General features: G+C 36.8%; 1 long non-coding RNA gene across 1 annotated transcript; it reads left to right on the top strand.

Annotated features, from left to right (window-relative positions):
* The first annotated feature begins 19,117 nt into the window (after positions 1–19,117).
* Positions 19,118–71,598, top strand: LOC144339552 (uncharacterized). Its single transcript, XR_013414600.1, has 3 exons — positions 19,118–19,190; positions 56,314–56,429; positions 71,465–71,598. It is a non-coding gene; the product is annotated as an uncharacterized LOC144339552 (long non-coding RNA).
* Positions 71,599–72,089: the final 491 nt, after the last annotated feature.

Below are 72,089 nucleotides of genomic sequence, written 5' to 3'. Positions count from 1 at the left end.
TAAACAGTTCTGCTACAGACATTTGTTTACAAGTCATCATGAGAGCATAAGTTCTCCTTCCTCTTGGGTAAATAATTAACTTGCTAGCTAAGGGATATAAGTGTATGTTTATATTATAAGACATTGGCAAACTCGTTTCCAGAGTGGCTGTACTATTTTGTTTTCACCAACAATGTATGAGAGTTCCAGTTGTTCCACATTCTCTCTAGCACTTGGCATTGTTATTCTTTTATATTTAATCATTCTTGTGGGTATATAGTGATATCTTATTGTGGATTTACTTTGTATACCCTTGATGGCTAGTAGTGTTAACCATCTTTTCTCATGTTTATTGGCCATCTGGGTATATTCATTAGTCAAGCATCTTTTAATGTATTTTGCCACTTATACATTGGTGGTTTGTTCTATTATTCGTGAATAATAGTTTTTTTGTTTTTGTTTTTGTTTTTTTTTCTAGTGACAGAGTCACATTGTGTTACGCAAGCTGGAATGCAATGTTGCTATAGTAGCTCACTGCAACCTGGAACTCCTGAGTACAGGCCACCCTTATACTTCAGCCTCCTGGAGAGACGAGACTATAGGCATGTGCCATTACCCCTGGCTATTTTTTATTTTTTTTATAAAGATAGGGTCTCATTATGTTGCCCAGGCTGGTCTTGAACTAGCAATAGGAGTCTTATTTTTGCATTTCAGAAAGTTTGTACTAATGTATATTTACTTCAGTAGAGTATCTACTTAGTCTATAGATTTATTCATAGTTTTTCTTAATTTTAATAGGTGTTTGTGAAAAACAGTTGCTTTTAATTTGCTTTTTTTTCCCTGTTTTTTAAATTTTACTTTAAGTTCCGGGATACATATGCAGAACATGCAGGTTTGTTACATAGGTATACAGTGCCATGGTGGTCTGCTGCACCTATTGACCTGTCCGTCAAGTTCCCTCCCCGACCCCCACCCGCCTGACAGGCCCTGGTGTGTGCTGTTCCTCTCCCTGTGCCCATATTTTCTCATTGTTCAACTCCTGCTTATGAATGAGAACATGGGGTGTGTGGTTTTCTGTTCAGGTGTTAGTTTGCTGAGGATAATGGCTTCCAGCTTCATCCATGTCCCTGCAAAGGACATGATTTCATTCCTTTTTACGGCTGCATAGTATTTCATGTGTATATGTACCAGATTTTCTTTATCCAGTCTATCATTGATGGGCACTTGGGTTGGTTCCATGATTTTGCTATTGGAAATAGTGTTGCAATAAACATACATGTGCATGTGTCTTTATAGTAGAATGATTTATAATATATTTCTATTTCTTTGTCTATATACCCAGTGATGGGATTGCTGGGTCAAATGGTATTTCTGGCTCTAGATTATTGAGGAATTGCTATACTGTCTTCCACAATGGTTGAACTAATTTACATCCCCACCAACAGTGTAAAAGCATTCCTATTTCTGCACAGCCTCACCAGCATCTGTTTTTTCTTGACTTTTTAATAATCGCCATTCTGACTGGCATGAGAGAGTATCTTGTTATGGGTTTGACTTGCATTTCTCTAATGATCGATCAGTGATGTTGAACTTCTTTTCATATGTTTGTTGGCTGCATAAATGTCATCTTTTGAGAGGTGCCTCTTCATATACTTTGCCCATTTTTTTGATGTGCTTGCTTGTTTTTTTCTTGTAAATTTGTTTAAGTTCCTTGTAGATTCTGGATATTAGACTTTTGTCAGATGGGTACACAATAAAAAATGATAAAGGGGATATCAAAGGATTGCAAAGACCTTTTCTGCATCTATTGAGATAATCATTTGGTTTTTGCCTTCGGTTCTGTTGATGTGATGGTCTGAAGGTTTTTTTCATTGTTGTTGTGGTGGTGTCTCTGCCAGATTTTGTTATCAGGATGATGCTGGCTTCATAAAATGAGTTAGGGAGGACTCCCTCCTTTTCAATTGTTTGGAATAGTTTCAGAAGGAATGGTACCAGCTCCTCGTTGTACCTCTGGTAGAATTCGGCTTTGAATCTGTCTGGTCCTGGAATTTTTTTGGTTGGTAGGCTATTAATGACTGTCTCAATTTCACAGCTTGTTTTTGGTCTATTCAGGGATTCAACTTCTTCCTGGCTTAGTCTTGGGAGAGTGTATATATCCACAAAATTATCCATTCCAGATATTCTATCACAGTTTATTTGTGTCAAGGTGTTTTCTGATGGTAATTTGTATTTCTGTGGGGTCACTGGTGATATCCCCTTTATCATTTTTTATCACATCTATTTGATTTTTTCTCTTTCTTCTTCTTTATTAGTCTAGCTAGTGGTCTATCTATTTTGTTAATTTTTTCAGAAAACCAGCTCCTGGATTCATTGGATTTTTTGGAGGGTTTTTTTTTTTTTCTTTTCCTAGCTCCTTCAGTTCTGCTCTTAGTTATTTCTTGTTTTCTGCTAGCTTTCGGATTAATTTGCTCTTGCCTCTCTCACTCTTTTAATTGTGATGTTAGGTTGTTGATTTGAGATCTTTCTAGCTTTCTGATATGGTCATTGAGTGTTAAAAATTTCCCTCTTAACACTGCTTTATCTGTGTCCCAGAGATTCTGAGATGGCGTCTCTTTGTTCTCATTGGTTTCAGAGAACTTCTTGATTTCTGCTTTAATGTCATTGTTTACCCAGGATTCATTCAGGAGCAGGTTGTTCAATGTCCATGTAAGTGTGTGGTTTTGAGTGAGTTTCTTAATCCTGAGTTCCAATTTGATTGCACGGTGGTCCGAGACTGTTTGTTATGATTTCAGTTATTTTGCCTTTGCTGAGGAGTGTTTTACTTCCAATTATATGGTCAATTTTAGAATAAATGCCATGTGGCACTGAGAAGAATGCATATTCTATTAATTTGGGGTGGAGAGTTCTGTAGATATCTATTAAGTCCACTTGATCCAGAGCTGAGTTTAAGTCCTGAATGTCCTTGTTAATTTTCCGTCTCGTTGATCTGTCTAATATTGACAGCAGGGCGTTAAAATCTCCCACTATTCTGTGTGGGGAGTCTAAGTGTCTTTGTAGGTCTCTAAGAATTTGTTTTATGAATCTGGCTGCTCCTGCATTGGGTGCATCTATATTTAGAATAGTTAGCTGTTCTTGTTGAATCATTCCCTTTACCATTATGCAATGCCCTTCTTTGTCTTTTCTGATCTTTGTTGGTTTAAAGTCTGTTTTGTCAGAGACTAGGATTACAACCCCTGCTTTTTTTTGTTTTCCATTTGCTTGGTAAATTTTTCCTCCATCCCTTTAATTTGAGCTTAGGTGTGTGTTTGCATATGAGACGGGTCTCCTAAATACAGCCCACCGATGGCTCTTGACTCTTTATCCAATTTGCCCTTCTATGTCTTTTAATTGGATCATTTAGCCCATTTACATTTAAGGCTAGTATTGTTATATGTGAATTTGAACCTGTAATCACAATGTTATGTGGTTATTTTGCACACTAGTTGATACAGTTTCTTCATAGTGTCATTGGCCTTTATATTTTGGTGTGTTTTTTACAGTGGCTGGTACCAGTTTTTCCTTTCCTTTCCTTGCTCTTGCAAGGCAGACCTGGTGGTAATGAAATCCCTCAGCATTTGCTTGTGTGAAGAGGATTTTATTTCTCCTTCACTTATGAAGCTTAGTTTGATTGGATCTGAAATTCTGGGTTGAAAATTCTTTTCTTTAAGAATGTTGAATATTGTCCCACAGTCTTTTCTGGCTTGTAGAGTTTCTGCTGAGAGGTACACTGTTAGTCTGATGGGCTTCCTTTTGTAGGTGATCTGACCTTTCTCTCTGGTTGCCCTTAACATTTTTCTTCCCTTTTGAACTTGGAGAATCTGATGATTATGTATCCTAGAATTGATCTTCTTGTGGAGTATCTTAGTGATGTTCTCTGTATTTCCTGAATTTGCATATTGGCCTGTCTTGCTAGGTTGGGGAAGTTCTCCTGCATAATATCCTGAAGTGTGTTTTCCAGCTTGCTTCCACTCTCCCTATCTCTTTCAGGTGCTCCAATCAATCGTAGGTTCAATCTTTTTACAAAGTCCCATATTTCTTGGAGGCCTTTTTGCTCCTTTTCATTATTATTATTATGTCTAATCTTGTCTACATGCCTTATTTCATCAAGGTGGCCTTCAAACTCGGATATCCTTTCTTCCACTTGGTTGATTTGTCTATTGATACACGAAGTTCTCGTACTGTGTTTTTCAGCTCCATCAGTTCATTTATGGTCCTCTCTAAACTGGTTATTCTAGTTAGCAGCTCCTCTAACCTTTTATCAAGGTTCTTAGCTTCTTTGCATTGGGCTAGATCATGCTCCTTTAGCTCAGTGGAGTTTTTAATTACCCATCTTCTGAAGCCTACTTCTGTCAATTCATCCATCTCATCCTCCATCCAGTTCTATGCCCTTGCTGGAGACACATTGTGATCATTTGGAGGAGAAAAGGCACTCCGATCTTTTGGATTTTCAGCATTTTTTATTGCTTATTTCTCATCTTCATGAGTTTGTCTAGTTTCAATCTTTGAGACTGCTGACTCTTGGATGGGGTTTTTGTGGGGACTTTTTTTATTGGTGATGTTGTCGTCGCTGCTTTGTGTTTGCTTTCTTCCCATGGTCAGGTCCGTCTTCTGTAGGGATGCTGTAGTTTGCTGGGGGTTCACTTTAGGTGCTATTCATCTGGTTTGCTCCCGCACCTGGAGATGTCACTCAACAAGGTTGGAGAACAGCAACGATGGTTGCCTGCTCATTCTTCTGGGATCCCTGACCTTGAGGGGCGCACACCTGATGCCAGTAGGATCACTCCTATATAGGGTGTCTGTCAACCCCTGTTGGAGGGTCTCGCCCAGTTGGGTGGCACAGCGAACAGGACCCATTTAATGAAGAACTTTTACTGTCCCTTAGTGGAGGGGGTGTGCTTCGCTGGGGGAAACCCGCTCATCTGGGCTGCTTGGATTCCTCAGAACTACCAGGAAGAAAGGCTAAGTCTGCTGGTCTGCAGAGACTGTGGCCACCTCCCACCCAGGGGCTCAGGCCCAGGGAGATCCGGGTCCTGTCCCTGAGTCTCTGGGTGGAGTTGTTGGAGTTCCTGCACCTCCCGCCCCAGTGAAGAAGGATGCTTCAGGGTCAGCCCTGAAGAGGCGCTCTGGCTGCAGTCTGCCACAGGTGGTATGTTGGGCTCTGGGGGACATCTCTTGGGGACCAAGCCACCCAGCCTCCCTGGCTCCAGCAGGGGAAAAGAGTAGCCTGGAGCTATAGAGATGGATGCTGCCCTTCCCTCGTCCAGGAAGCTTAGTGTGTTAGGCAGTTATGAGTCCCAGTACTGGCTGATGCCCCTCCTCCAAGGAACTCAAAGGGCTTAGGCAGCAGGCAGCCACAATGGTGGTGCTGGTCACCTTTCCTCCTGGGGAGCCGGCAGGCTTATGCAGATTTCAGCTGACAGGCTGTTGAGAATCTGCGCAGCTCTGGGGTTGGGAACCTAGGCCTCAGTGACGTGGGCTTGCCAGTGGGATTTTGCAATCTGTGGGTTGCACGGTTCTGTGGAAAAAACACAGTTTCCCCAGCTGGATAGCACACTCACTCACTGCTTCCCTTGGCTAGGGGGCGGGGGCTCCCCTGCTCCATGTGGCTCTCAGGTGGGCGGTACACCACACTGCTCTTTCTTCCTTTCTGTGGATCACAGCCACCTAGTCAGTTCTGATGAGAGAACCTGGATACCTTGGTTGACAGTGAAGGATTCACGTGCTAATTGTGTTCTTTCTGATGGGAGCCTCTGATATCCGCTTTTTCTAGTTGGCTATCTTGGCCCCATCCCCAGGAGTTCTTTATATATCCCTGATACATGTCCCTTTCTAGGTATGCTTTGCAAACATTTTCCCATAGTCCATAGTTTGCTTTCTTAACTGTGTTTTTCAAAGAACAAAGGTTTTTAATTTTGATAAAGTATAATTTATAATTTTTTCTTTATATAGCTTATGCTCTTTGTGTTCTATTTAAAAAATTATTGCCTACTTCAATGTCACAAATATTTGTTTTTCTTCTTTTTCCAAACATTTTATTGTTTTAGCTTTTACGTTAGGATACAGAATATATATTTGAAGTGATTTATGCATATAGTATGAGATAACATATGAGGTTTATTTTTTTCCCACATAGACATTTGGGTGTTCCATCTCCATTTGTTGAAAGACTATTCTTTCCTCCATTGAATTATGTTGGCAACTTGACCATATAAGTAACAGTCTATTTATAGATTTTATTCTATTCCCTTGATCTCTAGATCTATTAAACTAGCTTGGATTATAGCAGTATAAGTTACTCAGCTTTACTTTTACTTAAACAATTTTTATTTTGCCAAGTTCTTTTTCTTTCTGTGTGAATTTTGGAATAGGCTTGTCAATTTCTTGAAAAAAGATTGAGACATTTTATTCAACATTTTATAGGTCATAAATCTGGTATAATGTATGCCTGGACCTATTGCTGACATCTTGTAATTACATGGAGGTTAAGAATGAAGCAGACATTGAGTAGTGTAGAAATAGGAAGACAAATTGGATTGAAGTGACATCTTTTGAGCCTGCAGAATTAAGCAGCCTTTTGATTTTCAGTTATATGATAAAATAAATTCAATTTTTTGAATAAACGAATCTAACTTGTTTTAATTTTTTTGATCCCTTACAAATAACACTTCTAAATTTCACACAATAATTCTAGTTCAGACTCTAAAAAAAAAAAAAAAAAAAAAAGATCTCTTCCAGTGCTATGGTCCCCCATACAAATCTATTTTCACAGCCATGAGTTCAGATAATGTTAATAAGCTTCTCAACACTTGTTTTAAAAATCCCAAATTTTTGATCATGGGATTTAAGACTGTCCATTATTGGTCCTTGTTATAATTTTTAAGTGCATCGCTTATTATCGTCTACCTCACCTCATACAATGTTTTGTCCCATCATACTTTCTCATTTTATCTCCAATGCATCCTGTAAAAGTTCTCCTCTGAAACTCTTGTTAAAAATTTTTGCTGCTACTTCAAAATTTGGGAGTTTATTGCATCTGACAGTTGAAATCTTAGACGTACTACATGTTCATAATCCCCACATGTTTTACTAGATCTCACAATGAGACTGAGTCCCTCCTTCCTCCATCCTCGAGGTGACTAGAGGACTTTCTGCCTCTGTGATAACAGTTACTGCAACTTGCGGGCCTATTCCTGTAACTATAGAAGTTCTTTAATTCAGGACTTTATAAAGATGGCAAGAAGGTAACACAAAATGAATTTACACCATGTCGTTTTGTTTACATCTCTCTGTCCCTCTAGAATGTGAAATTTCTAAAGAACAAGGACCACCTTTGTGTCCTCCAAAGCACCTGGAAAAATGCCTTATGCAAAGTATTTGTTAAATCAATTCTAAAATGAAAGTAATAGCAGGGCCTTCTTAATTTTTAAAATTTTATTATAAACTGAAAATGTATAATTATATATTTATGGGGTAGAAAGTGATGTTAACATTTATGAATACAGTATGAAATAATTGAGCTAATTAACATACCCAACACCTCAATAACAACAGCAATAACAACTTTGAAGCTTTAAATATGACTGATACTTGTAGCCGTGTTTCTTTGTAGTTCCCATGAAGTTAGGAATTTGGGGGTCCATTTTAGATACTATAGGCCTGTTAGTTTTGAAGGGAAACTTTGTTGCTATTTCTGGTCTTTTTTTTTTTCTAAAGCATAGATGTTATTTATGGTTTCTCCCCTTTAGGATCATATGGACTGACAAGTATACATTCTAATGAAACCAAAGGTACTTAAACTGTAAGCAATTTACATTATTTATATATAAGTTTAGACATATTAATACACTTCCATACATTCATTAACAAACATATGTTTTCAGAATAACATTACACAAGTAGAAAATCCTGTTTGACTACTTTAAACTTCATATGGAACCAAAAAAGAGCCCGCATAACCAAGATAATCCCGAGCAAGAAGAACAAAGCTGGAGGCATCACGCTACCTGACTTCAAACTATACTACAAGGCTACACTAACCAAAACAGCATGGTACTTGTACCAAAACAGATATATAGACCAGTGGAGGAGAACAGAGGCCTCAGAAATAACACCACACATCTACAACCATCTGATCTTTGACAAACTTGACACAAACAAGCAATGGGGAAAAGATTCCCTATTTAATAAATGGTATTGAGAAAACTGGCTAGCCATATGCAAAAAAAATGGAAACGGGACCCCTTCCTTACACCTTGTACAAAAATCAACTCAAGACGGATCAAAGACTTAAATGTAAGACCTAGGACCATAAAAATCCTAGAAGAAAACCTAGGCAATACCATTCAGGACATAGGCATGGGCAAAGACTTCGGTCTAAAACACCAAAAGCAATGGCAACAAAGGCCAAAATTGACAAATAGGATCTAATTAAACTAAAGAGCTTCTGCACAACAAAAGAAACTATCATCAGAGTGAACAGACAGCCTACAGAATGGGAGAAAATTTTTGCAATCTATCCATCTGACAAAGGGCTAATATCCAGAATTTTCAAAGAACTTAAACAAATTTACAAGAAAGAAACAAACAACCCCATAAAAAGTGGGCAAAGGATTTGAACAGACACTTCTCAAAAGAAGACATTTATGCAGCCAACAGACATGTGAAAAAATGCTCATCATCACTGGTCGTCAGAGAAATGCAAATCAAAACCACAATTTGATACCATCTCACACCAGTTAGAATGGCAATCATTAAAAAGTTGGGAAACAGATGCTGGAGAGGTTGTGGAAAAATAGGAATGCTTTTACACCGTTGGTGGGAGTGTAAATTAGTTCAACCATTGTGGAAGACAGTGTGGTGATTCCTCAAGGATCTAGAACTAGAAATACCATTTGACCCAGCAATCCCATCACTGTGTATATACCCAAAGGATTATAAATCATTCTACTATAAAGACACATGCACATGTATGTTTATTGCAGCACTGTTCACAATGGGAAAGACTTGGAACCAACCCAAATATCCCTCAATGATAGAGTGGATAAAGAAAATGTGGCACATATATACTATGGAATACTATGCAGGAATAAAAAAGGATGAGTTCATGTCCTTTGCAGGGACATGGATGAAGTTGGAAACCATCATTTTCAGCAAACTAACACAGGAACAGAAAACCAAAAACCGCATGTTCTCACTCATAAGTGGGAGTTGAACAATGAGAACACATGGACATAGGGAAGGGAACATCACACACCGGGGCCTGTTGGGGTGTAGGGGTTGGGGGAGGGATAACATTAGGAGATATACCTAATGTAGGTGACAGGTTGATGGGTGCAACAAACCACCATGGCATCTGTATATCTGTGTAACACAACTGCATGTTCTGCACATGTACCCCAGAACTTAAAGTATAATAATAATAAAAAAGAAAATACTGTTTGAAAATTTACTGTACTTTATAACCAGACGAGGAGTTTTTAATCAATCTTGAAAGATTTTTCACTTCTTCATTTTAGTATAAGAAGTTGGACGGGTCTACTTAGTCCATACATAGCCGTGGGCCTATTCCTGTAACTGTAGAAATTCTTTATTTCATAACTTTATAAAGATGGCAGGGAGGTAAAATAAAATGAATTTATGCCATGTACTGAGACTACAGAAGATATGATATATAGTTTACTTAATAAGCACTAACATATAAATGTAACCAGCACAAACTCCATAGTATAGTTTTTCTATTTTATTTCTAATACTCTGTATTAAAGAAGAGGTGAATATTCTAAGCCTGCTGTGGCCAAGGTAAGTGTGTATGTGTCCTGTTTCTTTTATTGTCACTGAAGTTGTGGCATGCCAGAACTGGCTTGTGTAGCCCCCAAGGGACACATGTTAAATGTTCAGGAATTTTGCATGTCAGTTGTTAAAACACTGGTAGCTTGAAATTGGCCCTAGTGTAAGTATTCACACAATGGATGTTGGCAAATGCTGCAAATTAGAGATCATGTCTACCTTTTCAACCAGGAAACTGGTTTATCAGTATTCCACTGATCGTAATAGTTCTGGGTACTCTTATGTTTGTTTCATGCTATTCTTGTTCCAGACTTGTCTGAGCACTGGCTTACCTTGAAGATCTTGCCATTTTTCAGTGTAATTATCCTCTTGGGTCCAGGGTTTCCCCAAAATGCTGGGTGTCCAAGAAGCCCCTTCTTGCTTATATGTGACTTTGGGAAGTTGTCAGTTGCTACTCAACTAGTATTAAGCAAAGTCTGGCAGATCTGATGTGCTTTGTTATTGCAGCTTAGTCAACCAAGGAAATGTTAGTCTGAACAGTATAATCTAACTGAAGCTGATTCAGACTAAGTTTTCTGAGGCTTTGGCAAAAGAGCAATTTTTCTGACAGTGGTCCTTACCAGGACTCTTGTTATAAATTAATGATTTATCTTCTTTATTTGACCTACCTTGCCTCCATCCTCATCCAAACTTTTTTCTCTTCTTACAGCCTTAAACGAAGAGAGGAAATGTTCTTTTCTTATATTTGTAGTTGAGGAACAGTTCATAATGTCATTGAATGTTCTTTCTAATATTTAGCTCTTTCCCAATGCAGTTTGCTGAATGTTCCTTATCTGAGAATTATCTCTCTAAATCTGCAACAGACACTTCAAGTCCCAGCTTCCTGAATACCTCACCCATCAGTGTTTAGCCACTATTCCACTAAAACTTACTGATAGTGAGATATAGCACATGGGGTAATTGGAACTGGGAGTCTGGAATAGTTAGGTCCTTTGGTCTTCACCATGGGCCAGGGTCCTCCCACCACCTCAGCCTCTGGGATCAGAAAGAGCTGTCAGAGAGAACACTTGTTCTTAGTTATGGGAAGGGGTGAGAGAGTATTTACCCTTCAAAAGCATTCTGACCTGAATCCTCAACCCTAGCCATACTGTGGTAGAGAGCGTGGATCACTCTGCTGCCCTGGGTTTGGGTGAAATGGTCCATTTAATTCAGTAGTCCCCAACCTTTTTGCCACCGGGGACTGGTTTCCTAGAAGACAATTTTTTCATGGACTGGGTCGGGGGATGGTTTTGGGATAATTCAAGTGCATTATGTTTATTGTGTGCTTTATATTATTAATTCATTATAATATATAATGAAATAATTATACAACTCGCCATCATATAGAATCAGTGGGAGCCTTGAGGTCATTTTCCTGCAACTAGATGGTCCTATCTAGAAGTGACAGGAGACAGTGACAGATCATCAGGCATTAGATTGTCATAAGGTGCATGTAACCTAGATCCCTCACATGCACAGTTTACAATAGGGTTTGTGTTCCTAGGCGAATCTAATGCCGCTGCCTCTGACAGGAGGCAGAGCTCAGGCAGTAATGAAAGTGATGGAGAGCAGCTGTAAATACAGATGAAGCTTTGCTTGCTTGCCCGCTGCTCACTTCCATGGCCTGAGGGGTTGGGGACCCCTGGTTTAATTGATGTTTACATCATACTCCTGCTTTTAGGGAATTGGGTAACCTGTGTCTTCCTTCTTGCCCAGCATGGGGGTCTGAGACAGGGAGGTCACATATTTGGAGGGCACTGATTATCTCTCTGGGCACTACTGAGTTTAAGTTAGTCTTGTTACCCCATTAAAGAGACAGAATCTTCATCGATCTGCTTTTCTACCAGAAGGATAGGTATATCATGTTCTCAGATGTGATAAACCTGTACACGTCTATGAAATCTGAGAATAACACAGAAAGTTATTGGAGAGAACGTAACCGACAGTGAGCTCTGCCTTCCTTCCCCAGTTTTGCTCATTGTTTCTCGGACATTCTCCTCCTTCATTATCATTTTGCATTTATTGGTATATATGGGAGCTTTCATTTTAAAACCAGAAGAGGAAGAAATTCGGATGGGATGGAGAAAGTAGATAGAATGGATAAAAAATGTAGAGAATGATATTTTGTCTAATATTGTCTGACCCTTTATAATGGGTATGAACTTCTCTAGTTAACATATAAGAACAGGAAATGGATGGATTTTTATTTCATGAGAGCCTTAGACTAAATCTTGCAAAGACAATTGCTGACAAAGACGAACTCTTTCTTACAACCTTACAGAGACTCTGGACTGTTGAGAAGGCAGCAAATCATAACGACCTATTAGAGATAATGTATCGGGCTGTGTGATATTAAGGAGGTCATGTGAAAATGGCTTCAGCGTGGTGTAGAGGATGTACCATATATCAAGAGACATGAATCCTGAACCCATATATACTCATATTTTTAACTTGCAATTCAGAAACCTTCAGTTTCTGAATGAGAAATCTGTACTTTCCTTTTTCTCACCTTCCCACTCAGCTTTTCTCAGTCCTCAGGGTCTACTTAAAAGGCCTAGTGACTACAGTGGTTAATCCTACAAATTTTTTTTTTTAATAGAAAAAGGTGTTTACGAAAAAAATCAATTTTGCTATTTAAAACTTAATTATGCTCAGTACAAATATATTTTAAAATCTAAAAAGAGTGAAATTTTCCAATTTGAAGTGCTTATATGTTTGGGAATATGGGTGAAAACACACTGATTAAGATAAATGAATCTAAGATTCATACCCTTTTCTTGCAGAATTCTTACTGACTTCTTGTGTAGAGCTCTGTTTCTTGGTTCTTTACTCCCAGAAAACAGAAAGACATTTTAAAGAACATTATTATAGGGCAGAAGCCTTTTTTTCTTCTATAGCTAGAGGGGTTATATTATAAATTAAAATGGATCTCTTTTTAGTAGATTTTACATGCTGTTATCATCCTTTACAAACTCGGCACCTGGAGACTGATGTACAAATATATTAAATTAGAAGATTATCACTTTAATAAAAAGTTTCCACCAAGTTATTTATAGTGGCTGGTGTGGTATATCACCCAGAACCTTCCTCAGAGATCATTTCCCCAACTGTCAAAAGAGTTGTCAGGCACTGCTTATAACTAATTCCATCCCCAAGGAATGCTCTCAGCCAAAGGGATTTGCCTCCCCCGTGTTTATGCTTTCTTCCCTGGGGTAGCTCATGTATATTTACTGACTCATGTAGGTAATCAAATGCCTGGTTCCCTTGTGTTGTCTGGGGACAAGTAAGAACCACTATGGTTTTCGTGGTCTCCATGGAATTGGCCAAGCCTTGTGTGACAACAGCTTTGCAGTTCTGTTTCTTTCTCTCTTCAGTCCTGTTACCTCACTCCTGTCCAGGTGTTAATCCCAAGCATGTTAACATTCTTTCATTCAAATCTGTGTTTAAGATTCTGCTCACCAGAAATGAAACCTGACCTAAGACAGTTGGTACAAGGAGTTGTTTGGCCCAAGGAAACAGATCCTAAAGGAGATTTGGAAGCTTGGTCATCTCCTGCCCATTACGGGTGGGAGATGAAGTGCTGACATTCCCTTGTGTGCTGTAGCAGGGCAGTTGTTAAAATGTTCATTAGTGGTAACTAGGATAACCCATCAGTAAAAAGGAAGGCCCTGATGAATACAATAACTCAGATACTTGCTAGGCTCAGAAAAAGCCAGTAAATACAGGACAATGAAATTGGGTGGCGGCTGCTGCTGAATGCTATCAATTTACTCGGGAAAGACAAAGAAAAGCTGATGTGATTAATCACCAGGTTAAAGCAAAATGTGAAAGCCAGAATATTCTCCTTGGCTGAATTAGAAGAGACTCTCATTTCTTATAGTCAAATATAAAAAGCTGAGGGTCAGACCCAGGACTTAATTTAAAAGACAGAGAAGACTCTAGAGAAGATTGAATTATCAACCTCAGCAAATCTGCTATGCCAGAGTCAGGGTCCTGATTGAGAAGGGGTACAGCCCGAAGGCTTGAGATGAGGAAAACCGGGTCAATGCACTTGAAAAATTTTAATCCATATATTCCTCTGTATTATTTATGTCTTCAAAACTGGTTGACTCTTTCATACTAAAGGTCAGTCCTTCCCTTTTCCTTGCAAACAGTGCAGGCCTCTGTCTCGTAAGACAATATACAACCCAGTCACTTAGGATCCACTCTGCCTCTAGTCTTGATGAAAGACTAAAAGGGATAAGTCGCCGTATAGTCTAGCCAGATATGTGCTGGGCCTACAAAGGGAGAAAAAAGGATAATGTGCTAAAGGAACTACAGGACTTAGCTAACAAGTACTGGCAAGAGCCATGTATGTATGGCTCATGGCAAGCATTGTGTCATGATACAGGTAATATGCCCTGCAAGGATGACAGAGGATAGAACTAACATACTGCTAGGTGGGCTCTTCAAAGTTGAAAGTAAGTGATGGCTTTCACCAAGTGAGATACAAATGCCAAAATTAAGATGGCAGAGAGTGGAAGAAAGGATCAAAATACTCAAAGAAGTTGGCCTACAAGAGTTGATAGACCACATAGGGCTTGAAAACTTACCTGTGAGTATATCCTGCAAGAATCTGCGTGGAGAACATTTTGTTGTCCACAGCAATAAGGTGAGAAAGACACATATTGTTGTGAAGGTCAGTGGTGACTCTCTGAGGACCAGGACCGACGGTAGAAGATATTGTTGTGTAATACAGAGAAGACGGCAGATTAGACATTGACATCCAGTACCTGAAGCATCCCTTATAAAATGGGAAATATAGAATCCTGAAATAGGTGGCAGTGCAGCAAAGTCACAGGAGCAGCCAGGGGCAGCTGACTCTCAGAGATATGTCGATATTTAATAGAACATGACAGGCCTAGGGGAAAAAAAAGCTGGACAGCTGACAAGGATATTGCTCATTTGTAAAAATCAAAGGAAGTTAAGGAGGGATTATTAGAAGGTCGAGGTTTGCTATCTCCCATGAAATATTACAGTCGTGTACCCCAGTTTCATGATCTGAGCCAGTTTTCAGTTCCAGAACCCACTGACTAAAAAGACTGGTTCCCCAGGAGGGAGGACTTTGCAAAACCAAGCAAGCATTTTGTGATGTAACAATTCCCAGTTTTTACTCAGATGGCCTTACATCATTTATCGTGAATAACCATAAACTGAGGAAAGGGGAATACTCAGATATTTACAAAACAGTGGGGCATTGGAGGTTCCAATGATATTGTTACACAGGTACCTGCAATTTCACCATAGTCCCCCAGTTAAGCAGGAGCATATATAGGCAGGTAATAAATGGAGTCCTGGGTACACTGATTACATGCACCCACTAGACATTTCTCTCATTGCCAAATGCATACTTAGAATGCAAAGACTACATTTAATTCCACTGGCCTGTGGAATAAGAGCTATTGGAATGGAAAATGTTAAGTAGAAGCCTCTGAAACTGTTTCTGAACCTGGCCAAGACAGTAAACCAAGAAAATTTTGCATAAAATTTGCTTAAAGTCAAAAAAGATGCAGGAATGATGGTTCCCATCATTCCCCCAATTTAATTTGGTAGCCTTGCTTCAGCAACAAAAAACTCAGATGAATTCTGGAGGATGACAGTGACCTACTACAAACTCAACCAAGTAGTAGCCGCAATTGTGGGAGCTATGCCAGATGTAATAAACTTTTAAAGGAAGACAGAATCAGAAATAGCACCATGCCAAACCAAACTGAAGCATGGGACAAAAGAAAAACTTAATGCCAATATGGTCCTTAACAATTTTAATACTTTGCTCATCATGGATTTTTTGTACTAATTTAACTTTTAAAAATATTTACCTTGTAATATTTATCTTGATTACTGATTTTTTGATGTTCTCTCAAAGTTTTGTATCTGATGCAAGTGTCTTACTCACTACATATTAGTCCCGGCTCTGTATATCATGGTTCCAGGAACTTGGTAAACAGTCACTGTTTTGTTGAATGCATTATTTCCCATCCCTAAAAATATGGCTAACCAGAAAAAGTGAATATTCACATGTGATGGACACATATATACATTTGCAGTGCTATCCTAGGGATATGTTGATTCTTCTACCCTATGTCATACATGTAGTCTAAAGAAAACTAAACTGTTCAAACATATAATATTACATTGGTCTACTATTTTAATGGCATTGTATTGAGTGGACTATATGAGGTAGAAATATGTATGTTGGTGGCCTTGTTAAGACACATGTAGTCCAGAGGATGGGAAATTATGGCATTCCCTATAAACTCTATGAAGCTTCAGGGACATGCTATATCAATAAGCTGTATGGTCTGGTATATGCCAGATCATCTCCACAGTAAAGGAGGGTTTGTGTGTCTTCATCTCCCACCACTAAGAAGGAAACATGATTCCTGGTAAACAAGTAACATGGAAAACCAATATCTTTGAGTTGGACACAGAGTAAGAAGGGACTCTTCAGGAAGTTCTGGTTTTGACACAAGTAGCCATGCCACATAGACCTCTTGTTTGAAGACAACAAAGCAGACTGTATAATATTAGAGATGTCTGTGGTAGGCAAAAATCACCATGGGGAGTTATGGCATGACCCAAATGGAGAACTGTAATGTGGACTCTTTAGTATTCTGGAGCAAGGCTGTGCCATCTGCAACGAAAAATCATGTTCTATTAGACAAACAGCCAGGGCATGCTAGGGGTCTTGATAGAGACAGGCCACCTGAATGGACATCGAGTAACCATGCAGAGCTAGATTCTGCCAAACTAATCTAGTCATAGGTTGCTGAGGCCCAGTAGCAATTAATCATGCCAGCATCAGGCATGAACAGGGCCAGAGGGCACAAGGAAGCAACACAAGCAGGTGGCTTAGACTCCATGTCATCTACCATTGTCGCCTTGGCACATCTCCCTTAGCACTTAACATTCACCTGCTGGGTATGGGGAATTTGTTATGAATAGCTGATGGAGGAAGAAAAAGGCTAAGCTTAAGTTATAGATGGATTGGCTTAGTATGCGAGACAGACATAAATGTACTGTGCTACAGATCAACACGGGGTGAGCCTGAAGAGAGAGGTGAGGAGAAATCTTCCCAATGGGTATAACTTTGAGGAGTACATATGCGGGAGAAAAGTGGCCTGAGGTTAGAATACATATGGGCTCACGAACAGTGATGGATGAGTCAGACCATTAATCAGGAGTTTGGAAGAATGATTTTAGGATTGGAAAAAATATTTTTGAGGACAAGGTATATAGATGGGCATATAGGAGTAGGCATGAAGTACAAAACAACAACAAACAAAACAAAATGTGTAATGCATGATAATTCTCCCCATGGATTATCCATCACATAAGAAGCACTAAGCAATCAAGTATACAGGCTGGTTGGGAACATCCAGGCTCTGTCATCAGTCACCCGGTTTTGGTAAAATGGAACCATAAATGGAATACCCATGGGAGGCAGATATGTTGTTCATAAATGGGATCAATAGCATGGGCTCCTATTCAGTAACTGATCTAGTGACTGCTGCTCCCAATGTACAACCTGACAGCAACAGTGCACGATGCAGAGACCTTTCCTCATGGAGACCAGCAAGTTATTTGGTAGGAAAGTGATTCGATCAAACCCTTAATATACTAGAAAGGGGAGCAATTTATCTTGACTTCTATTGACACATACTCCATATTTGTGGATTTACCTTGTCTACAGGACCATATTCAGCCCCACTATTTAAGGGCTTATAGATTATTTGTTTCATCAACATAGAATTCCCTTTGACATTGTTTTGAATCAAGGGACACACTTTATGGCACACAGAGTGTGACTGTTGACATATGTCTACTTGGTCATTGGGCTTTTCATAAACTGTACCACCCAAACTTTTGCAGCCTGGCTGCTTATTCAAAAAGGATTCATGCATCTCAAAATAAAGGAATGGTATCATATAACCTTCTCCCAATAACCCGTTTGAGGAATTTGTGTTTCTCATCCCCACAGCTTTTGACTTTGTGGGTCTAGAGGTCCAGATTCTCAATGGGAGAATCCTTCCACTAGGCCATGTAGCAAGTGTCCCATTATACTTTAAGCTGTGGCCACTGCCTAGGGGTTTTGGAGTTCTTTTACCAAGAGACTAGCAAGTGTGAAAAGAGTTACTCACATGGTAGGGAAATTGATGTACATCACCAAGGAGACATAAAATTGGTGGCTATACAATGGGTGCAGTAGGGATGGATGTATTTCAGATCCAGGAGATACAATAGATAATCTCTTGGTTATCTCTTGTCCAATTGTGAGAACAAATGGGCAACTGCATCAGCTGCTGTCTGAGCAAGCACAGGACTAGAGACTCTTTCACCTCAGGGACGAGGGGCTAGGTCACCAAGTAAGCCACTCTTCTTTTTCTGAGACAGAGTCTCACTCTGAAGCTGGAGTGCAGTGGCGCAATCTCGGCTTAGCGCAACCTCCAACTCCCGGGTTCAAGTGATTCTCTTGCCTTAGTCTCCTGAGAAGCTGGGATTACAGGCTCATACCACCACTCCTGGCTTTTTTTTTTTTTTTTTGGACTTCTAATGGAGACCGGGTTTCGCCACGTTGGCCAGTCTGGTCTCAAACTCTTGACCTCCGGTGATCTGCCCGCCTTGGCCTCCCAAAGTGCTGGGATTACAGGCGTAGAGTAAGTCACTTTTGTCAGCAGAAATGAATCTGGAATGAGTAGGAAAGGAGGGAAACAGTATCAGCTGTGGCCTCCTGACTAGTTGTAGCAGCAAGAGCTGTAGTTCCTTTCACTAACCTTACTAAGTTTTGTTAGAAAAAGAAACAAGCTTGAAACCTGGAGGAGCTGTTCTCAGATGAAGTTTATTTACTACCTAAGTAAGTAGATCCAAGTCGCACAAAGAGTGGTCAATAGTGAATCCTATGTTGCATTACTCTGATTTTTCTTTAGGATCGAAACTTTTATTACCCCAGCTGCCAGGAAGCTTTGGCTGCTGAAGACCTACAGAGGAATCTTTCCCAAAAACGTGCCCTCAGTTTGAGTCCACTGACGGGTTGATATGGAAGTAAAAAGCCTAGTATCCTTGCTTTAACTGGGGACAACTCTGAAGGGGCACCAAAGCTCTATAGCACCCCATTGGACTGTCTGAGTCTTTGCTGCAACTGCGGCTGCTTCCTGTGCTCAACCTGACTCCCCTCAGACACTGACGGATGTTGTTCTGGGAGCACTCCCCACTACACTTCCTGCATTCGAATCTCAGATGCTCAAAGTCTGTTGTCTGGAGAAGCTGACCTAGACAGGATTCCTTCAAATCACCAGGATTCGTTTAATGTAAGTAACTTTAAAGGAGTTTTGCACCAAAATGTTAAAAAGTAAATCTGTTGCATAACCATGTTTTTCTCTCTGTATATTTTCTTATTTTAGTTGCTTCTTCATTACTTTTAATTTCTGTTTCTCTTTATTTTCTTTTTGCCAACTTCAGTTAATATCATGGAAAAAATAAAGGTTAGGAAGATTGTTTTTTTTCTTGGCCTTACTATGAACCAATCCTCTGAACTTGGATGAATTAAGTTTTTCTGGGTAAGAGTTGATTCATTTGTTAATTGAGGGGATTATACCAGGCGACTGATCTTTAAAACATCTTGCAACTGTGAAAATTAAGTATTTTCCCTTCGTCAGTCTTTTGTATTTGAAATCACATTGCAATTTGGGTCATAGAATTGCTGAAAGTGGAGGAAGACTAATGAAGAAATCTAAAATCTTAAATCTTACAGGATAAGGTCCTAGTCATTCTAAAAATAGGTGCAAGTTTCATGAACACGGTTTGATAATGCTGAGATGATGCTAATGAGACAGAGAAGCTTCCCCATAGCAGATGACTTGCAACAAACAGACCTTGTAACACTGATGCAAATAATTCATTACATTCTTCAAGCATCTGCAGTATTTGTGACTTAAGAATTTGTAGACATGATTGCATTCATGATTCCTTCATTCAGCAATTATTCATTGAGTGCCTATTTTGTGCCCAGACTATACTAGGCCCTGGGGATATAGAGATTAATAAGATAAGATCCCAGTTCTTCAACAGCTCACTCTAGTGGGAAAAACAGGCATATACACAAATATTACAGTGCATAAGATCTGCTATAATAGAGGGTAAGCAGAATGTTGCTGATGGATTTTGTAATGATCTTATGCGGACAGGATACTTTTCTTCTATGAGGATTTACTGTCAATCAGTTTGAGTGTGTCTGCATTTTAATAAAGGCGATCTGATCACTCTATCCTAAGTCAGCAAGGCACCCCCTTGAAACCAACAATTGTCTTTATTCACATCAGCTCTGCAGCTCTACTGGGACATCATAAGTCCCTTCTTTTTATAGCAGACCTTCTCCAACTTCTATTTTAGCTTAAATATCACACAAACAATTCTTTCTGAGGACAAGCAAGGGAAAGGCCACTAATTGAAAATAGCATTTCTTAGACTAGAATTACGATTCCAGGCTGCATACCTCAAAGTGGCGAAGGGAAAGGTTGCAGAAGTAAAAGGAAAGAGAGAACTATGGAAAAAGAAAGACTATAAAGAAAACGAGGGATTATTTTATGACTAGAGATAAGTAATGTGTCGTATAAGTTGTCAGTTTACACAACACCCGCATTTTCTCCTTCCTCTTTTTAACCAATGCACAATGTTGTGCTCACTGATAGCTAAAAAGCAGAAGTTTCCTGAAGTCAATAGTTTTTTCTACCATTTCCTAAATTCTGACCTCACTGGTGAGCTCCTGCTAATGACTTGAACTGGTGGTAACTGATAGGTCTGTATCCCTGTAAAAAAGAAGGAACTTCTGGCAAACTGAGGAGTGCCTTTGAGAAGGAGGGAAGGGAGCTCATCCTAGACCATAGGGTAATAGAGGTGCATGTGTCTCCGGGTAGCAAAAAAACATGCTATGTCTTCTGAACAGGGACAATTTTATGAGTTAAACCTGATGCAAAAATGTAATTAAAATTAATTCATGTTTTGAAACATTTATTAATGGACTACTCAACTGATTTTATAATATTGTTTGGCACCTCAAATAGTGACATTCAGTAATTTTTTTCATATCTAAAAATATTTCTAAAAATTAAAAATATATATCATGTAAAGTCAACTTAAAATATTTTATATGAATTATCTGAATATAAAAATTAAATTATGCAGAATAGTTGTTCTCATTATATACTCATACACTTTATTCCATTTCTGTCTCTAATCCTGAGTAATTGGCATTTTTCTGAAAATACATTTTAATTGACTTATTATTAATTACTTTAAAAATCTCCTATAGTCATAAATTCAAGTGATCTTTCTATATACTGTAATACATTCAATTGAGGAAATACTCTTCCTACAGGTACTGAAGTACACGCAAGTTTAGAGAGCATTCTGCTAACTGGAGCTTATTACCAATTCTAATTCTTTCCATTTTGAAATTTATAATTTTTCAGAACAAATATTTTCACAGGCTGTCTTTCTGCCTCCATTCAAAAACCTTTTTTTTTTTCAAAATATATTTTTAACGATAGGATGTGTCAAATTAAGTTTCCACTATTTATAATTCATCTAAGTGTTTTGTCAAATTCACATCTATAATATCCTAGGCAATCTGAATTTTATTCCACTTTGTTCAGCATGTAAATTTTTAAATTAAAAAATAGCACCTCCATCAAAAACTCATTTTCATGAATTGATGTATCGCAAATCACAAAACAAAATTTTAAAAATTAAATTGAGTTCACTATTTGTATTCTCTTAATGTGTTCAGTTCCTCCTTTGCTTTTGTGGAATACATTTGAATGGCTTTCTCCTTGTAAGCTTTTGTTCAATCATTACAGTTTGCTAAAACTTCAAAATTGGAGATTATTGGTGAGCCACTTATTGAATAATTGGATTAAGTTTTGCCAGTTGACCCTGAAGGAAATACAACTAAAATTTAGAAGTCCCACTGATATGGTTTAGATTTATGTCCCTGCCCAAATCTTATTTCAAATTGTAATACCTAATGCTGGAGGAGGGGCCTGGTGGGAGGTGACTGGATCATGGGGGCAAATTCCCCCTTCCTGGTTTTGTGATAGTGAGTTCTCATGAAATCTGGTTGTTTAAAAGTGTGTGGCACCTCCTGCCACCTCTTTTCCTCCGGCTTAGGCCATGTAAGATGTGCCTGCTTCTCCTTTGCCTTCTGCCATAATTGTGACTTTCTTGAGGTTCCCCCAGCCATGCTTACTGCACATTCTGTGGAACTGTCAGCTAATTAAATCTCTAATCTTTATAAGTTAACCACTTTCAGGTTTTTCTTTATAGCAGTGTGGGAATGGACTAAAACACTGTATAAAAGCATTTAATGCCATTGCAAGAAAACTAGAATGAATTACAAAGTAGTTGTTCAAATGTTCAAACATTCTAAAATCTGATTGATGCTAGCCAGCAGAGAGAACCTTCAACCTCTTCTAAGTTCACTTCCACATCATAAGTTCCTTTGTTTAGCTCAATTTTTTGTCCTTAATAAATTATGCTCTCCCCAAATTGGAATTCACATAATTCTAAAACCAATAAGTGAATCTCTAATTTTGCACTTTTTAAAGGAATTTATAATAACATTAAAACAATGCAGTATTTTAATCTTTAACTGAATAAACTTCCAAAGTTCCCCAATAGCTCCCCGCTCCTTCATGTTAGAATCTGTGACTTACAATTAATGCCAAGAGAAAAAGGAAGAACTTCTCAGTTCTAGTCTACGATAGTCACTTCTGGTATCCTTAGAATCCGTCTAGGCATGGCTCTACCTACATGCCTTGTGTGTGTGAATCCCAGGACACAGCTAGAGACAGCTAGTGGTGCACTGGAGTCAGAGCCTACCAGCTTGTTAGGAATGATTGTGAGCATCTCTTCCCAATTCCACATTCAGTGACTTTAATTTGGTAGCTTGAAATTGTTCATGGTAGAAATATTTACATGCAGAAATTAACAAATGCTACAAGTCGTATTTCCCAACCTCACTCCTCTAAACATTTACCAGCACTCTACTGTAGGAAGCACACAGCCTTCCTGGCACAGCATGTAGCTATTCCTGTCTGAGGATTCCCATTTGAAAATGGCTCTGCAATAGAGTGGCTCATGGTAAGAGCAAACCACAAAGCCATGTTTGGCTCGGACAATCTTGTGCTAGAGCCCTGTTCTGTTTAGCATTTGAACCTGAAATATGCACTTTTGTAATAACAGATGGAATACAAATAATACAATTAATGGTGGCATTAAAATGAATCAGCATGGGTTTGGTAGAACTCCACTGTCTACTTCCAGCTTCTGCCATGATTTTGCCTACTAGTATATAAAATATATGCTGAGGTCAGGATTTTCTCTTAACATACAGGGAAATAAAAAAGATGACCTTACAACTCCCAATCCTATTTTTCAGACCCCTCTCACACACAATATAATTTTTATTTCTCTTTCAGCTACAGTGTGTTAAGTGCTTGCCAATGATAAAGTGAAATGTGCTCATACGTGAGCAGGCTTAGGTTCAGCCACCTTCATCTGGTTTGGATGGTGGGAAAAGTTCCACACTGCCGCCCCTGCTGGACACTTAGTGAAAGTTCCACACTGCTGCCCCTGCTGGACACTTAGTGTAATAGAGTCCCATGTAACCAATGAGCGATTCAGGTAGGAAGTGAATCAGAATGCAGTGAGTGCCCCTGTATCTTATTTCTTAGAAATTATCCCAGTAAAAAAAAAATACATATTTTGCAGCTTCACCAAAATGGAGCTTTTCAAAGGGCTAAAACTCAGCTTTTAAGTGATTGGGAGCCAGCAGTGTTTGCCATCATAATTAAGTGTTATGTGTATAATTTATAATTGTTCTATTATATAGCCAAATATTTTCATATCCTACTAGGTTTTGGGGGATGAGCTCAAAGTAATATTTTCATCAAGTACACACTAGTCACTGTGACCCTAACTTCAGCTAAATAGATAGTAATTAATTAAAATTTATGTAGAATATCTAAAGAATAATCAGGTATTTAAAAATAAAGTGAAAACAAAGGTACATTGGTTTTCTATAACTGTTGTAACAAATTACCACAAATTTAGTGGCTTAAAACAATATAGATGTATTCTTTTACAGTTTTATAGGTTGGAAGATCTGACAAGGGCTAAAATCAAGGTGTCAGCAGGGCTGTGTTTCTTCCCAGAGGCTCTAGGAGAAAAATAATTATCTCGCTTTTTCCAGCTTCTAGAGACTTCTTGCATTTCTTGGCTCATGGTCCCCTTCCTCCAGCTTCAAAGCTAGCAAGGTTGCGTCTCTCTGGACATTCCTTCATAGTTACATCTCCCCTTTCTGACCACACCTTAAAAAGATAATCTAATTTTAAGGATCCATTTTAAGGACACACCTGAGCAATCCAGGACAATCTTGTCATGCCATGGTCCTTATTAATCACATTGTGAAACGCCCTGTCAGATAACATAGTCACAGGTTCCTGTGATTAGGCTGTGAATGTCTTTGAGGGGGCTGTCATTCTGTCTACCACACAAGCAATATGGTCTCAGCAAAGAATATATAAAGTCCCCCAAAAAGGCTGCAGAGCTCAATCTTCTGTCACTGCTCTGAAAAGATAGATAAAAAATTACCTAAATTTGGAATAACTTTTAGAAACAGCAGTCAAAAATGTGGGTGTCAGTGTTTTTTTTTTGTTTGTTTTTTTTTTTAATTTTCCTGCATGTATCAGCTACTCCTTTCCCATATAATATCCAGATGAGATACTAGCCCCACACAAGATCAAATACTGGATAATTTCTTCATTACTATAATTCCTTGAAACTTTTGTTCATGGTGGCCAGATATCTATTGTTTGGTTAGGAATTAATTCTGTAATTGTTTTAAAAAAAGAGTTTGCTGTCCAAGGCGACACATGTGGCTCAGGTGCATTTCAACAGCTCTGCTGTTAGTTTCTCTAATTAGAGCCAGGGTTCTGGATGCACATGTATTTTTTTTTTTTTTTTTCCTAAAGGCTTCATGCCCACTTAATTAAATGAAAGAAATAATCACAGAATGGAGCTCCTTTCGATCTTGGCCAAATACTGTGTAAATTTTAATCCAAAGTTTACTTCAAAGATAAATATAAAGAGAGATATATATGTGATACAATTTTATTTTAAATTTTAATAATAAACTTTGGCAAAATTTAAAGTCAAATAGATATGATTGACCATTTACATATAAATACATATTTTTGATTAGTATTCATACATAAATAAACATGAATCTCCACAAATTAAGGCATATGCAATTTTAGAAAAAAGTTTCTCAAGGGCAAAACTTCTTAAAATTGTCTTATATAATCATTAGTAAGAAAGCAAAGAATATTTTAAAAATAGAAGTTAATCAACACAACTGAACATAAGGGAATAATCCCTGATATGGATGTGAGAAATGCAGAAAATTGAGTGAATTCATGAAGGGAAAACAATCTATAAAAGTATGAGATAAATTCAGTTGAACATACTAATCAATTTTACTCTCTGAAGACGTAATTCTGATATCACCATCTTGAAATATCTAGAGCAAAAGGCTTTTGAAATTATAAACTTCCAATAAAAATAAAAATAAAAGAGATACAAAAATGGTCATTTAAAATTAAAATTTAATATGTATTTGTTACTTATAAATAGCTTATTTTTTCTTTTGAAAATTCTACATCCTCATATTAGTTTTTAAGGGCTGCTGTAACAAATTACTACAAACTGGGTTGCTTAAAACAACAGAAATTCATTCTTCCACAATTCTGGGTGCTAAAAGTCAGAAATCAAGGTATAGGCCAAGCTCACTTTGAAACTTCTATGGAAGAATGCTTCCTTGCCTCTTCTATTTTCTAGTAGCCTAGATTTTCCTTGGCTTGTGGCAGCAAAACTCCAGTCTCTTCTTGTCTCCACATGGTCACGCTCGCTCTGTCTCTCTCTGTTTCCTTTTATAGGGATACTTATCATATGAGATTAAGGGTTAACCCTACTACAGTGTGACATCATCTTAACTAATTACATCTGCAATGATCCTATTTCCAATTAAGGTCACATTCTAAGGTACTGGAACTTACCAACATATCTTTCTTAGAGGGACACAATTCAACCCCATCAATATCCCATTATATAAAAATACTGGTTCTCTTACAAGGCTAAAGGAAATGAAATTGGTGTGGATGTTTCTATCTCATTTTTTAGTAGAACAAGAATTAGTCTAAATTACTACGTGTTCATACTGGCTCAATAATTCAGTTTTTTCCTAATTATATTAAAATTATTTGGATATGGTGTCAGGGAACTGATAAAACTGAATATATTTTATAGCTTGTGTTAAGATTAACATGTACTATTTAGTCAATAATGGAATGAAGATATTGATAATATGGGCTAGATTCTAGACTTTATTTTCTGTTCTCAAGTCCCAATTCTGAATAAGCAACTATCATCTCTCTTAGTGTACTTGCATAAGAAATTAAACTAATAGGGTTGGGTGTGGTGGCTCACGGCTATAATCCTAGCACTTTGGGAGGCTGAGGCAGGAAGATTGCTTGAGGCCAGGAGTTCGACCAACCTGGTTAACATAGAGAGACCCTGTCTCTATTAACAACAAAAAAAGAAGAAATTAAAGTAATAGGCAGGTTTTTAGTGCCATCCAATCTGCTTCACAAACCTGATGATACACTAAATTTTATGAAAATTACATATGTGCATGTGGTTGTCTCACATATTTTATGGAACAAGGCGGAGTATGAGTGAGTGAATAAAATGCATATACATGTGGAAAAGTCATCTTTCTTAAGCAATGAATAAGGTATGACAGATTTCTATTAGAGAAAACTAGACCAATATGTGACTATTATTCTGTTTTGTTTTGTTTTTTTGAAACTCACACATACAGCAATACACTGAATTAAAAACTTGTCTATAAGGAAACATTCTAAGTAGTCACCAACCAAAGTTTATAGAGAGTTTCAGAGAAAAAAAAAGCCCATTTATTTTTCTTTTCTCATCCAGGGCGTTTTATAGTATGGTGGAAATAATTGATTTGTGGGTTTATTTTATTATTGTTTTTTAAGAGATGGCTCTGTCACCCAGCCTGGAGTGCAGTGGCACAATCATAGCTCATTGCAGCCTGGAACCCTGGGCTCAAGGGATCCTTCCACTTCAGCCTCCCAAGTCTCTGGGAGTACAGGTGTGTGCCACTGCACTGGCGAATTTCTACAAATTTTGTGCAGAGATGGAGTCTCATCATGTTATCCAGGCTGGTCTTAAACTCCTGGCTTCAAGATATCCTCCCTTCTCGGGCCTCAAAAAGTACTGGGATTGTAAGTGTGAGCCACTGCACCTGGCGTTATCATTTAAATTGTATACTTTTCTACTAATTTATAAAATATATTTTTCTTTAAGCTGCTACAAATAAATACATTAAATAAGTAAATAGGCTCCCTAACTCATTGTTAAATGAGTTAGGCTCCCTAACCTATTATGAAATAAATCATAGGCCCAGTATGGTTCCAAGGATTATATGACAAGATAGGAACCCTAGCACCCAGTCTCCTTAGGCACCCTATACAACTATGTTTTTCTGAGGTATTACCACTTACCAAGGGTACTGTGATAGTGTGGTACGTGGTCAGAATGAAACATACATTCTGGTTTGCCTGGTACAAACCAGTGAACACCTGTTATGTTCACTTCTGCAGCACTTGTCCTGAATTGCTTATTTTGTAATGAGGCATGAATTACAAATAAACGCATGAAAATAAACCAGAATAAGTTTGGTAGACTTTCATGTTATAATTCCACCTTCTGCCAAAGTCTTGTAATCTAGGGCACGAATCTCATAAATAGCAATTAAAGTTCTCTTTTAACATGGGACTAAATTTAAAAAAAAACGAGATAACCAGCAATAACTCATTACTATTTCCTGATTCCTCCCAGATACAGTGCATAGTCTTTTTCAAGGAGAATATGCCAGTGTTTTGACTGATGCTAAAATAAAATGCACTTAGAGTTAAAAGGCCAGTTAACTCTTTTGACAATGGATGGTGGTAGGAAAAGAATTCCACACTACTGCAGTAATGATGAATAGATTTAGATATTTTTTCCTCATCAAAATATCAGGATGTCACATAGAAACTCATGGGCATACTAAATCAACTTTGCATTTCCATTTCAGCAAGAAAATATTTTGAAAACTGGGACTTGTTTTTTCCATTAGCAGGAAAGGGATACTTTTTAAGGTAAAAACTCACAGCATGATCCACTTGGTTATGCCTAATTTTGTCAGTGAGTTTCAATCATCTAACAAAACATGAAGAAACAAAAGGACCATATAAAATGGCATACAATGACATATCAGCAGAATTTGAAACAATCCAACAGCATGAGGGACCCCCAAGGGAGAAGAAAGCTATTTGGCTGCTTGACTAATTATATGCACTAATAGATTTCCATTGGGCCCTCTGGTTTTTAAGAGTTCATTTAATTGCTGGATCAAATTAGATGTATTTCCAGGCTCTTCTCATGGCCGGGGCATATAGGCAGAAATAGAGTAAAATCAGGATTCAGAAAACTTGAATTCAGACTTTTCCACTTTCCAGTATCCTTTGAATATTCTGATTCTCACTTTCATTATCAATAAAATGGAGATAGTAATAATTTAACCCCCAAAACTGATTTAAGGATAACTCTAAGAAAGATAATTATTATCTGTAAATAATTATACAAATACAAATATTACTATTAATCTGAATTGACTTGAACTGTCCAGCAATTCTTCACGGCAATAGCATCACGTTTAATTTACTCCCTTAACATGTAAATAAGTTTCTTTCCCTAACAGATCACAAAAAAAGTTTGTTTTCCTTTAAAAATACAAACAAATTTTCCTACTATTTTTTTAACCTAGTCCTTAAAAAGGTTTTGTTTCGTAGATAATGCTTAATATATACAATCAGATTTGCTGCCTGGGAATTCTGAGTCAGTAAACATCTTGTGTTTAACTTCTACAACCAAACTTATTGAAGAATCACCACTAATAAAACTTGATCGCTAACCTCATTTGGTCCTGTTATCTAAATCACCCCAGCTTTAGCTGTGATGTGAATAAATGTCATTTGATTGTATGTGATTTTTATGTGAAGATGTTAACATTCATTTAATTGCATTTTTCTGTTTCTCCTCTAGTAAAGAAATTTTTTTCGAGGCAGGACTATGACATCTTGTCATTTCTTTTGATGTGACTATCCCTTAAATCTCAATATACTTTGAAAGATTGATAATCAGGAGAAATTCATATGAGAGATCTCTTTGCAAGTAGTATGCAACGATTGGATAACTTGCCTCATATTGAAATGGGATATAGTTCCCTTGGCTCCTTCATGGACTTGCAAAGGGGTTGGCTCATTTACTCAGCTTACAGCTGTCAACCCCTTGCAGGAGGGGGAGCACACAGGTGAGTGGGTGCAGAGGCCAGGATGAGAGATTCAGGGCAACTGGCAAGAGCAGAACATTTTGTGGGCCTGGTGGTAGCATCTAGGGGTTGCCATGACCCCTGGAGCCCCAGAGGGCATGTGTTAAGTGTGCCCTTTTAGCTCTGCCATCTGTACATGGCTTAAGTGTTAAACAGCTCAGTGGAGGGTCAGTGTGACAGCCTCTTGCACCTGCATCTGGCATCCAGGAAGAATCAAGTCACCGGGACGAATCGAAGGGTGGTATATGTGGAGGATTTTATTGAGCTGTGGAAGTGACTGTCAGCAGGATGGGGAGCTGGAAAGGGGATGGAGTGGGAAGGTGGTCTTCCCATGGAGTTAGACTGTACCTGGCTGACCTCTTCCCTGAGGTCAAGCCATTCCTCTGAAGTCAAGCTGCTCGTCTCTGATGCCTGGCTGCTCCTTCTCTTCTTTCCTTCTCTGCTGCTTGCCACTCTGCCGGTAGGGCCTGGGGCTTTTATGGGTACACAGTGGGGCAGGCCAGGATGGTTCTAGAAAAACAACATTCAGGTGGGAAAACAGCAATGCATGTTCTCACTTTGGGCCACGGGTCCAGGCTTGAGGGAGTGGCCCTCATTGGGGACTGCCCTCTTCTACACCTTATTTCTCTACCTCCTGTCCATATCAACATAGCATATAAGATCACTAGATATTACTATATAAACTTGATTGGTAAAGAGGTGATAAGTATGACAATATATAAATGGAGAATTAACCATAGATTTATGGTTATTAGTGTATTGAATTTATAATGGTGTTCCACATCTTCTTTTATGTATGTATTTTCCAGACTTATGGAAATTTATGATTAAGTGACACAGAATTTAAAATTAATTTCTTATAATTTTCTCAAAGTACCAATATGTGCCAGGTTTCATTAGCAAGGTGAAATGGAATTCAGGGACATCATTTTAAAAATGTAAATAATTGTTGTCTATTTACCTAGGTAAAAGCTTCATGAGCCACTTAATTTTTTCCCCCGTTGTACCTATGGCCTTTGTTAAAATGCTACTGTTCCAAATAAAAAAAAGATATATATTAATTATGAATTCCTCATGCAAATTTGTAACCTAGTATGACTCGTGAGCTCATAATGAACTACATTATTGGAAGGAGCATTTTGTTATGGAACACGGTTTTTACTTGCACTTATTTCTGTTCATTAAAAGAAGGAGAACATCATAATGAATAAAACATTTGTATTCCATTTATTACATCTACTACTAAGGTGCCAATACTGACCATAAATTGAACTCATGCTTTCCCACATCTATGCTGATATCCACTGAACAGTCATCTAAAAATTGAGAAATAAAAGGTTGTTTCCCGGAGGCTGTCAACATCTGTATATCTTTCAGTAACTAAACACTATTCACTTTAGAAAGCAGAGAAACATGAACAGATGGAGTTTGACCTTTTGTGGCATATGGATAAAATAAATCTAATTTACTTTGTGTTAAATATCATTCTGTAATTATAAAAAATGCACTTTTTTAGGAATGAAACTAGAAAGGATTTTTTAAAGGTATGGGAAATTATGTTGCCTTGAAGTCATACATTTGTGTAGAATAATAAGTACATATCCTAATATGTATGGTAATATCTCACTGACCTGATGCCGTGAGGAACTAAGTAATTATACCTTAGTATGTTTTCAAATTCTGAATTTTATCACTTTAAACACCATTTAAAAATATTACCTATACTTTAGAATTCTTTCTAACATATGTTATGTGCTTTTCAGCCTAGGGAAAAATATTGTATTACCTTTTATACTACCAAAAATTAAAAACAAACAACAAAATGAGTGATTGAAAATTTTGGGTTAGGGAGAATTTTCAATTCATCAAAAAATATAAGTAATATATAAAAATATAAATAATATATTGCAAAATAATTGAAGATTATTACTAAAATTACCATTCTTAACGTGAAAACTAAGTGTAATTAAAATGATCAAAATTGTTAGACTTCTCCTTAAGTTCGGTTAGAAAATATCAGCTAATTACAATGATGAAATTAGAAGGGTTGAGAAGAATAGCCAGTTATTTCTAAGTTTATTTTAATATTATCTCCACTGATTTTCCACGCTTGCAGTATCAGTGGAAAGATGGGTATTAGGGAAAGTTGGTATGAATAACAATGTTGGTAAAGGAACGGTAGCAAGTAGTAATGGCAAATGCTCTCAAGTCTCTTAAAGAAATTTGAGACATTACACTCATAATTAATCAGTAATTACTTCACAAAGTCAATTTATAGTTAAAATCATCACCACTATCATCATCATCATCATCAACACTTAAGAGATGAGATAATTCATGTTAAGTGCCAATTAAATGGACTACAGGGGTTCTTGAAAAGCTTTTTGAATTAGGTGAGACTTAATTTGACCCATAAGTTAAAAAAGGACTTAGAGAAATAGAAAGGCAGCGTCTTTCATCTGAACACTGGTGTGAGCAATAATGCTAAAACGTGCACTTCTCTATTTGGGGGAATGTGTGCAGCTTATTTCTCATAAATAAAAAAGACTGTGCTGACTTAGAACTGAGTTGAGTAAAAACATTATATTTACATAGCTATTAATTCAGTGCCTCAATTTGCATATCATTTGTGCATGATTACCATACCTGTCAATCAATTCTGGACACAAACCAGTAAAGTGGCAGACATTCAGGCTTAAATTACAGGAAGAAGAAGAAAAAAACAAACAAACATGGCTTTAAAATGCCTGTATACCTCTTCTTAGTGAGAGAGTATACAGATTTGGTTATAATTATGAATGAATCCTTTCGGTATTTTATGAGCAATAGAGTTATCAATCACATAATTTAAAATAAAACAACATCAGGCCAGCCGTGGTGGCTTACGCCTGTAATCCCAGCAATTTGGGAGGCCGAGGTGGGCAGATCACGTGAGATCAGGAGTTCCAGACCAGTCTGGCCAACGTGGTGAAACACCGTCTCTACTAAAAATACAAAAATTAGCCAACCATGGTGGCAGGTACCTGTATTCCCAGGTACTCAGGAGGCTGAGGCAGGAGAATCTCTTGAACCCGGGGAGGTGGAGGTTGCAGTGAGCCAAGATAGTGCCATTGCACTCCAGCCTGGGCGACAACAGCAGAACTCCTTCTCAAATATAAATAAATAAACAAATAAAAATAAAAAATAAAAATAAAACATCTTTCAATTAAATTTTAGATTGCAGTACAATCTACATAAAGTATGAGTTTTAGTGAGAAAAATTCTTGGAGTCTAGGTAAGTACTCTGTTTTCTTTTTAAAGTGTTTTATGTAATGATTTTTAAAATTACAGTATCATAGAGCTACTCATTTATGATTAATAGATTAATCATGATTAATAGGAAATTATTTATTGCTTAGCGGTAAAAAACTTGAGCTCTGGAGATGCACTTGGATCCAAATCTCAGTTCTTCTATTTATTCCTCTTTGAACTTGGTGAAATTTGTTTCCTCATTGATAAAATGAGGATGATAAAATTTGTTTCCTCATGAATAAAAAGAGGAGAGAGAATGAGAATTATTCCAACCCTGTCTAGCTCAAGTCCACAGAAACCAGGAGTAATTAGATATGTTTGCATTTAGTCCAGGGCAGTAAGCTTTATTTTCCTGTAAAGATATCAAACTTTCTTGAATGAATGAGAATAACCTGTCTTCAATTTTTTAAAGTTTTTTGAAACATTCTCTTTAGGTTTTTGTGTGTGTGTGTGTGTGTGTGTTTGTGAATTAACAGGTTAATGCTTTTAATGTACTTAGTACTGTGCCTGACTCCGTAAGTGCTCAGTGAATGTTAGCTGCAGATACCATTCATTCTTTACATCTTAATAGCACACTCTGTATATTATGTATATTTGCTATTAGCATAGTTGAAAGTATGGGACATACGAGAAATTTGGCACCATCCTAGATGTGCTACTAATTGATTGAATTAGTCACTAGCCTCCCTAGCCTTCAGTTCTAGCTTCCCCCCACAGATTCCTTCCAATACTTCTGAGGTTACTCCTAGCTCCCTTTCAGAATTCTTCTTGCACTAGTTGTGTTACAGGCTTAACCTTTAAACTTCTTTGCATTTTTAAAAATAAGATATTTGAAAATAGAGACTGTATTTGTTACTTAGGTCAGCACCTTTTTTTCTTACCTCTTTCAGTGAGGTTTGGTCAAACGTTTGCCAAACAATTAGATATGCATGTCATAAAACACCCAATTTTTTAAGTGTTTTGAAACATTGTTAAATGACTCTTAAGAAATGTTGCATATTTCCATCAGGGAAATGTAAACATGGACAATATTTTAAGTCTAATGGTTTTAGAAACTTTTGTTCTTCTGAGAAAGCCCTTCACTAAGATGCAATAGACATTACAAAGGTGCTGCCTGAGATGCTAAGTACATTGTAGATGCTCTGGGCATCCATTTCCCCATCTTCACTATAAAGACGTTGAATTACATTAATGTGCATATCCACTTAACAGAAATTCAGTGTTATGTATAAAGAGTATCTATGTCTATGTATTTATGTATGTATGTGTGTGTATGTGGCCGATATACTGTACTAAAACAAGTCAAAAAAATAACCCTTACATCTGTACAAGAACAGATTTTCTTTTGTAGTTAGGTAAAAGAAGAAAGTTATTTATCATGCAATGATGCAACATTTGATTTATCAGGGCCTGAGTCAATAGGGAGGCCATAGTCTATTTCCTAAGAATAGAAATTACGTGAGAGAGAAAAAGAGAGAGAATGAGAAATATTCCAACCCTATCTAGCTCAATTCCTCTGAAACCAGGCGTTAGATACGTTTGCATTTATTCCAAGACAGCAGGCTTTATTTTCCTGTAAACATATCAGACGTTCTTGAATGAATGAGAATAACCTGTCTTCAATAGGAAGCAGAGCCATAAAAAACCTCGGAAACTTCATAGGTTTCTGAGTGGATAGTTTAATCATATAGGTCTGCGGCTGTGTGATGAAAAACTTGCTTCCACTTGTCCTGGTAATCTCTTTTGTTTCAGTCTTTTCAGCAGGTTTGTTGGCTTGCCTTCCTCTTGGCTGGCTGTCCAGTCTTTTACCAGTATGACTACACAACTTGCCTTCCCTCCAGTTGTTCTGTTCTGAGTTACTCAGTTGATCTTGCTTATCTTGAATCTCAGGAAACCTGGGTCCAGATGCCAATTCCCTGTCGTGGATTCTGGGTATATTTTCTGGGATTCTGGATATATAGCACATATTTTAACAGGATAAACATAACAATTTTAAAACTAGGACAGAAGTAACTAATACTTTGGAGAAAAGGTAGATGAAACAATTTGCCTTTCATCACAAATAATTCCATTAAGTTGAAAAAAATAATTACCAGTTTGGTGAAGGAAATGTAACATGGTGGTTTGGCTTCCAATCAGGCAGTTAAAAATTTTTCAGCTAATAAGTAAAACCGTGAAATTAAAACAAAAAATACCTCAAACTTGACAAGGATTGGGAAATGTTAATAGTAACATTCAAATTTGTAATCAGTAGGAGGGTAAAAATCAAAGGGTTAGTCAATCATTATTAAAGAAATAGTTCATGAGTTTATTATAGACTAATCTCATTTTCATTTCTGATTGGTAGTTTAAGGCAAGTTATACATAATAAATATTAATGTGAGCCATCCTTTTAACATAGTAATTCACGAACTTTTGAATGATTGTCCTCCTCCACTGAGTGTACACACAGCTTCGGAAGGAACACACAGAGAGCAGGCGAGGGAGAGGGAATATCTGTAGTGTCTATTAGAGCAATGGAACTGATTGAGGCAACAGATAGGATGGTAACAGCCTGACAGCCCTCACAGCCCTGTCATGATATCTTTGTGGATAAGATGCAGAAACACACTGGATGCTAGTAAAGTACAGTGAATTGAGGGACAGGTGATTGCCGATTAATGGATCATTGTCTATGATAAGGTTTCGAACAATATGTTTCAGAGCTCTGTTCCTTTAAAAACTTCTCAACCGTTTTGTCAATGGCTTTTCTGCACACAGAGAAGTCATGATCATTTTGTGAGTGACACAAATCTAGATTGGTAGGTAATACATTGGATGCAAAATTTTGATTCTAAGCTCTTGCTAAGTTGGAAGAATGGCCTGAATCAAACAAAAAAGAAATTAATGGATAATATAAAGTTCTACTTCTACACTTTTAAACAATTCAAATGACAAAACAAACAGAACCTCTAGATAAAATAGAATTAAAATCAATGAATTAATGTCATTTGATGTAAAAATATTTTGGAAGACCTGCATATCTCTAAGATTGACACAAATTAATATGATCCATAACTAACACAAATGGATTTAGGATGCATTGATGGAGACATAGTGTAGAGAGCAAGGCTAGATTATACTGTGAACTCTACTAATGAATGTGAGGTGCATTCCTGGAAACATACTGTACAGAACAAAATTAAATTCAGTCTATTCTACTTTGGATTCAGCTTTGCAAATCACATTTTAAGGAAATGGCAGACTGTGATGGTTAATTTTGGGTGTCAACTGATTTAAGGGTCATGCAGATAGCTGGTAAAGTGTCATTTATTCTCCGTGCTTCAGCAGGCACTGAGCCCATCCCTTTTCTGCTAAAAGAGAAACGCAGGTGGTTTGACATTTGATTAGAATAATTGGGCTGCCCCAGGTGTGTCTGTGAGGTGTTTCTGTAGGAGATTGGTATGTGAGTCCACTGATTGAATGGGGAAGAGCCACCCTTATGTGGGTAGGCACCATCCAATTGAGCGGGAGATGGTAGTGATGAGAGGCAGTGCCCAGGCAGAGGAGAAGGATAGAGAAAGGGCAAATTAGAGCTCTTTCTACCAGAGCCAAAACACCCTTCTCCTACCCTTGGATGTCAGAACAGGTAGTTTAGTCCTTAGACTCCAGATCTTGCCCCAGCTGTCCCCCAGCCCCTCAGGTCTTCAGTCTCAGACAGTTAAACCGTTGGCTTCTTTGGTTGAGGGAGTCATGCTACTGGCTTCCCTGGTTCTTCAGCTTGCAGACAGCCCGTCACAGGACTTTTCAGCTTCCTCAAGTGAGTGAGCCAACTCCTCTAATAAAGTTCGTCTCATGTATCTCTCTACATATATCCTATTGGTCCTGTTTCTCTGGAAAATCTGACGGAAACAGTAAATGTGTTTACTAGGATGATGAAAGAAAGGTGCTATATGAAACACCTCAATGAAATAGGCATCAAAACACATTTTTAATAGTTAGGTATGGGAGAAGATAGCAAGTATCAATGGTAAAGCCTGAATAGGACATAGCCAGTGACTCACTTGGGCCCAAGTAGAAGAAGGTGATGCCAGGAGAAAACAATGTGTATTTAAACTCCATGCCTGTTGATATGGTTTGGCTGTGTCCCCATCCAAATCGCACATTGCATTGTAATAATGCCCATGTGTCAAGGGCAGGACCAGGTGGAAGTAATTGGATCATGGGGGAGGTCTCCCTCATTTTGTTCTTGGCATAAAGAGTGAGTCTCATGGTATCTGATGGTTTTATAAACGTCTGGCATTTCTCCTGCTTCCACTCATTCTCTCTCCTGCCACCCTGTGAAGAGGGTGCCTTCCACCACAATTGTAAGTTTCCTGAGGCCTCCCCAGCCATGCAGACTGCGTCAATTCAACCTCTTTAGAAATTAACCAATCTCAGGTTTTTTTTTATAGCAGAGTGAGAACAGACTAATACCCCCATCAAATGACAACTTTGCTCAGGAAGTGTGTTTTAGTCACAGCTGTTATCAGTTGAGACTAGACTACCCAGAGGGAACACATAATTAAAGTGAAAATAGGTAAGTTGCTGCAGGGAAGCCAGGAATTATCAATAACATACCTTCCGTGTCAGAAATGATTTTTCTGACAATGTCTAAATGTGGTAGATTACATATTATTCCAAAGTATCAGAAAAATCATCTCTGACATTTAAGGTACATCTTGCACAGTAAGGCATTGCAGTCCTATGGCCGTCAACAGAGATATACAATCTTCTTTCAGGGAGAGCCAAACGATTTGCCGTACTTCCTTGTGGGAAGACTGTTCTTTTTTTAGGCCTGGCCATGTGACTTGCTTCAGCCAATGGAATGTGAGGGGTTGTCACATATGAGATATTGGAAAGAAACTGGAAGGGCTACTGGGAGTTTCCAGAACTATATCTTTACCTTTGCCAAGTGGACAAGATGGAAATTGGCATATCAGCCAGGATCCCAGGTGTCAAGACATATGGAACACAACTGAAGACTTGCTACAGATGCCCATCTGAACTATAATGAGAAGAATAAATAAACCTTTACGGTTGTAGGCCATTAAAATTTAGGGATGTTTGTTACTGAAAACTTACCTGGAAAAAATATGACTGATGACACAGCACAGAAGCCAGGCAAAGTAGCTGTGACTAGTCCCTGAGGTGAGGCCCTGGGATAGGCTACATCAAGTTTCCTTGATATAATTTGGCTATTTAAGCTTAAATAAGATGCTTGCAACACTATAGCCTTATAAACGGAAGACTTAGAGGAGACAGGATAACTGACTACACAGGTCTAAGACGATTTAAAATTATTTAATTGTCTCCAGAAGGTAGGTCTAGAGAAAAGACAACAGACTTATTCTCAATTTAATTAAAAAACATATCTAATAATTAGAACTATTTAAAAGTAGCATGGACTTCTTTTGAGGTGGTATACTTCCCATTAGTAAAGCCAAGTAGAGATGGAGTGACTGATTTCCTAGGATTTGGGGAGAAGAATCACAGTAAAGCGTTAGGGCAGAATGATTCAATAAAACTCTACACTATAATGCAGTGACTAACATTCCTTCACATGGTTTTCGTACGAGGCCAAAAGACTTGCCTAAGTAAAATGGAAAAGATGGTAAAGTTTAACTTTCATTTATCTCCTCTCTAAGTGTCCTTCCCCTGTTATCATTTACTAGCAAAAGGAAACATGAGGACTTTCCTACTGCTGCGTTCTCTACCTTAAGTAAGAGATCTGTACACATCATTAAGGTCCTGAAGTCCTTGTCATAGAATAGCAAATAATTGGCCTAAGCTTGGTTCTGCTTTACACGTATATTATTCCCTGGGACAGATCACTTTAAGCTCCCTGAGCTTGGCTTTTTTTAACTTTTAGTTTATTTTTTGAGATGGAGTCTTGCTCTGTTGCCCAGGCTGGAGTACAGAGGCACAATCTCAGCTCACTGCAACCTCTGCCTCCCAGGTTCAAGCGATTCTACTTCCTCAGCTTCCTGAGTAGCTGGGATTACAGGTGCGTGCCACCATGCCCAGCTAATTTTTTTTTTTTTTGTATTTTTTTAGTAGAGACGGGTTTTCACCATGTTGGTCAGGTTGGTCTCAAACTCCTGACCTCATGATCTGCCCACTTTGGCCTCCCAAAGTTCTGGGATTACAGGTGTGAGCCACCGTGCATGGCCGGCTTATTTTTATTGTTTTATTTTTTCTTTTTAATTGTTTATTATAGAGATAGGGTCTCCCTTTCTTGCCGAAGCTTGTCTAGAACTCCTGGCTTCAAGCAATACTCTTGCCTTGGGCTCTGGAAGTGCTGAGATTATAGGCCATGAGCCACCAGGCCCAGCCATAAGCTTGGCTTATTAAGTAGGAGTTATTAAACTTCTTCTGCCTACTTCATAGTGATGTTGTAAGGATGAAATATAATAATACAGGTAAACACATTTGTCAGAAATTTAGGGGTACTAAAATGTAGACAGTTATTATCATTGCCTTTATTGTCATCATTATCATAATCATCACACTATACATAATTATACTCTAAGAAAAGATTACATCCTGATAACAATATTAAGTAGAAAGTAATGGCTACTCAATGTGAAAATATAAATGGAGATAACTATTTTCACAATAGAGAGGAGATGCTTACTAGGATCTCTCAAACTACAGTACTTAGGTAGCATTGTTTCATTTCTCTCTGTAACATTTTCTTTAGTTAAAAAAGCAATTATTTAGTCATTGAAGCTAGGCAACAAGGATATGTTCAAATATTTTCCATAGTAGTTCTCTATAATATAGAGTATATGTATGATATAAAATATTTAATGCATGTTTGCTACTCATTGATATTAATTCAGGGTCATCATTCATATTTATGATTTGTGAAAAAAAATAAGGGACCACAGTGAGTTGATCAATAACAAAATGTGACAATGTAGAAGGCAGAAAAATGAAACTGCAAAGCGCTCTGGGAAAATTGGAAGCATGCTTCATACAAATGCAAGTTGGTACTAATCAAAGCATTCTAAAAGTAATTCAGAGACACACCATATGGAAAGTTCTGAACAAAATGTGGTGTTTGGCACTGTCCAATTCTATTTTGTGCTAATTTCCAACTTTCTAGGACTGTTATCACATAACATCTTAGTCTGTTCAGAGTGCTATAAAGAAGTACTATAAACTAGGTGACATATAAACAAAGAAATTTATTTCTCACAGTCTGGAGACTGAGAAGTTCAAGATCAATCTCCTGGCAGATTTAGTATCTGTTGGGGGTCTACTTCCTGGTTCATAGAGGGGCACCTTCTTGCTGTGTCCTCATGTGGTGGAAGGAGCTTGCTTGGGCCTATTTTCTAAGGGCACTAATTCCATTCTTGAGGACTTGTCCTAATGACCTTATCACCCCCCTAAAGGCCCCACTTCTCAATATCATCACCTTGGGGATTAGGATTTTAATATATATTTGAGTGGACACAAACATTCAGACCATTGCACAATATCTTCAAATATCATGTACACTCATTCTTCAACCCTGGTACATGCTCGCATGCTTTGTTCTGCTTTTTCCAGCCCTCATCCTTACTCTCATCCCCATACACTCCCAAACTACTATATTGCCTTCCTCTTCCCCATCAAATTCCTCCTTGCCCCAGTATTATTTCAGGGGAGCTATTCAAGTGACCTTCTAATATGTAACTGATGACCAGGGGTTATGGCATTGTGAAATAGGCTGTTTATGAATAAATTTAAGGTAAAATTTCAGACAGTATGAAAAAGTTAAATAAATTACTAACAATAGTGGAGATACAGTATCTGAGGTCAGGTAAGAATTTAAAGTGTCAGTGTAATCAAATTATAAAATTAGCCTAATTTAAGGTATTATCTGAATATTTACAACAAAATCAGGAAAAGGTATGAACTATTTGGGTCAATCCTTAAAAAAGAGATAGATTAAGGATCAAACACTATAATTAGGACAGACTTTTTAAATTGGTTTCTATTTCTTTTCAGCACTTACTACATGGGAGATAAATTTTTGCTGTTATTGTTATTGTTCTTTAATTTATGCAATTCTTTCTGACAGTTTTTAAGTACCATCTATCTTCATGTACAAAGTTAGCAGCAGTTGATGCATATTTGGTATGAAATACATACTTTTCATGGGCAATATACATTTGAAGAGAGTTTGATAAGCACATTTTTTTAAAAAGATTTTTTTAATGCACACTGTATTCTCTTTACAATGTGTTTGAAATACTGAAAATTTATTCATGTTATGATAGAAGGAAGTGTAAGTTTAAAAATAGTTAATGGTTTTATTTATTTTCTCCTCTCTATTTACTGTATATTGTCAAAATGGATGTGTGGTGGTGTAATAAATGTAACCAATTTCTTGAAGCTAATAACTAATCCTGAGTGAATCTGAGCCAATGCTATAGTCCATTAACTTTCGAACTATGGTTATAATTTTCTTTAACAGACCCAGATACAGGCTATATTTTATCATTATCATAAACCTGGAGAGGAAACTGAAAGTAGAGAGAGATAGAGGTTTACATAGTTCACACAAAGGCTTTTGTTAAAGGCAAAAAGTCATAGATTAAAAATCTAAACCTGCTTTATGGTTCTCTATCCTCCTTGAGTATTAAATATACAGGATTCTTAAGCACGAGGTACTTATGGAAATAAGTCAGGAAAGAACTAGGACTCAGCAACAGTACAAGCAACAGAAAATAAATGGTCTTTAAAGTCTTAGTAAATGCACATGTCGCTGCCACTAACTAGATTATATGAAAAAGAACAGAAGGTACCCCTACTCAACCAAAATATTTTGATTTAATACCAAAGCACAAAAAGGCACATCTCAAGTGTTAGCAATACCTTAAGCTTTACTATTTAAAAAGAATTGTTTGGATTGTAGCCGCATTTAAAAGAGAAAACCAATATAAATCAAATGCCCTTTCTTTTCTGGTGCACAGCTTATAGAAATATGTTTATTTTTGTATCCCAGTATTTGCATACATACCACTCTTCTTGTTTCTTTGATAAAAGTTTTATGGGCAATAAATTATAAATCATGCTTATGTATAATTTATCCCTTTAAATACATATTTTATTTTTTGGCTTTTTAAATGAAAACTGTCTTTAGCTTTGTATTTTTAAGAGATTCAAATTCAATACTTTAAGAAATTCATGAATAAAGCATGCTTCAACCTTAATTTACATTTTTATAGTGTCTGCTGTAGAACAGTATAGATTTTGCTTTCTGAGTGTACTCTTTCAAGCAGACACGATTCCCCTAAGAATAAGCCTTGAGAAAATTCACTTGCCCTTCATAAAACATACATTTCATTATCTTCCTATAAATTGGACACTTCCCCAACATGGTTGTGCATTTGTGTCTACTCCCTGAATATTGTAATATCCTCTAGTTCACATACACACACTAATACAAACAGAAAATGGCCATTTTATTGTGTTGAATTCAATGGCAAGTGACCTGACATGAATCCAAAATGCATTTTACCTCCAAGAAGATAATCTTGATATGATTCAATCCTTTAAGTAAGAAAATGATGTGGGAGATTAGTTTTCCTTAACTCTAATCACATTTTAGACTTGGTTTAATACGTTAATAGATTGCTTAAAGTAGCTATTATTTTAGAATATATTTAGAATATTGAACCAAATAACTTGTTTATAAACTACCTAGGAATAGACTCCTCATACTCATAAAATCTCATGATTTTATTTTTATTTTTTGGAAAATAAAGCTTAGGACCGTAGTTCATCTAGATTGGCTCATCAAGACTTAGATACTGGCGAAGCATAGGTAACATCCTCTTTTCTCTTAGTCCCTTTCCCATAGGCCTATTTCTTAGCAATCATTGTTTTATAAGGCTTTTGTTTTGTAATTAGGTTGCATTTCCCTCGGGGCTAGGACTTTGAATAAGAGAAAAAAAAAAAAAAAAACCATAGATATTTCCTGGGAGGAAAATCCTATTGAACATGGACTAAGGTTAGTAACCTCAACATTCATACTCTTTCTTGCATTCTTCCTCTTTATTAGTGTAAGAACGCTCTATGGTCACAATGATTTTTTTTTTAATAATATTTCACCTTCTTACTGAATACCTTTGTTTTTGTTACATATTGAATTGTGTCCTTCCAAAAATATATGTCGAGGTGCTAATAAAACTTAGTGTCTCACAATGTAACCATACCTGGAAATAGAGTATTTACAGAGATAATGAAGTGAAAACAAGGTCATTAGGTTGGTTCCTAATCTGCTATGACTGGTGTTCTTACAAGAAGGGGAAAGCTAGACCCAGAAATAGACCCACACAATGAGTGTGTGAAAGACAAAGTGGAGACACACAGAGAAAACTCCAATGTGAAGACGGAGGATTGGACTGATGCATTAAAAGCCAAGAAACCCCAGTGGTTAGTAGAAGCCAGGGAAGTGGCATGGAATGGTGTTTTTCCCAGCACCTTCAGTGGGAGCATTGTCCTGACACAGCTTGACTGACCTTGGAAGTCTGGCCTGTAGAACTGTAAGACCACACATTTGTTTTAAGTCACCCTGTTTGTGGAGCTTTGTTAAGGCAGCCCTAAGAAACTATTTAATAAGACTGTTTCTCATTACTTCTAAAATATATCTTGTACTCTTTTATAAGACAGATCTCAGGCTTTTCAGGACCTTGGCCTTGCACACCTTTTCGGCTCCTGCATTACTAATGTGTTCCTTTCCACCCTATCATGGAACAATAGAAGACACCTTTGAGTTCCTCAAAATGTCCAGTTTTCTCTCAGATATAGCCTTCTCCATTCTCCTCCCTGCAAAGTTAGCATTATCCTTTTCCCTGACACACCGCCATTGGAAATCTTCATCTGACCACTCCTAACCGCCTTTTAGACCTGAACGTCAATATTCATCTTTCAGACTTTCTTGTTTCTCTAGTGTCCCATAATACCCTACTCTTCTGCCTTAAAAGTCATTTCAATACTGTAATGTCTATCTTCCTTGCAAGACTGAACATTTCTTTATGTTTGGCTCTAGAACTTATTAGATGCCCCACAAATATTTATTTAACAAATAAACAACTGAATGGCAGCATGTCATGTGCTCCCTCGCCTGCTCTTTCATCTGGACTTGTACTCTAAGTGGTGTGTAACTTCATAGGGCTGCTGCAAAACAAGAACACAGATTTATTATATTACAGTTCTGGAGGTCAGGGTCTAAAATCAGACTTTGGCTGGGCAATGCTCCCTTGGAAGGCGCTACAGGAGAAAGCCTTTTTGCCTCTTCTAGCGGCTCCTCGCACTCCTTGATTTATGGCAACATAACTTTAATCTCTGCCTGTCTTTATGCCTTTTTTCCTTGTATCTTTGTGTCTCAAGTCTCTTTCTTCTTTTCTCTTACAAAGTTATCTGTTGTTGGACCTAGGGCCCACCCTAAATCTAGGATGACCTCATTTTAAAATCCTTAATTTAATTATATCTGCAAAGACCCCTTTCCAAGTAGGATCACATTCATAGGATCTAGGGATTAAGGCTTGAACATACCATTTTCAGAATCACTGTGTAACCTACTACAGAGTGAGGCTGATTAATTTGATAGATTTGTGGGACTACGGGTATAAACTAAGCTGCTTCGGGATGAAGATGAAAAATGTTGTGTGGAGTGGAGTGAGAATTTTTATTTCTACTGTTGCATGGAATCCATCTGGGGGCTGGTGGCACTGCTGACGTAAGGAGGTCATTGCCTTTGGTATGGACGTTGGTGTTTCAGTGGCGGAAGCTGAATACTCCTGATGTTCTTTTCAGCTGCTTCACAGGGAGAGGACACAGGTAAAGAAAAGTTTGAGTAGGGAAAGACACCCGAGGAGACTGTGGCTGAGAGGGGTTTCTGTGGAGCTTCCGAAACGACAGGGTGACAGCTTGAACGAGGATATTGGTGAACTCAGATCCACTAGGGATGGGGAATAAATTTAAGGGTGAACCTGGTTTCATCCACAGCCTGGCAAGAACAGGTGACATTTAGGTTACAGCTATAATTCACATAAAAATGAGTATTTTATGATTATATGAAATAAAATACAAGGAATTTTCAATTAATCACATTAATGTGAGCAGGACAAGATGAATAGTTGAAGTTCACAGAATCTTCCACTTAATTTTAGCCTTAAATTCACCGTTTTTTCCTCATTAACATTACTATAAAACAAAATCAATGAGTGGTTTGGGTCTCTCTCTTTGATTGAAATCTCCTTCTGGTGAGACTAATTAGAAATAGCGATATTAAAAAGCATAATCAGTCTGATATTTAAGTAGAATAACTCATTTGACTTGACTAACAGCCCACTATGAAGTCCTAAATTACCCAGGGTTAAAATAGAAAATATCACTGAAAAGTAACATATTTTATATTGTCAGTCATTTGCACTTTTTTTCTGATAGTTTTCAACATGAAAATACAGGAGCAATAGTCTTCTGTGCAAAAGAGTTAAGTTAGTATGGTAGATGGGGTTAAAATCCCACAAAGAACAAGGGAAATGAAATCAGAATTCCCCTGTTGAGCACTAAATAGTCACAGAAGTTTGAGTAAATCACTTAATCTTTCTGATAAATTCAAAGAGCACTCCTAGCTCTACTACTCTGTGATTCTAAAGAGGAAAGATATATCAAGATCTGTCTGACTTTTGCAGCAGTGTCTTTGGAGGGCAGATTTTTTATGTAGCACAGTGAATGAGGGGTTCTGTGTACCAAAGGATCAGCTGAAAGGTTTTGGCAAGGTTCCTGGAATCTATAAGAGATGATTTCACAAGGAGTCTCACAGGGAACCAAAGTTAAATTAGCCCACTTTGCCTGAAGCTAGAGAGTGACGCAGAAAGAGAGAATAAAAAGAGTAGAAGTTATTATATCTCATACATAGAAGAAAATAAGTCTATGCAGTAATTCCTTTCCCCAAAATTTACTAGTTAAATATTAGAAACTAGTATTATGCTCATGAAGACTCTACCATTTCTCAGTCCTCTTATTATCTCTTGAAAGCCATGTCCAGATTTTGAATGTGTGTATGCTATGTGAAGAGTTGGCAATTTGTTCTCCTTCCTCCTTTTGTCTCTTTCTCTTTTGCCCTCCTTTTTTTCCTTTATTCTTTGTTTTCTTTTCTACATTAGGCCTATTGAATAAGAAATAAGGACTTTCCTCAGTCTTGAAGGTGATTTGCTGAGGGCTCCTTTGCACATCAGAAGTGAGCATTTTTTGTCACTCATTTGTAGCATGTACTTTAAATTTACATCAATAACTTGGAATCTATACTAAGTGAAAAAAAGAAACCACATATTGGTAACAATTTATTTAAGATAAATATTTAAAAACTGGAAAGTCTTTGTTTTGTGACCAGACTAAGCTAAGTAGTAAAATAAGAAAGGTTCTTACCAATATTTAACATCAAAACCAGTTCTCTGCTTTAAAACATGATTTTATATAAGCTATATTCTCTCGCATTTTTTGGCTAAACCAGAAAAAGATACCTGATCCGTTTTGATAAGTCATTACACAATCACTACATTATGAAATATGAAGACATTTTTGAAATAGATATTCAAACAACAAGTTTTGAAGGTAATAAACAGAAAGAAAAGTGGAAAAGATCTACTTTACAAACATACACAGCATGACAACAGTAGTACTTTCACATTCCAAGCAGCAATCAGACACATGTAATTCAAGTTTTTTGGACGAAATTAATTTGAAATGTGCAATAATATTTTACCATAATAACCAGACTAAAAGACTGTTGAAACCACCTTTATAAAAATTATAATAGTGAGGGAACTCTAACCCGACTCCATCTTGTTTCTGACCTCAAAAGCTAACTACCTTTATTCATCCTTGGGCACAGACCAAACTAACTATGGGAGGACTTCAGTTTATAGTTTAATGTTGAAGCAAGGATGATAACAACTCCTCCCAAAACTGACTCCTTCCAGGGACTAAAACCACCTTTGTAAGACTAATGAAAGGCCACAAGGATAGGATTACAAGAGAGACCTGAGTTCTGCTAAGATGTAGCTATAGTTAAACAATAACGACCCCTTGTTCCTTAGCTTGCTTTTCTATAACCCCTTACTTCTCAGGAGTCAGGTAGCTGGAGGTCACAAGATTTGTAACTTTTCTAATTGCTCCTATGGAGAACATCGCTATTGTAAAACCTAAAATTGATCTTTGAGATTTTCCAGAATTTTGCATTCTAGTAAATGATTGACTTAACCCAGACGGGACCCATGACTCATACCAAGGAACTGATTCACCAGTCCTGTGACCCCCCCAACCCAGAAACTGACTCAGTATGCAAAGTCAGTTTGGACACTTTGATGATTTCATCCCCAATCAATCTGCACTCATTTCCTATCCCCCTGCCCTCCAAATTTTCCTTAAAAACCCTAGCCTGTGAGCTCTTGTGGAGATGGATTTGTGAAAAATCTCCCACCATCCATCTTGGCTGGCCCTAGAATTCTTGAACTCTTTCTCTACTGAAACTCCTGTAACAACTGGGAACACCCAGTGTTTGGAGTTTTTGAGCAGTGGGCAAGAAGAACCTATTGGGCTGTAACTGTATATGTACCTACCAATTTTACATCTGGGATGTTATCCTAAGGTAATTAGAGATATTCAATATATAGATAATAAATGACCACAATTATTTAATAATTTCTCACCTTTCCTGAGATTGACATATTGCCAGGCATTGGCTACATACTTCTCCTAGGTCATTTTCTTCAATATTTACAATCTTTGCAATGCCCCTGGTCTCTTCTGGTTTCACAGAGCAAAAAATTGCCCACAAAATTAGAGAGACACACAAGCTGATACAGAGGATCACAACTTATCAGTGAGGGAGGTGTTTCCCTGCACAAGCTCTCTCTTTGCCTGCTGCCATCCATGTAAAACGTGACTTGCTCCTCCTTGCCATCCACCATGATTGTGAGGCCTCCCCAGCCATGTGGAACTGTGAATCCATTAAACCTCCTTCCTGTATCAATTACCCAGTCTCAGGTATGTCTTTATTGGAAGTGTGAAAATGGACTAAAACAATACCCATATGTCTAATGATGTATATTTCTAAACAGTGGAATTATAGGTGATCTTTTTCTTGTTTTGTTATTTTTTCTGCATTTGTGAATATTTCAACAATGCATATGTAAGGTTTGTGTGCTAACAGTTAAAAACCATGTTAAAACAGCAATAATAAAAACAAAAACAAAGGGGAACAGAGTCTTAGAATTTAGAACGTAAGCAATATATGAGCGAGCAATCCCAGAAGGAAAGGTTGATAAATCTGCATTAAAACTTTTATCATTTTATTAGTGATCAAAGACATCACATATTTTACTATTTAGACTATTTACATTATTTTCTAGAATTTCAGATTTCAATATTAATAATGAATCCTAAGAACATTTTTCCTTATTCTTTACATTTATTTCCTTATTAACCACCATTATCATATAATAATGATGATGGTTAATATTTGAGTGGAGTTCTGTTCATGTAGGAGCAGATGGTGTAACATGCCAAGCTTCTACAATATCTCCTTTTCCTCTGAGTTTCTATGGTTCATATGCTCAAAAGTGTATGTCACCCAGGTAGAAAATATAATAGACATGGAAAGATAAAAATTTTTATTTTTATTTTTATTTGTCACCTTGGAAGAGAAAATGACTCTTTGTAACTCAGACAGGAGGCAAATAGCACACGGCATTACTGACTGAGCTGCAAAATCAAAATTGACAAATCCTGGAGGAGAAGAAACTTAGTATTGCAAAGTCAGGCATCGCTGTGCACGCTGCCTGGGCTTCCCTGGTGTCCTCCTGCTGTGGCCAAGCAGCCCTAAGGTCCAGGTGACGTTAGTCTGGCTTTTCAGACAAGTCAAAAGGAACAAAAATAATTTTATCATAAGGAAATAAAAGGCTTCGCACAGAATACCAGCCGCTTTTGCTGCTCTCGTTATGATAAAGGGTCAGAGAGAAAGGCTGGTGATAAAACTCAACATGGGGCTTGAAAAGGAACTGGATTTCTTTTTACCACCAGTCTTCTTAAAACTCAACATAACTCAAGAGTTAATAGCAAAGAGTCACTGATGACAAAAGTGCTATTAAAAAGTTATGCTCACACATCCCTGGTGGTGGTGACATTCAGTACAACTCTTTTGGAAAACGTTTTGACAAAACCTATTGAGAATCGTATTTCTGCTTTTGCATTTAGATATGTATACATTGTTGTTTACACATATCTAGACACTCATGTTGGTGTTATACACTGGGAAAATCGAAACTAACTAAACATATATTGATTTAGGAATATTTATTCAATGGTTAACAAAATGGCATATCGATTTGGTTATAAATGGCATATCAACTTGATGGACAATTGTGCAACCATCAATAGGGCCAGTTAGGCAGAATATAAAGAAATGTAGAAAATGCTTAGTAATGTTGCTTGGCAAAAGCAGTATATAGATGTCTATGTATACAGTAGTTAAAATTTGACCTGGTACAGTGGTGTACACCAGTAATCCCAGTAATTTGGTAGGCCAAGGCAGGACCATCCTGGGCAACATAGGGAGACCCTGTCTCTACAAAAAAAATCAAACAGACAAACAAAACAAAACAAACCAGCGCTAGTAGTGGCATGCACCTGTGGTCCCAACTGCTCAGGAGGCTGAAGTGGAAGGATTGCTTGAGCCTGGAGGGTCAGGGCTACAGTGAGACATAATCACAGCACTACATTCCAGCCTGGATGAAAGAGCAAGACCCTATCTCACTTAAAAAAAAAAAAAAGAAAAGAAATGTTATGAAAACTATATATATTCAAAGAAAAAGACAAAGAAATGGGTAAGTAAATACAATTTTGCTAAAGAAATGAATTAATTCTAATTTGATTGCAATTCTTCTATCTTTAAAACTTTTATCCCAAATGAATTAATGCAAGAACAGAATACCACATGTTCTCACTTATAAATGGTAACTAAACATCAAGTACTTATCGACATAAAGATGGAAACAATAGACACTGGAGACTACTAGAGGAGAAAGTAAGGGAGGGGCCAAGGGTTGGAAAACTATCTGTTGGGTACTATGCTCAGTATCTGGAAGATGGGTTCATTGCACCCCAAACTTCAGCATCATGCAATATACCCTGGTGACAAACTGGCACATGACAAACCCCCTGAATCTAAAACAAAAGTTGAAAAATAAAAATTAAAAAATAATACAACTGTTATGATGTTATTCATTGTTTATTAAAAATCTTAAAAATAATTGAATATTTAATTTTTGTATGCCTAGGTTAATCTTCAGAAAGCATTGGTGAATGAGTAATTGTAGAATCTGATTTGTAAATTATGTGATAATCAACACTAAAGAAATATGCATATAATTGCTCCTGACCTGTATTAAATTTCCTCTTGCTGATGTGACATGCACAGATTTAAGGCAAAAGGAGTAACTCAACACTGAAGCAAATACATCTCACAATTAAGCTAATGATCTCTAATATTTCACAAAGTTTCTCAAGTTAACACATGACGTAATGGAAAATGGGAACATTGGTAAGTTATGCTGTGGTACATGGAGGAAGATTGAGTCTCAGGTCAGAACTGAGAGGACGGGGTTGAGGAGAAACACCATTTTCCATGTATGCCCTGGGTTCCCAGCAAGGGTGCTATGTGCTATGAAGACATAGTTCAGCACACTTGAAACCTATTAAGGACCTCTGCTTTGAAACAGGGTCATGAAATAAGTAGTATAAAACCTTGATGACAAATTTGGTGGGACAATATGTAAGAGTGTGTGTGGTGGGTGTATGTGTGCGTGTGTGAGAGAGAGAGAGAGAGACAGTGCACAAATGCACTGGAATTGCATGAATTGAGGCTCACAGAAATCCATCTTTCTGCTGTGTCCTCCCATTATTGTCTAAATCTGGTTTCCGTAGATAATTGTGTAAAGAGTACCTGCTCCTCCACCTGCAAATCTCTGCAGGGTGCACCGATTTGCCCTATGAAGCTGAAAGCAAAGAAATAGGCAACCACTAGTTTCTGAGGTAACACATTTATAGTCTTATAATCTGTTTTTTCCTTTTTCCATTCATTTCTTAATAAAGTTGTCTGCAGTTAAGAAACAGTTGTTGAGATTTAAATCTTCCATAGTCATAGAAGAGTTTATGACCCTTTGCCTATTAGTGAACAGAGATGATTTATTGGGAGAAAAAAATGCTCTAGGAATCCTCCAAATGTATACAACAATAATTAGAAAGAATAACAACTGACCTTGCTTAAAATAGCATAAAGAAGAGGAAAAAGCAGTAACATAGTGTTCTATAAATTTACAGAAGCAAAGATTTTATCCCATCTATTTGCCACTTAATTTAATACAATTAAAAGAGAATAATTAATTATGGGTGTCTGAAAATAAGGTAATAATTTTAAACTGTTTACATGTAAACATAATGTCCTTGCTTTCTTTCTTTCTTTGATTTTTTTTATTTCATTGCTAAATTAAGAACAGTGCTTAAAAAGATCTGGTGCAGCATAACAGAGGCTGGGAAATTTATTAACCACTCATTTCATCAATTTCCTCCAGCATATAAATTGCTATTCAGGAGTATTCAAGCCTTTTTAACACTAGTGAGTTAGAAAAGTTATTGCTATGGATCCCCAGTTATATCACAGAATAATAATGTTTGAACTGTGAGGTTGAGAATTTCTGCATAGTTTTTTTTTTTTTTTTTTTTTTTTGAGACGGATTCTCGCTCTGTCGCCCAGCCCAGGCTGGAGTGCAGTGGCGCGATCTCGGCTCACTGCAAGCTCCGCCTCCCGGGTTCACGCCATTCTCCTGTCTCAGCCTCCCGAGTAGCTGGGACTACAGGCGCCCACAACCGCGCCCGGCTAATTTTTTGTATTTTTAGTAGAGACGGGGTTTCACCGTGGTCTCGATCTCCTGACCTTGTGATCCGCCCGTCTCGGCCTCCCAAAGTGCTGGGATTACAGGCGTGAGCCACCGCGCCCGGCCTTCTGCATAGTTTTAACCTAGTTTTCATTTTTATATATATTTCAGTTATTAAAAAATCAACATCACTCTCAAAAGTATTTACTAAATATTAACAATTTTGAAACTACTGACATATTGTTTTATCTGCACCAAACATTTATCTTGCCATCCTTACCTTGTTGCATGTGTCCTGTGATTATTAAGAGGCAAAATGGTTACCAGTTGCAACTAATCATCAGAAAATTTCCTAGGTTCTATGCAATAGAGAACAAACCTCAAAATACATTGGATGTGAACGTGGTGGTATCGTTTGAATGTGGGCCCTTCAAAATGCAGGTGTTGCCATGTGATGATTTTAAGAAACTGGGCCTTTGTGAGGTGATTAGGCCACGAGGGCTTACTGGGATTAAAGCTCTTCCAAAAGAGGCTTCATAGAGCCTTCAGCTACCTTGCCCTTCTGTCTTATGCCATGTGAGGTTGCAGCAAGAAGGCCCTAACCAGACCAATGCCAATGCCTTAATCTTGAACTTCCAGTCTCCAGAGTTGTAAAAAATAAATTTCTTCTATTTGTAAGTTACTCAGTCTGTGGTATTTTGTTGTAGCAGCACAAACAGACTAGGTGGAGATATTCCTGTCACTGTCATCCATAACCTCCAATTTCAAATGTCTATGTTCATGAAAATAGCTTTTGTTACTCTTATTAATAAAATTTATAATATGTACTATAAATGTGAATTTATTGAATAAATTTATAGCAATAAAGGACTGTTCTTAAACATATCTTTAAAATAATATGGTCGTTTACCGCAATATTTCATTTGTATAGAAGATTTCTGCAACTAACAATTATCCACAAGTGATGTTGATGTTTTGGGGAACAATTTTGTATTCCACATATTCTGATGGTAATGGAACTTCCTTTCTGAAAGTTTGTGCATGGTAGATATTATAAAATCTCCAAAATAACCTTTATCAGGTAAATTTTAAGAAGTTATTTGGTGTGGCAAGAAAGCACCTGCCTTTCACCTGTGAGGAGTACAGTTGGTTGACAGCTTCCAGCCATAGCATCTTTGGGGCCACCTGCAGCATTTGTACTAAGGCTGACCTTTTCTCAATGTGCCCCAGACAATGACTGAGCCTAGGGTGGCCTATGGTGGGACTCAGAGATCCCCTTTGGGATGGTTAAAATTTTTTCCAATTTGCCCAAATTTGCTTCCTTTCCCTTTTATCTTCACAGGCATTGATCTTCAGCCCCAACTTCAAAACCACTATACCTGTCTCTGTATCTGCTTCCTGTAGAACCCAAAGTGTCCAATTTAGATACATGTTTATGCATACATTTTTATTATTTCAAGATACAAAAAAGTTATTGTGCAGGTTAACATGTAAGCAAGATTCTTAGTATTTAAGTTCCTGTGCTGGAGACGACCATTGTAAAACCTTTCAACACTTTGATTTTAGCAGTTCACATTTTGTCCACTAGGATAAGAAATCTATCAAGAAAATAAATTTATTTTAGCCAACTCTGTAAGTTAGTTACAGCCACTGTTTGTACTTGGAAATATATACGTATTAAAATGTGACTTTTTAAATTTTGACAGATTTTAATAAAATATGTCATGATTCAAGAAACTTTTTTTCTTTACAAAGAAAATTATGTAAAATTAAGAAGACATGAGCAAAATTTTATTATCCATTTTATAATGGGGAATTCATGTAACAAATCAAGTAGGATTTTAATTTTGTTTATTTTTTATTCTTTTTTCACTTATTTATTTTACATATTCTGGACTTCAAATAAGTTGAAATGTCTCACAGATAGTGCCTATGCTTGATTGTCCTTCAATCCAAAAGCTTAGAAAATACCTTTTCTTATGGAATCTATTTCTGATGGTTTTGATTGAACTATTTAGGTCTCAGACCAGTTGGTCTGATCAGGCATCTTAGCCACGTTGTAATTATACACCTATAATCATGTGGTTTAAAGAGTAAATTCAGCAGCCTCTGAATTCTGATTGAATCTGTTCAGGTGAATGAGGCTCCTCCTCTCCAGCTCTCCAGGCTTAGACTTGAACATGCTTCACATGTGGGGCAACTGCTTAGCTCTCGCCATTTTGTGGCTCCCAGTTTACAGTAGTCTGCACGAGGTTAACTGGAACAAATTCCTTGTCCCTACTCTTTCCTTTCTGTGAGAATATAAACAGAATGATTATTTACATAGTAATTTACCTTCCACAGTATCCAACTTCCTAAATTCAACTGTATATCTGTCATTATAAATATAAATATCACTTCCTTAGCTGGGTTTTATTAAACTTCCCCCTTTCAATTTGATAAAACTCAGGTACAAAACAGCAAAACAAAAACACGCAACAACAACAACAAAAACGCTTATTATGAGTATGTTGTGAAGAAAGCCCTCAATGAATCAAGTGGATTAAACTCTATAATCTTGAGCCATTTCACTGTTTTCAGGTAGATACATTCACATGCATTTTATCACAATCATGTACAATTTGAGAAAAAATGTTTTAAAAGCATAAGAAACAGTACTGTATTTAAGAAAATAATTATAATAGATGGTCTGTAAATAACCCACAAAGTTGGGTGTGTTTCTTTTTCTTTTCTTTTTTTTGTTTCTAATTCCTTATTTTTTGTTCACTGAGGGAAAATCCCATAAAGGTTGTAATCCCACTTTTGCTAAGTGAAGTGCTGAAAACTACACATCCACATTCTTCGTTATAGCATAAAAATATCTTACTTTTTCTTGTCTGCATGATGTAGTTCTTTAGGTAGCTGGCAAAACACATTGCCCATTCAGCAATTATGCAATTCCCTTCTGGTGTAACAAATGCATTCTTTGTGTCTTTATTCTTAGGCTTATTATACTGAGTTAAGAGGATTAATCTACTAGTGGAACTCTATTATTCTCTACATTAGGTCAGAAAAAAAGATTAGTTTTGCAGAGAAAAATTACAAGGCAAGAGTCACATTTGATACTTTTCCCCTGTTGTTTTAATTAAGCTATATTCTAGAATTTAAGGAATAAATACATTAATAATAAAATTATTCTGGAATTAGAAATAAGCCCTAATGTTTGGCACGAACTTACTGTGCAACCTTATTCTTTTATGTGCCTTTCGTTCCTCATTCAATCTCTTGTGCTGTAAACTTTTCCACACATTGACTTTTACTAAATATGTATGTGTACTCAAATCTCTCCCATCAGAAAAAAAAAAAAAAAAAAAAAATCACTCTATTTTTCAGCACAGGACCCTGTTTGTCATTAAAGGATACACATAGTAAATTTAACAAATAAACAGATGTATATTTATGATTTACAGGTTCTACTCATTCATCTGGTCATTTAATAAATATTGATTTCCTCCCAGGTGTTCAGGACTACTCTTAAAATTTTTACATGTGACTTGAGAGAGTCATAAGTTAACTGTTATCCCTTTCTCCAAATGCATGTCTTGCATATTTTCTAGATATTTCTTCTTGGTGATCTTATTTTTTTCTACAAGCAATTTATGCTCAATAATATATTAGTAATATAATAATAATGATTTATGCTCAAAAATATAATTAATTTTATCTCCCTCCTGCAGAGCAGTGATAATACAGGGACGTTGTTCTTGATGTAAATATGTGCAACTATTTTTAGTTAAGGTCTAATTTTTACTCTAGCTGCCTTTTATGTTCAGAACTATTTTCACTGGACTGCTATTATTCCCACAATATATAATGGCAGAGAAGAAAACTGTAAGAATGCACAAGGGCTCCTTCCATCAGTAGGGTTACCACATGTCACCAATGGCTCAGGTACTTCCACTGTGGCTTTGTATAAAACTTGTCTTTGATTTAGGAGGACAAATATGGCTTTCTAAAGCTATGCGGATTAATTTTACCATTTTTTGTTTTCTATAATTTCTACAACAAAATGTAATACCTACATGTATTTATTTTAAAACCCTTTCTAAAGTGGTATATATACACTGCAAACCCAATCCCCACCAATATGTGATACATCCATATAACAAACATGCACATGTACTCCCTGAATCTAATATATATGTGCATGCATGTATATACACACATGTATGTGCATACTTACACATACATGAATATGTATGTATGCATACAGGCATATGTGTGTATACATATATAGACATATGCATGTACATACATACACATGTGTATGCATATATATACACACATATGTATATGTGTACGTGTGTATATACATATATTTGTATACATATGTATATACATATATAACCCCTTTCTATCGGTTGTGTTATTAAATAAATCTCTAAAAAACATGTACGTTTTCCTCAAAATAGCAACTGGCATACAATAGATATTTAAAATTGATTAATAATTCTTATTATAATTTCAGTGTACTTGCTACTTAGCTCAGAGGCTTACAGATTTCAGATGTTCCAATAAATAATTAAGAGATTAAGAGAATGAGTGACTGTGTTAAAATTAGTTTCTGTAAACTGTGGTTGTTCATCAGAGTTGCCTACAGAATAATTTTTTTTTTCTTTTTTTGAGACACAGCCTCTCCCTGTCGCCCAGGCTGGAGTGCGGTAGTGTGATTTCGGCTCACTGCAACCTCTACCTCTCAAGTTCAAGCGATTATCCTGCCTCAGCCTCCCATGTAGCTGAGATTACAGGTACACACCACTACATCCAGCTAACTTTTGTATTTTTAGTAGAGACGGGGTTTTGCCATGTTGGCGAGGCTGGTCTGGAACACCTGACCTCACGTGATCCTCCCACCTCGGGCTTGCAAAATGCTGGGATTCCAGATGTGAGCCACCACTCATGGCCAGGATAATTTTTAAATTAAAAAACAAAAATAATTATTTCCCCTTCAAATATCAGTTGAGCCCTTTACTAAAAGAAGTTTAAAAATCGTACAAAACCTTTAATCAGTCTTTAAGGAATAGTATTAGCATCAATAATGTCCATGATATGCATCCTATTTTAACAAATGTGCAACGTACCAATGTACTACCTTAAGTTACAAAAAAAAAAAAAAAATCTGTCTTGGGTTACCACTAAAATATTTCTCCAATCTCTTTCTCCTTTGCTTCACTGCTCTATTTTCCATTAAAAATTCTTTTTTTAAAATTTCTCAATTTTCCTGATTATCTTATTCTTCTGATTTTTTCATCATTTTCTTTAGGATTCTTTTTGTCCTTTCTCTCACCAGCACCTTCCTTTGATTCTCTGCCCATATTCGCCTCCATCTGGATTCCCTCCTTCATAGCTCTTCTGCTTCCACAATTTTAACTTACATTTCTATACTGAAAAATCAGCAAAGAACGTTTCTATCTCTGACTTTCAGCCAGTTTCTGATCCTTTATTTACAGTTGCTTTCAGCTATGTCTACTTGAACGATTTGATATCCTATCAGAATTCAAATTCAGGTTGCTAAAGTGTTGCCCAAAAGAGTCAATAAAAATGTGACAACTATTTTTAATGGAAACTATTGACTTCATAATATACTATGAGTAAATGTATTATATGGTTCCCTCTAAAACAACAACAAAATGTGGGTGCCTGATTCTAAACAATGATCCACCATCTGAAATGCTGGATGTAAGGCCAAGACATTTGTATTTTCAAAAGTTCATTATGTTGAGCTAAAATATAAATCCACACATTTGTAATATCAATTGAACACACAATGGGGAAAAACAGTCTTTTCAAAGTGGTATTTGTTGGGAAAACTGGGTATCCACATGCAGAAGAATGAAATTATCTGTATCTCACACCATATACAAACACCAATTTGAAATGTATTAAAGACTTAAGATTGGAAACTGTAAAACTACTAGAAGAAAACATAGGGGAAAAGTCTCCACGATATTGGGCTGGGCAATGATTTTTTAAATATAAGTCTAAAAGCACAGGCAACAAAATTAAAAATACACAACGGGACCATAGCAAACAAAAGAGCTTCTGCACAGCTAGGGGAGCAATCAACAGAGTGAAGAGAAAACCTATGCAATGAGAGAAAATGCTTACGAACCATACATTTGATAAGGGATTAATATTCAAAATATATAAGGGAGTCAAGCAACTTAATGGTTAAAAAAAAACTTGATTAAAAATAGGCAGAGATCTGAACAGATATTTCTCAAAAGATGACATAGAAATGGCCAACAGGTATATGAAAAAATGTTCAACATAACTAATCATCAGGGAAATGCATATTAAAACCACAATGAGATATCACCTCACACCTCTTTAGAATGGCTATTTTCCAAAATAGAAAGATAACAAGTATTGGAAAGGATGCAGAGGAAAGAAAACCCTGGCACATTGTTGGTGAAACTTAGTACAGCCATTTATTGAAGACAGAATGAAAGTTTCTCAAAAAATTAAACAGAACTACGAAATGATTTAGCAATCCCCCTACTTAGTATTTAATCACAGAAAATGAAATTAATATTTGAAGACATATCTGTATGTCTGTTGAAGCTCTGTTCACAATAGCCAAGATATGGAAACAATCTAAGTGTCCATTAACAGGTGACTAGTTGAAGAAAAGGTGTTATAGATACATAAAGGAATACCATTCAGCCTTAAAAAAAGAGAAATTGTGTTTTGGTAACAATATGGATGAACCTGGAAGACTTTATGTTGAGCGAAATAAGCCAGACATAAAAAGACAAATACCACATGATCTAACTTATACTTGGAATTTAAAAAGTTGAACTCATAGAAGTAGACAGTACAATGGTAGTTACCAAGGGCTGGGACTGGGGCTGGGGAGGCCGTTGGGGAGATGTTTGTTAAAAGATACAAATTTGCAGTTACGGAGAAAAAATAAGTTCAAGAGATCCGATGTACAACACAATGACTATAGTTAATGAGGTATTCTTGAAACTGCTAACAGTAGATTTTAAGTAGTCTTACCACAAGATAGAAGTATGTGAATTAATGCATACATTAGTTATCTTGCTTTAGCCACTCCATAATGTATGCATATTTTAAAACAACATGTTGTACATGAAAAACATATGCAGTTTGTATTTCTTAAGTAAGAAATAAATACATAATGTGGGAAACAAGTTTATAGAAAAATGTCGCCACACCTGGGAGCAACAAGAACTCAATGAATATTCGTGCCATGACTTCATTAATTAACTCACTTGTCAAGAAGCTACATGTTACACTTCAGTCTAGTAATCAAGTAACTAACATTTTTAGGCTTTCTGTTATTTGTTAATTAATGAATTAATAAATTAATTACATCTCAGTAATGAAAGGGCAAAACAGCTTCATGCAGTCAGATGAGTATGGACTTCGTAATATGTCAGATATGGACACATATTCTGTTTCTAACCCTAATTTCTATATGACCTCAGGTTAAGGTAATCTACTTCCCTCCATAAACCTATTTCCTCATCAGCAAGTGGATTTAATTAATCTCATCTTGCATATTCTCATTTCATCTTAGAAAATTTCAGAGGTGTGTTTTGAAACTACCCCGCCAGTACAATACACAGCAATAGAGCAAGAGCGTAGTTTTTTGCTTTTTGTTTTGTTTGTTTGTTTTTTAAGACAGAGTCTCCCTCTGTCACCCAGGCTGGACTGCAGTGGCACAATCTCAGCTCACTGAAGCCTCCTCTCAGGCTCCAGCAATTCTTGAGCCTCAGCCTCCCATGTAGCTAGGCCTACAGGTGCACACCACCACACCCAGCTAATTTTTGTATTTTTAGTAGAGACAGGGTTTCACCATTTTGGCCAGGCTGGTCTTGAACTCCTGACCTCAGGTGATCCGCCCACCTCAGCCTCCCAAACTGCTGGGATTACAGACGTGAGCCACTGCCCCAGGCCGAGCATAGATTTTAAAACAGGAGACATCTTAAAATGGCAGATTTCCAAACCTCCTTTCAGGACTCAATGGCATCAGAGTCAGAATCTTTGGGAGTGGGTCAAATACCTACATAGTTATTAAGCTCTCTGGCTTTGATCTGATGCACACAAGCCAAATGTTTAAGCACAATTGCCTGGGATGAGGACATAGTATATACCTTATAGTCATTATTTAAAGTACTTTCAAACACATTCATTTCATTCAATTCATGCAATTCTTACAAGCCAGGGAGTCATTGATCCATTCATTCATTTAGTAACCAGGCAATGATTGAGCATCAGGCATTATGTTAGGTACTGAGTGGTAAAATGGGAAACAGGACTAGGTGTTCCTTAGTTATGGAATATGTAATGAAACAAAGTTCATGATGTTTATACACAATATGAATGTGCTTAATGCTGCTAAATGGTACACTTGGAAATGGTTAAAATGGTGAAGTGTATGTTATGCATATTTTACCACAATAAAAAAGAAAAAGTTGACCATATTTATTCTTTATAGCAATTATTCCTAATAGTACATTATTCTGGGAGAAGCATATTAAAATGTTAGTTTCAAGGGTTGGGAGATCACATATAGATTTAAAATGTCAAGTAGTCTCCACAAATTCTGAAATGTTTTCAAGGTATATAGCACTCCCTCAGCCATGAGGTAATGACATGGAATGCACCAGCTCTTTTACTGACTTGATCAACATCTATGTCAAATTATTTGATCTCTCTGATGTTTATCTTTTCTTATGTAGATCAGCCTCAAGAGTTAACACTTTAAAGTTAAGTAACGTCCAAGAAAGCAAGAGACAACCTCAATGTCAAAGAGAGCCATAGTGGAGACAAATGGAGTCCACTCAAAACCAATTATAAGTACCTCTGGATCAAATGCTGCTAGTGGTCACTTCAGATATCTTAGCTTGGCTACTGTGTATGTAGTCAGTGCTCTTCAGAGGACTTCATTATCTCTGGAGTATGCCATCACAGAAAAATATACAAATGTTTGCAATGTATCATAATTGGTTTTAGATACTTTTATATGCATTACTTCATATACTGAAACCTTTTTTTTTTGTAGTGAGGACATTTAAAATTTACTCTCTTAGCAAATTTCAAGTACCTACTATATTGTTACAAACTGTAATCACCGTGATGTTCAGTAGATCTCTCGAGCTTATTCCTCATATCTCACAGAAATTTTGTGTCCTTTGACCAGCTATTCCTCAACATCCCCCATTCCCTCCAGCTCTTGGCAATCATCATTCTACCCTCTACTTCCATAAGTTCAACTTTTTTAGATTCCCTATATAGGTGTGATCATGTGGTATTTGTCTTTCTGTGCCTGGCTTATTCCACTCAGCATAATGTCCTCCAGGTTTATCCTTGCCATCACAAATGACAGGATTTCCTTCTTTCTTAAAGGCTGAATGGTATTCTATTGTGTATATATACAACATTCTCTTTATCTATTCACTCATTGATAGACACATTTTTAATTTGTAGTATTAGTTTTGATAAGTTATGACTTCTAAATATATGCATTTTTAATTTATTTCTGCATTCCCAACATTTTCCCACCAGTGGCATACCTAATTTTTGTAGTAGTAGTAGTAGTAGTAGTTTCTGAATCTATAATTAAATGAAGCTATACAAAGCTTTCATTAGAAGATATAGTAACACAGAAATAAATCATTCTCCAATTTTGTTGTGCATGAGACATGTTGGAATTAATTTGTTTAAAATTTCTAAGCCCAAATCCAAAAGATGCTTTTGCAACTATAGGGTGGAGATAAGGATATAGTGGTTTTCACAAGGTTGTGAGCTGGGTGCAATGGCTCATGCTTGTAATCCCAGCACTCTGGGAGGCCGAGGCAGGCGGATCACTTGAGGTCAGGAGTTCAAGACCAGCCTGGTCAACATGGTGAAACCCCATCTCTACGAAACATAAAAAAATTAACCCGGTATGTTGGCGGGTGCCTGTAATTTCAGCTACTCAGGAGGCTGACGCAGGAGAATTGCTTGAACCCAGGAGGCGGAAGTTGCAGTGAGCAGAGAATGAGCCACTGCACTCTGGCCTGAGTGACAGAGCAAGATTCCTTCTCAAAAACAACAACAACAACAACAACAACAAAAACAAGGTTGTAAAGTAAGTTGTTGTTCAAACAAACACTACAATTAAACTCCCATTCTTACCCTCTCCCCCAGTATATTAACATTAGATGTTGGCAGGTCCATGGAAGAAGATATATTACTTCTTTTTTCACCTCATAATTACATAGTTTTCTTGCTTATATATAAGTAGAAGAGCAGATGACAACTGAAAGAATAAAATACACCCTTCTTTCTATTTTTCCTCATACTTTTTTTTACACTAGTAACAAATGTTTATATAGCAAATATTGTCTTTACTTCTTGATTAGTAGTTTTACTTTCTCTATTTTAATAGAGAAAATTAATAAAGAATAGAGAAAATCTTCAGATTCTTTGCACTTAAGTGTGTATATATGTATATTTATATAATAATACAATTCAATTTAAATTACTGATTATAATTTGGAAAAACTTCAGTGTTTTTGAATTTCTGATGTTGCTGACGATTCATAAAAAAAATTATTTATGGCCTATGACAAGATGTTACTTTTGAAGTATGGTATCTTTGTGCTTTCCATTCACTTATAAAAAAGCTGTTAAAACCAAACCTTGTTATTTATAAATATTTATAAAGCAAAATCCTATCATGAGTTTAAAACCACATGTCACTTTTTCACTACTCTGTAACAGGGATTAATATGAGCTAAGTGGAAGCTGCCATTTTACTGATTCTTCAATTTAATTATTTATGATCAGAAGTGAACAGAGATCGAGATGTGCTCTTAAAAGTAATTCCTCTCATAGGATACTCATGTCGTTGACTTAGATTATTTTTAGTTCACTTCCACTATGCCTAATGCTTTCTTCACTGTTTTTCTTCGGACTGTGAAATTATTTTTAAAGTAGCTCTTCTTCAAAATAACAAGCAACAACCAACAGTATTCACTATTATTCATCCAAAATTTTAGAGTCATGCAATAACAAAGGCAAATACAGGGTACCTATTTGTAAATCAACAAGCAGTGTTCCTTATACTTAGAAATCAATTGGGAATTTAGGGGGAAAGAGGCAACATCAAATTAGACTGCAAGACTGGCAGCAAGAGATGGGTCCTACTTTCCGTGCTCTTTCTTGAATTCTTTCAGAAGTGTCCTTGCTTTTGAAAAGCAGGAAACTGAATGAAACCCTCAGGCTGTTTCTTAAATTAATGGAGAAATTCCCCCCTCCTATTCCTTCTACCATTGTGAACTTTCCTTCGAGGCCCACTCTGAGGGATGCCCTGATTCAGTGGAACTAAAGTATGAATTTAAAAGGCATAGTTATCTAAGCTCTCTTTCTAGCCGGAAAATTAATTAGCAGTGCCCTGATGTAGCAAAAACAGAGATCTTGTTTTAGCAGTATTTGGGAAAATTGCAGTCATTTACCATGATTGACCTCTGCTTAGTCTTTCAGTTAGCAATTGCCTGCTCTTTTTTATTGATAATTCCTCAATTTTCCTCACTTTGGTCATTGTTTAACAGTGAATTCTCTTTGATGAGATATTCTTTTACTAAAGAGTTTTCCCCCAAGTCTTGACCCTATAACAATACCTCTTTAGGACCACAGTTTATTGTGTACTATTTATGTTAAAGCTGAAAAATATGCTGAGTTGTCCTACCTTGAGGCTGAGGCTGAATAAACTCTGTGGACTCTGATTGTGAATCTCTTATCAGAGTGCCTCTTCATCCCTACTCTAATGCTTTGGCACTGTTTTAGATCCCAGAATCTTAGAATAATCACAGAGTGGGTGAGAGGTGATGTTAATGAGAATAAGATTCAATTTTTCCTTCAGATACACAGAACGGATGTACAGAGTCAAAAATTAATTTCCATTAAAGAAAAATAAAGATAATGTTATTTCTTAACATCTGATTTTGTGGTCTGGACTTCTTTCCTACAATAAACGTTACAAGTTAAAGTGAGTCTTATAGTTTAGTGATTTTCTTCATCTACACTTCAGCAATATTAACTATTTAATTAAATGAATGCAGCTTCCAAAAAGACCACACAAAACAAAACACTGATCACGAAGATGTGAAGACTTGAAAGAAAAGGATAAATAGAGGTATCTATAATAACTTTATCTTACTATATTTGAAGAGGTGTTGCAATAGAGTGACTGGTCATTAGCTTTGTTTCATTTCTAGGTGCCAGAGAATAGGGAATTAATTTTAAGCCAGGCTTTGATTGTAGCCAAGTCAAGTATTATACATACATTTCATTTTCCTTTTTGAATATACTAATAAATTGGCTTATGAAGGATGGAACTAAGATAAGGAGAATGAGTTTCCTGAGATGCAAACTTTAAGTGGGGGCTACCTTTCAGGGTTATGGAAATACTGACCCTGCATGCATTTGTATTACCTTGCGAGTGTCTGCCTTCTTAAATTTTGTCTCCTAAGTTTCTCATCCTCTCACTCTGGTCTCAGCTGTTTGACTTTTAATATTTGTATTATTTTTAAAATACCAGGTAATGTAGAAACAGACTTGCTTTTGGAATGAGGCTAATATATTAATGTTAGCATTAGAACATATTGTTCACATAAACAAATTGCTATGTTGCTATTCATTCTTTCACTATTAGTATTTGTGTTTCTCATGAGTTGTGGCATTTTGATGCTATAATATTGGCTTGATTCATGTTACAACTAGTCCAGTGTAGATTTTTCAGAAAAATAAATATTTAAAGATCTGATTTTCCTTTGACTATTTTTTAACTGAAACCCCAGAACAATTGATACAAAAATGTTTTAAATGTAAGCCGGGAGTTCAGTTACTTGGTGCATGGTTTGTAAGTCTTACAGACTCCCTGCAATCTGAAACATCTCTAGTGCTGACCACCACTGACTTGTGCTATACAGAAGAGTTCTGTGACAGTAAACTTGTTTCAGAATGAATATATCCTGAAGACTTAATTCTACCTTAAAAAACAAAATAGGGTCACAAGACCACACTATTCTGAGTTGAAGAGTCATTCACACAAAACAGAACAAAACAAAACTCTAAGGCTAAAGAACAGAAACTCTGCTAAAGGTCAAGGCAAGGAAGCTGGCCCGGGCACTTCAGCGTGAGAGTGAAATCCTCCCATCTCCAGAGTTCTCGTTGGGGCTGAGTGAGCCACGAGGCACAGCGGGCATGGTGTCTAGGACCCACAAAACTCTTAGGTACAAACAAAACATGTTTTAAGTTTATTTTAAAATCACAAGAAAAAATGGATCTAACCCAGCTGCATAACTTCATAATAACATGCTTGTAAAATATAATTACTTAATATATATTTTTTAATATATACTAGGACCACAGAAGCAAAATTTCCTATGGCCAATGAAAATCATCATGTCACTGTGCCCATTGTCTCTGGAAAAGATTCATAATCCTGGAAAGAAGCATTGATATTCTAGTTTAGGTCACAAGTCCACCTGTTGACTCAGTGCTGCTAGAATTTGAATGGAGGAACAAATTAATAAATGGGGTAAATGCCTGATGGCAAAAAAAAAAAAAAAAAAAAAAAAAACACATCAAAACAACAAATGTCTATTTCATATGGGTGGCTAGGCGTTATGAATTTTAATAATGAGTGTTCATTTTCATTGATGTTTAAGGAATCGTTGTATGAAAACTGCCAATTCCTTTCAATATCTGTCTCCTGGTGAAAAGGTGGTGCAAATAGATATGTCAGATATGTATGCCTCTTCTAGATAGTGAAAAATACTGACAGACCAGTTTTCCATCTACCAATTTGTCCTTCCATATTTAATGCCAAATTTAATTGTAATGATGTTTTAATGGTATAATGTTCCCAACTCTCCCTAAACATCTTCTCTATGTAAGGTTAGGTTTTGTGCGGTGTATTAGTTTGTTAGGTAGGGCTGTTGTGGCAAAATACAACAGATTGGGTGACTTAAATATGAAAGAAATATTTTCTTGCAGTTTTGGAGGCTGGAAGTTCAAAATCAAGGTGTAGGCAGGGTTGCTTTCTTCTCACTGTGTTCCCTCTGTGCATGTCTATGTCCAAAATGCCCAAATTTCCTCTTTTTATAAGGACACTAGTCATATGGGATTAGGGCCCATCCTAATGACCTCTCTCAAACTTAATTGCCTCTTTTTTAAATGTTTTTTTTATTCGTAGAGATGGGGTCTCACTATGTTGCCCATGCTGGTCTTCAACCATTGGGCTCAAGCGATCCTCTCACCTTGGCCTCCCAAAGGGCTGGGATTACAAGTGTGACCCACCATGCTCACCTTAATCGCCTCCTTAAAGACCCTGTCTCCCAGTACAGTCACATTCTGAGAGTTAGTCATTCAGCATATGAATTTTGGGGGGATACAATTCATCTCAAACCATAAAGTAATAAAAATAGATTAAATATACTGCTCTATGTAAATATATGTTTAAGTTATTATTACTACAGGTTTTATTATTTAATATAATGCATGCCTTAATATGAACTATGCAGCTGGAACAGTGGAGGGTCATGAAGACATAAACTTGTGTCACTTAAGTCCAGAGGGCTTTGGGCCACTATGACATACACAGGTTGAAGAACATAAACTTTTTTGTGATAAAGCCAAGAAAAGCATTTCCTATAAAGCAGTATTTCTAATACTGTGAACCATGTATCACCTGGATTAGAATCACCTGGGGTGCTATTTATTGGCTTCACCTCACTTCCACTGACACGGAACCTCTGGAGGTGGGGACTCAATCATCTGAACTTTTATAAAGTTTTCCAGGTGATGCTGGTACATAGTGAAGTTTGAGAACTGCTCTGGAGTCAGGTGCTATTTTTTGTCTTTTACTTTTTAACTTAATATCTGTTAGATTCACAGAATCGGAATAATGATACTTAGTCACTAGACTCATCATTTCTCTGTGGGCTGTGTCTATCTATCTATCTATCTACCTACCTACCTATCTCTCTCTCTCTCTCTCTATCTGTCATCTATCCACATCTATCATCTAAAATATACTGAATGTCATTGAGCTCACAAAGAACTAATATAATACATTGATCATAACTGATATTTACTAATATGTTTGATTATAACTTGTATTTACTAATATGTTCTCCCCATGCCATCCCAACCCCCTCTATAATGACCACTATCTGAATTTGTGCATATTTTTCTCTATCTCAAAAAAGTACGTATATATAAAAATCTCCATAATACATTTTTGTATATACATATATATATAAAGACACATATGTCTATATCCCCACATCTATCTATCTATATTTTAACTGTTTTGAACTTTTAAAAAAGGGTAGTAGGTTGTTCATAGTCTAAGATTTTATTCAGCTCCTCCTCCCCACTGACAATATCATACATTAAATTTCACCTGAATTATTCCAAGTAGCTTTATAGTTTGTCTATTTTCACTCTTGCAGGTATATATGTTCATTGACACTATTACAGAATTTTCATTTTTTGAGACGTGGTCTTGCTGTGTTGTCCAGGCTGGTCTCGAACTCCTGGGCTCAAGCAATCCTCCTGCCTTGGCCTCACAAAGTGCTGGGATTACAGGCATGTGTGACCACACCTGAGTTGCACTATTGTAGAATTAAACTGAATGGATATATCACATTTAATTATTCATCTCCATTTCACTTGTGTTAATTTCTCATATTTCCCTATTATAAATAACCTTGCTAGGAATATTCATGTATATGCATCCAAGTGCACAAATGTGAGGCATATTCTTGGATAGTGCCTAGCAGTATAAATGTTGAATAGTTGGATATGAGAATTACTTTAAATGATATTGCCAAATTATTTTTCGGAGTCATTTTAACTATTTATGTTCTGATCAATGATACTAAAATTATCTTCTCTAGCCCATGATGTGATCAGGGCTCTTAAATTTTGTCAATGGATGGATATAAAATGATATCTTGTTGTGGTCTTGACTTGCATTTCTTTAACCACAAAGACATTGAGCCCATTTTCATATTCTTACTAGTAATTATGTGTTTCCTCTTCTCTGAAATATCTGTTTGTGTCTGTTGCCCATTTTTCTGTTTGTGTCTGTTTTGCCCATTAAGTTGTTTATCTTTTCCTTTTTATTTTTTAAAAGTGATTCTTTGCTTTTAATATATCCTTGGTCATCTTCTCCTAAAAGTTTTTACTTTGTTTTCCCTTACCTTATGTGCCTTTTGAAAAATCAAAATTCTTCATTTTAATAGAGTCAGTTTTATCAATCATGTCTTGTAGCTAGCATTTATTTGGTCTTGTTTTAGGAAATGATCTTTATCCCAAGGTCAGAAAAGTATTAATCTACATTTTTGACTAAATGCTTAAAGCTTTGTCTTTGATATTTATGTTTGTAATCTGAGTTTGCTTGAGTGAAAGGCATTAGGTAAGGATCTAATTTCCTACAATTTTTTTACATACAGATGGTAATTTTTCTTTGGTTTTATTAATTGATTTTTTTTATTTTGAACTGATCTTGCATACCACTCTTGTCAAGTTTTCATATATGTGTATCTGTCTAAACTCTATTACATTTAATCTGTTAATTTATAAAACTCCAATACAACACTACTCCTATCGTATTTATTATAGCCTCATAATAAGTCCTGCTACCTGGTAGGGTAAATCCTCACTCTTTATTCGTTTTCTGCAAAAATATCTTGGTTATTTTTGGCTCTTTAATCTTCCATATAAATTTCAAAACCAGACTGTCGGGTTTTATTAAAAAAAAACTTTATCTGTATCAAGTGACTTAAAAAAAAATTCATTTACTCTGTGGACTCACCAGAATGACAGAGATAAGGAAAGAGAACTATTAGTCTGGCCTCGAAAGCTATTATATCACAATCACTTAATGTTTACATACATTTAATTAAAAATATATGTTTAAATAGTATTTACTTTGGGATTTAAAAATTTATGTTTGCTTAGGGCATTAAAGAAAAGGACTGTAATCTAAAGTTTCTGTTTTTTCATATCATGGTTTGCATATTGGGAAGATTTAGAGTGATGTTATTTCAGCTTCACTTTCACAGCTAGCTACAATGTACTTCAATGTTTCTTCATGCCTTTTTAATGTATAGATACTCAAGGAGAAACTACTATGCTTTTCATTATAAGGTGGTTTATTTACTACTAATTGAAAATAAATGAACCCTCTTTCACAAATTTTAAAATGTTGTTATTGGGATAAATACAAATTGATTTAATATTCCTCTTGATAATAATAAAATGGCACACATCACCCCATCCTTATCCCTGTAAGAAAAATAGTTTCAAACATAATGTGTAACTTGGATAAGCACACATAATATGGCAATTACAATATGACTCCATTCTCCCCTTACCTTACATATTCACTAGTAGTAAGTTAGGTAGCATATAAATCTGCCGCAGTAATTTACAGAATAGAAGCCTAGTGATCAAAAGGAGTTTGTGTAGTTTCTTAAAGTATGTTATTTATTCATGACACATAGCTTAGATAGTGATAGAATTTAGCATAGTGCATATGTCTGCTACTTCACTGTATTTGTGTTAGCAAAGAGGTTTTTTTTTTCCCCCTAGTTCAAATTTGCTCATGGACACAGAATGTGAGGACGTTTAGTATTCAGGTGCAGTGTACTCTGTTCTGTTAATTCCTTTTATGCGGAGAAGCTGGAATGTGAAAAGGTTGTAAAACAAGGAAACAAACTCAAATGGTTATTTCTTGTTTGGGTCTAAGTCCATTATAATACAGTGCCAATAAACATAGTGGCTAAGATAATACAAATGTGAACCACTCTATTTGTGTCTGAAATTCACTAAGACCTCGATTCTAATTTACGTTAGATGAAAAGGTATTTACAAAGCAAAAAACAAAAGATACAATTGAATAAATGTGCAACTTCTATTCTTCTGTTCTAACCACATTCTTTGCAATGAGCTTTGCTTGGGTTTAAGCTTTTACCTTGGACTGAAATCAGAAGAAATTGGATTCTAAGGCTTGAGAACTCCTCACTGAAAAATTGGTAGACTGAAGGGAAGGAGAAAGGCAAACTTCGTAATTGAGAAAAATTAAAATCTTCCCCGTAATTGAGGTTATATATACAAGATTAGACCACGCAGAAACAACAACTGAAATGAAAGTGTGAGTCAATGGCACACAAGACATACTGCAGGACAAATTATGTTTCCAATATAGATGAAATCAATTTCATGCACAATTTATTAGTGCTGTCACGGATGGTCTGTCCTAAGACAGGATCTAGGTGAATTGAGTTATTTACCTACAGCAGTAGCAAGTGGTCTTTTAGAGCAGTGTTTTTTGAACTTCTTCGTTTCCTAGGGTGCTTGTTAAAAAAAAACACAGATTGCTTTGCCTTACCTCAGATCTAGCGATTCAGAATTTACTCTGCAGGAACTTGGAAATCTGTAGTCATTATCAGTTAAGTTACGAAAACACTACCTCCGAGGAAGGTCATGTATGAACCAGGAGAACCCTAGTCAAGTGTGTTTATGTGTTGGGGTGGGGGGTTACTTTACTGAAAGTAATTTTTTTTTTTTTTTTTTTTAATGCAGTGTTGCTTTGTCGCCAGGCTGGAGTACAGTGGTGCCATCTCGGCTCACTGCAACCTCTGCCTCCTGGGTTCAAGTAATTATCCCACCTCAGCCTCCCAAGTAGCTGGGATTACAGACATGTGCCACCACATCCAGCCAAGTTTAATATTTTTAAAAGAGACGGGGTTTTCCCCATCTTGGCCAGACTGGTCTCGAACTCCTGATCTCATGTGATCTGCCCACCTCAGCCTCACAAAGTACTGGGATTACAGGTGTAAGCCACTGCACCCAGCCTAAAAATTTAATGTTTAAGATTGTATCTCCCTAAAAATGCACCAACCTGAATAGAAAGATCTAGTTAACATTTATTTGATTTCATTATTTTCCTATTAGGTATAATTATGACTTAGACCTTTTGTTTTTTATTTTATTTTATTTTATTTTATTTTATTTGGTCAGGAAAACGCCTAGTTTGGAGTGAAACCAGGGCCTTCTTATGAGCTAAACAGTGTGTTACAGCTTCAATAGACTAAACAAGCTCTAAATTTTATCTTCCTATGGTAAGTAGAAAATGATAATTTAAAATGTGCTTTTTATTTATCTGCATTAAGCCAACATGAAGAAAATTTAACATCTGATTTTTTAGTTAGTACATAAAATAGAAAGTTGTTTAAAGCAACAACAAAAGCCAACCAGATAATTTCGAATCAATAAATTTAGAATGTGTTCTTACAGCTAAAACTTTATAAAGAGAATTTCAACTTAGATATACAAGAATTACTCCAACACATTTTCCTTTGGAATTAGAGCATTTTGCATATGTAGCTTGCCTGGGAACTTTTGATTTCTAAAAGAAGTGGTTTCTTTTTACAGCAAGATACCTGTTTTTCTAGTAGGAGGATAGGTTCAAAGAGATTCGGCATCTTGCTTGGAGGCGCCCATCCGTCCCTGGAAAAGTCAGACATCAGAGAGGAGTTCCTGACTGAGCGCCCGGCCTCTCGTGGAAATGTTTCTGTTGCCCGTGCACTTCCTGAGACAACTTAGTCCTTGAGAATTCCAGATTTCTTGTTTTGTTGTCCAGAGTAGCCTTCCTTTCAGCACTGCAAGTGTCAGAATTGTTTTTGACGATGATTAGGCAAAATAAATGAATTTTCCTTTACAATTTAATCTTTGCGGAGCCTCTCCACAGGAGCCACCGTGAAGGGCAGATGCTCCATAGCACGAGCTCATCCTTTCCTCCACCTGTGACCACCTGCTTCCTGCCTCAGCACTTCCATCCACCGCACAGCCCAGCTGCCTCCTCGGTTCCAGGACCCATGGCTCCCTCAGTCACCGCACAAGTGCTGTGTGAGCAGCGACCCTGGGGGCCTCCCTGTCATCGTGCAGCTGCCTTTAGCCTGAGCACTGACTTTCACAGATTCCCCTCACGTTTCCACTGTCAGCCTGAGGCCAGACTGCACAACTTCCCTGGTCCGTTTTGTGAGCCTCCAGCCTCCTGCTTCCTGCTTCCTGTGTGGGGAACCCTGGAGATTGACGCGCCCGTCTGTCCACCAATGCCTCGGAGTTGGGCTGCACAGGAAGCAGGGCTGTCTACCTCCTTGGACCTGCCCACTCATCTCTGAGGAGAAATGCAGCTCCCCCACCACCCCAGAGGAGGAAGTGAAGTTTAGAATGCGTCTCCAAGATACAGTTGACAATGTTGCTCAACTAAGCCTCGAATTAATTTGAATTTTGTGAAAATAAGCATCAAAAATATGACTACATCATACTGAAGTCTGATTCAAAGTTTGTCTCTCAGCAAGCTTAGAAGCCAA

The sequence above is a fragment of the Macaca mulatta genome, chromosome 2 (assembly GCF_049350105.2).
Source record: "Macaca mulatta isolate MMU2019108-1 chromosome 2, T2T-MMU8v2.0, whole genome shotgun sequence".
Lineage (NCBI taxonomy): Eukaryota > Metazoa > Chordata > Mammalia > Primates > Cercopithecidae > Macaca > Macaca mulatta.
This window is presented reverse-complemented; position numbering and strand designations above follow the sequence as displayed.